Source organism: Rhinolophus sinicus, chromosome 1 (genome assembly GCF_057876585.1).
Source record: "Rhinolophus sinicus isolate RSI-liver-muscle chromosome 1, RSI-T2T, whole genome shotgun sequence".
In the NCBI taxonomy this organism is placed as follows: domain Eukaryota; kingdom Metazoa; phylum Chordata; class Mammalia; order Chiroptera; family Rhinolophidae; genus Rhinolophus; species Rhinolophus sinicus.
Window position 1 is genome coordinate 102,501,301 of NC_142501.1, and position 72,089 is coordinate 102,573,389.

Sequence of the window (72,089 nt, forward strand, 5' to 3'; positions counted from 1 at the left end):
GCTAGAATTTAAGTGTTTGAGGAGATAGCGCACACGTGCTTGCGTGCGTGTGTGTGTTTCGCATGTATATTTAATGGTGTGAATGTCTTCATATATTCATTCATGGAGCCATTGTAATGAGATTGAGCACTGACCCAGGAGTCCAGCTATCTCAGTTCCATGAATTCCACCAAAAAACGAAATGCAACCAAATAAGTTTGCAGATGTAATTGACTTTACTGGAGCATGCCTGAAGGATGCTGTGTCTCATCCAGCAAATAGACAGAAGCTCTCAGGAGTTGTAGGAAATGGAAGGCATTTGTGGTCAGAAGGAGAGATGGATAAAGAAGTAGCTCAGTTTGCTTTGGTGGGTAAAATGGGTCTCTGTGGCAGATGACCTCACTGGTGCTGACAGAGAACTCTAGGCTGACTGATTAAGATTCTTAAGACTTCCTCCTTCTGGGGAAGGTCAAAACTGCAATTAGGTCAGATGGCAAGTTTTGGGCTTAGCCCAAGTGACTCCACCTGGGGTCTGTTGTTTCTTTTTCACAGTCCATCACTATAAATCGATGAGTTACTTCACAAAACTTTCTAATCCACAAACTGGAGGTTTTTGAGTAAATAATCGACACTATGAAAATTAAAACTATCTTTTGTAACAGATAAGAACTAATGTCTTAATCATATACTTTTGATGTACGGGGAGTAAAGGGAGTCATGGTGTTTATTTTACAAATAATAACTTCACTTCATCAATGAGTAAACTGCCGTTGCTGAGTGCAACCCAGGCCATATTCTGAAGCGACCTTGGGCCCACTTTATCTTTGCTGGTGAAGCAGAACTGCAGTGTGGTCAGTCTTTTTTACAGAATGACAGCAGGAAGCACAGGCACTTGGGAACCTTGGCGTTGCCATTTCCATATCAATGCCCAGGCTCTCTGGATGATAAGGAACTTAAATTACTGCTGGGGTCAGGGATCTGCAGTACTGTAGAAATGCCAATGCAGGTCTCTTTTAACTCAATCAATATTATGTAACATCAAAGTTTCAAAAGTTAGTTAATGGCTTTCTGAAATGTTCCCAACTGAATTTAGGGAGATAAGGGGATGAGAAAGGATAGGAAGTAGAGAGATAGTTAACATGAGGAAGGGTACCTCAAGGAGAATGTGGTTTGTGATTCAAATATTTCTTTTAAAATATAGTCCATGACAGGAAAAAAAGTTTCTCAATATATGATAAAGAGTCTGCATTTGAATTTACTCATGATAATCACCTATGAATTCAGATTAATTGGAGAACAGAATAAGACAGAATCATTGAAAAGTTTAAGTGAGACATTTTCTTAAAAGACCTGCAGTGTTATTATATAAAAAAAATCCGAATTCAGGATAAAATAAAACATTCCTCTGACTCCTAATTCCTCTAGATAGGCTCCAATACAGAGAGGAGAATGCTTATGCATTAGCATACAACGATGTTTTTTGTAAATGCATCCTCCTAAATGTTTCTAAAAATAGTTTTTTAAAAAAATTTAGTTAAATATATTCCTATAGTTTGGTTTATATTATTAATTCTCAGAGCACACCCTTTATTCGCATATAGAATATTAACAACATCTATGTTTTAATCTCTGGATTAACCCCATATCTAAAACATAAAATCAAAAATAAGAGTTTGTTACATAATGTTGCAAATTGCATCACGGATGCCCATTTTTTCATTAAACAACATGCTTATGGAAATATAATTGCAAAGAAAGCATGGTTTCAAGATCCTGAAAACAGCATGCTGAGTTAACCTGAAATCTTCCTGGAGGTTTTGAAACACTCCAAATAAAATCTTTTTAATGCAGAGATGTGCTCAAAAGAGGAAAGTAAATTCATGACATTTCAGAAATAAAGGTAAAATTTAAACCAGAGATTTAAGCATTTGAACTGATGCTATATGTGCTCTGAAAGGGTAAAGGGGTGGCTGAAAGGGCAGAATAGACTTTTAGGAATGCAAATTCAGAGGCTGGTGTTTAATTGTCTAAGAGAGAAAAGGAGCTGGGCCTTGGGACCAGAGGAAAAGCCCTAACCACCACTGGGTAGCCATTCAATAAACATTTCTGAATATTTCAGGTGGGGAAATGGTACTTACATCCAAGACCCTGCATTAATCAAGAGAGTGGAAGGTTGTACTGTCAGTAAAACGGCAAGTGAGAGAAAACCATCTTCCTACTAATACAGGAGGTAAACCAGATTGAGAAATTAAAATAAAAATTAGTAGTTTGTTGTGTCCCTGGCATAAGTAAAAGGGACCCTCTTGGGGTGAACATTCCCATGGGATCTAGGTGGAAAACCATCCTAACCCTCTAAAGATGAGTCCTATAAAGACGATCGCAAGGTCCACATTGATCCTCCCCATACAAGAATCAGCATCAGCACAGACATTGGGTTAGACTCAAAATCGTGAGCCTGGCAACAATGATCAGAAATTGGGGCTTGAGGAGTTGACGTGACTTCTCCTTTATCCCCAGAATTGTACACCTGATGCAAAGCAGAGGATAAAAAGTCATCCCAAAAAAAGTCTTAAAACCTGATACAAGAATTTAGTAGTGGTAGGATGAACATCAGCCCCCACCCCAAACCACAAAGCCTAGGGGAGCAAAACAGTGGGGAGACTGTCATCAGAGGCATGCTCCCTCCGGCCAGTGGAGAGCACTGTGTCATTCTTTTTCACTTTCTTTTTGGAGGGAGTGAAAACAAGCTTTGTTCTGTCCTTCCTCCCCAAACCATGTGAGCAAATCCTAGGACATACAAAACGGGGGACCTGGAGTCTCACTTCATTTTCAGCATCTGCTTATTTTATCGTTTGCTGACCCAGGTCATGTGCCCCTGCTGGCCCACAGAGATGAGATTTGCAGCAAGATCATGAGGTGTAACTGGGACCTCCATAAAGGAATCCACACCCTTACCATACAACCACGCACAGGTGTCTGTGTTCCCTCATAAGTCATGATACATGAACCACGTTGCCAAAACCAGAGTAGTAAAATATGAGCTTCTCATTTCATGGTGGGTGGGCTGCCATAAGAGAGGCAGGGCTGGGAGCTAAGGGGACTGGACAACCTTGGACTAGGGCAGATCACCTGTTGAGGACTTGTGCAGTGAGAAGGCTCCCAGTATCCTCCAGGACTCACCATGATGACCAGAGGGGTCAGCATTTGCAAACCTGACACACGAGGCATACCACCAGTGGAGATTTCAGTAGCAGCTAGGTAAGGAAGGGACACTTGTCACTCTCCAACTCAACACAAGAAAGAAGGAAAAGCAGAAAGGGGAGGAAGCAGGAATGAAAGGGCATGCTACCGATAAAATAAATAAAACTATTTTAGGTTGTAATATTATAATAAATTAAAATGACCAAATACATTAGAATAAAAGAATTCCTTTGAAAATAGAATATTTTGAAAAATAAAAGTGTAAATTTGAAGAAAACAAAGAAGAGTTTCCAACAAAGATATGATAACTGGTGAACTGAAAAACTCATTGAATGAAAGTATTCAGAGCAGGATATAGAAACCAAGATTTCAAGCAGAAAGGGATTGAACATAGGGGAATTGACCACTGACAAACAGGCAGAACTGGAGAATGAGAAGTTGGGGGTCGTCACAATTGATTTATTTCAAATTCCCTTAATGCTCCTGAGATCCAGGGTTAGAAACACGATGTCATATTGTCTCCACTGCAGTCCTTGGCGATCACAAACCTGCAACAAGAGCAGGTGGCTTCCACGTCACTTCCAGTTGCTGATCTAACATCACAGTTTCACATGGCTGCTGCTTAAATCTAGAACTCTAATTGCAGAAGAGTGTAGGTGATACAGTACTTAACTTCCCACTGCTTTGGTGGAGAAAATTCCACATTTAATTTGGTATATATACAGTATAACTTATGAAGAGATTTATAGTATATCCATAATTGTTCATTATATTTAGGATTTTTTAAAAGTTTTGTTTCATTTGCTTTGTTACTCTTTTCTTTTTTCAAATGCAATAAAATGTTCAAGAGAAAAATTCCTATGAAAAAAGAACATTCTTTTATTCTTCAGTTCAATTCTACTATTAAAACATAAAAGGCAATATGATTAAGGAAGATTAGACGACTCACAATGAGTTTTGATTTTATAATCAGAAATTATTCTAATGAAAAAGATAAGAAGAAATCTCAAGTCACTTTCTCAATGAAAGTCAATGTACCATATTATGACAGAGCTTGGATTGTAGAAGAATAAGTTAAAAAGTTGGAGGAGAAGGTTATGCACTCAAGGGCAGTTTCAAGGAGTGTTGTAACCTTGTACGTTATGTCAGGAAGACTAATGAGTTATAGCAAATCAAAGCCTAAAAAGAGCTGATGTTTGCAAAAAAACACTGATAATGGCAAAAATACGATTAAAAAAAGAAACTAAAGCTATTTTAGCTACATTAAAAAGAAAAAGGAAGAAGTGATTCCATTTTGGGGGACAGATACCATGAGTGGATGCAATAAGTTTGCCTGGCCTAATAGAACATGAGACAAAGTTGATTCATTCTTTTCTACAACCAATAATTGTTTAATTGCCTATTCCGTATTTTGATAAGGGCAACATAACGAGGATTTGAGCCCTTGCTGTGTGGCTCTAAGCTTTATATTATATGAACCTATTTGATTAACTTCTAAACCTCAGGTGTTTATTCCATACATTTTTGTTGTTGTTGTTTATTCCATACACTGTCGTTATTGTTGTTTTATTTTATGATGTTGTTATGCAAATGGCGAACATGATAAAAATGAACAATGTAAGATAATGGATACTATCTCTACTAGGTTCATCTTTACCAACGAGGATGTTCTTTAGATTCTGCACAGCAGACCCTCCCTACTCATATATCATTAAAGGGAAACTAAATCCCAACTTAGATGAGGAGATGGAAGGAGAATGGATATTAGTTGGTTCGCATTTTATGTATTTATCAAATTCTTCCCTTAACACTCAAAAATCATGGATGTTATTAGAAAACTATTTATGGTAATCGTTTTGTAGTCATATAAAGAAAGGAAAACACCAAAGTGTGAAGTTGAAGAATCTACCACAACCAAGCAGATAAATTTGAAAATGATCTCAGAATCCTTTTGGTCCTTTTCATAAAGAGGGTGGAAAAGAAAGCAACAACTAATCATTGGACCATTGGAACATGATCACTACAGACTAAAGACATATTTCTTGTTAGGAAAACATCTAGACTAAAGATTTGGGATTGTGAGGATGGGGCAGTGCAGAAGTAGTTTTATCCCTGTGAACCAGTGAGAATTAAGTCAAAAATGATTTTGCATTCTCTTATTGTTGTAGGGTAGGTTTTTCATATCTGGGTTGCTTTTGTTCTTCCATAGTTTATCTAGTGGTTTCCTTTTTTTTTTTAAGCATGAAAGGTGTGTGGAATCCCAGAGGTATCATATAGTAGCTTCAAGGTTAAGCACTTATTCTAACCACCCTGGTCACAGGTGGCTCTCAGGTGGCTTAGATGGAATGTAAGTCAGCTGTTCATTTTGAGGAGACATTTGTAATGCTTAGCTCATAATATGTGCTCTGTAAAAATCAGCTTGTACAAGCTACTATTAGAATTAGTAGTATTTCTATATCCAATGATGGCTTCTGAGACCTGCTTATAGATACTCAGTAAAACATTTTGTTTAATCATAACCCGAATTTTCCCATTCAAAGAAAAGAAGCTCTTATTTTAAAGACTTTTATTATAATTATCTTGTGATCACTTATTGATGTGGAGTTGCTTTATGATTCTATTTTATAAAAGTATAAATGATGTTAAAGGCCTAAATCTGAATTACTCTACAGTTTTATCTAAAATGGATTTTACATGCATTATTATCTATTTTCTATCTACCTATCTATCTATCTATGTATCTATGTATGTATGTATGTATGTATGTATGTATGTATGTATGTATCTATCTATCTATCTATCTATCTATCTATCTATCTATCTATCTATCTATCTATCTATCTATGACTTAAAATGATGCATTGTTTTAAAATCTGAGAGCCCACCAAAATTAAGCACATCCATAATAACAGGAAATCAAGTATCATTGCATCTTCAATGACATCATGGTCAAATAATACTTTCTAGAAGAGGATTTAGAAATTTCACAAGCTACGCAATTTTAGTGTTGAGGAGAATTACTTCATTCTCATTATATACTTTTGATATTATTTGTCAAGTTGTCTCACCAAACTGTGAAACATACCTGAAATACAGAGCTGACTAGTGTTGGAAAAATACATTTTCATCCACAAAGACTGATAGGAAGGAATGAAATAAAGCCCAAGATAGATTTCAGAAATAGGCCATTCAGAAAATACAGCAATTTCCTCATAAAACAATTCCACCTTAACTTGCCTAAGCTTTTCTAGACAAATTCCATTAACACTGAAGAGAACAAAATGATTTTTTAAATCACAAAATAGCATTTTGGTATACGTTTAAATGAAAACTCTCTGCAAGTTCAAGAAAAGTGAAGCATTTCTTGCATGACATTTCTTTAAAGAAAAACTTGCATATTTAAATTAAAGTGTTCTACAGGAGTCTGTGGGAATATCGGAAGAGCTTTCACACTGATGACACTTTGGGTATTAGTAAACACGTTATCTTAAAAGCTAACTTATCTTAAAAGCTAACTTATCTTAATACCATAAATAAGCTTTTACTAAGTTATTAAATGGAAACCAATACAGATATCCAAAGCAAACCCTAAAAATTACTCCTGAAATGCAGCTCCATCTTTTGTCACATTTTACCCTCGCATCAGACTATTTTCATGTTTCTGTTGCCTTTTTCTGTATTGTCCCCTTCCATTACTTTCCTGGGCTGTAATCTGCAAATGTACTTCATTCTTCCCAGATCACGTCTGACATAAATGACTCTGTCCAAGTGATGTATACACTTCACTGTTAAAAACAAAAGATAGACTTTTGTTACTCACTTTGCTCTCAAAACATTCAGAAAGCTGAGAAAATGACTCTTTTAAATAAAAGATTATATAATTTGTTGTCTCCTTTATAGCATAAAGTTCACATTTCATACAATTTTACCCAGAATCTAATAATTTCTTTGTTGGTGACTTATCATTTTGAAGTGATGCTGATTATTTACTTCTTAGATTTTTTTCTTACATGACTAGCAAGTATTTTTTCCCTTAAAAGGGAAATTAAGCATTTCCATATATTCCTGTTTTCCTGTGTTTTAAAGCTTAATTTGAAATAAAATGTCTTTTAAAAGATTTTTACTTAATTCAAAACCTTGCTGTTAAATTCACAAAGTATATTTGGAATACTGTTATTTTTTTTATCTCCCTGCCGGCATTGAATATTTTATGTTTTCCACTTTCTTGGATATTATATTCATATTAAAACTTCTAGTCTTCAGGTGTTCATATTCTGCACAGAATTAAGAAGATAATGGTCATGAATGTGAGGTGTCTGAAGCAATGAATAGCTTTCTCACTTGATTAAATGATGACGAGAAACGAAGGCACTTAACAAATTGCAAGCACAAGTTGTTTCTTTACACACTGCTGATGTGAACAGTGTTAACACTACTTCAGTGTACAAAGAGAAAATACAATGAAATAATTTCAAGCACTTTGGGTCTCATTCTACACTGGGGTAGGGGCTGTGTATATCCCGGGGAGGGGAAGATGGGATAGTCAAGATGGAGAACATTTGTTCTTGGAAGTAATGTTTCTTTCAAGTAATTTCTCTGAAAATCCCCTTCTCCCATTGGCAATCACTTCATTTCAGGAGGAAATACACAGAATTCTGCAAGGACTTAAGTTGAAGGAGCCAGGTCTACTTTTAAGTTCTGTTGAACAGATTCCATGCTGCTGTTGGTGAGTTTTAAGGAAGAAACCAAGTCTCTGTAACTTACTCATTATAACATTTAATGGTTAAGAGTCACCAAGGCAATAGGACTGTCGAATGGCTAAAACTGCCTCACAAAATTGTAGTCAACAAGTGGCTGGTTTTCTTAGGGTGCTGTAGACATTTCTCAATTAACCAAGGCTATTGACCCCTATCCTCATGGGTCCCTCCCAACAGAGATTCTAGGGATTATGAGTTATCTGATAAAAATAATCTTGAGATTATTATTATTGTGTGAATGGATGGAGTCATTCTGTTGAACTGTCTGTGTAGTTGATTCAAGACTAAACTGGAGTGTTTCATAACCATAGAAAACGTTATATCCGTAGACAGTATTAATCAAGGTGGATAAACAGGAACAGAAAAGCATGTCAGTGATTAAAATGGAAATCATAAGTAAGAATGTGAAATGACCCAGAACAAAATTTTTCTCAAACCCATAAAATAATTCTAAGTTCAATGATACGGCAAGAATAGTAAATGGGAACAAATTTTGCTAGTAAAATAACCATATTGACTTGGTTTCATTTCCATTATCCATTTAGATTTTACAGTAACTTGGGTTGTATTTGATTTACACAATTACAAATGTAAGGGAAATACATTTAACTTGAAATTATCTGACTTCATCTAAAATGCAACCACTATTCTATAAAAGGTACACATTTATGATGAATTAGAATTCTAAAGATACTTCAGGTTTTAAAACATTTAAAGGTATGAAAATATCGTGTTTGTGTGTGTGTGTCTATGTATATACCCTAAGTACTGTAGATACAAATATTTTTACTAATAAAACCTTAGACATGAGCAGCATCAAGACCCAAGAAACTCCATTTGACACATCGAGATTATTAAAATGGGTTTCTACTGACATATAGCTAAAATCCATGTTATTTAACATTCTAATAGAAAAAATTCCCAAACTAAAAAACGTACCCATGTAAATGAATAAGCCAAAAGGTTCAAAAATGAACCTCATTGATGAGGTTCATCTTAAGAATGTCAAGGTTATTGGTTAGCTTTTGTCAAGAATATGAAGACCTTAGACAGAACATAGTTTAATTCCTGCCTAGAGTTGGCCTCTCTTCTCTATCATGAGCAGCACCTTCGGTTCCACTATTTTCGGTGGTAGACGCCTCACTCTGTGTGATGAGGACCATCTCATCTCAACTCCATAGACCATATACACATTGACCCAACCATATACACTCAGGTCTGGGTGTGGGATACAAAGAGGATGCAATAGACACACAGCTTCGTCTATGGTGAGCTCTGATGGTCAGAGGACACGTCATTGTGTAGAACCAAACTTACTTTCTTGAATTGCCAATATGTGCAGCTCATTTGCCAGGCCCTGGTTATGGGACACAAAAAGCAAAGACGACCAAGACCTAACGTCAGCTCCCTAAGTGGCCTCTAGCCCAGGGGGACATGCAAGAGTGCATTCTCTGTTTTAGTATAAAGTACCACCAACCAAGAGCTGCCCAAGTGAATAAGTGGGACATCATCTCTTTAGACCCTCACAGCCCACAGCCTTCCAGATCATAAAATTTATCCATTTTCCTATTCCTGTTCTTACCATCTAGTTCAGCTCCTCACCCTCTCTCACCTGGATGACTGCAGCATCCCCCTAGCCTTATCCACACAGCTCATCTTCCTCACTGCAGTCAGTGCTTTCCATATCATTTCTCTCCTAGCACAGTCTGCATTTTGATGCACTGGACAGATGTAAGGGTGTTTACAATCTCATCAACAGACATGAAAGTGAAATGTGGCCTCCAAGGAGCACAGTGTGTAATCGCTGCTTTAAAAGCTCGTTTATACTACCAGCGTTTTGACCTATGCGACCTGACCTGCTGTATCTTCCATAGAAGTTCTGTTTCTACCTTAATGCTCTGTGCGTCTAACTAAAAATGGGTGTTATTAATCCAACGGTTTAAGAGAAACCGTTTTCAAGTACTTTTTCCATAATTTTAAGGGTGGAACCCTCCCCTATGATCCCACATCCCATAATAGGCTCTTACTATCAAAGGATGCAGAAGTAAAAGATGATCATGATATTGTTAAAACGCAATCGCTGAGAACGCTTAAGTACTGGAAAAATACAACTAAAAGCCTGCCATAATTGATACACTTTTAGAACATTATTCCCACTGAACTTACTTATCTCAAAATTACAGTCTGCGTTTCCTAAACACAGTGGGAGAACACACAAAATAATTCGTCCTGTTACATTATCAAAATACCATGCTAAAGATAAACCTCCAATCAAAAAGGTAATTAAGACCTACATGTAAGTATATTCAATTACCTCTCAACACTGTTTTTGTAATTCTGGGAATTCTGCCCTAAGAATGAGCTAAAGTTCAGCTCACATTTTCTCTAAAACATTGACATAGGAGGGAGGGATGTTGCTATTAATATGCATGCTCTCATTTTCTTCCAACCCTTCGCCTGGGCATTGCTGCAGCCAGATCCCACAATTCCCAGAGAAGAGGAGGGGTGACGGTCACGCCTACATGTAGACAGGCAGACGTACACAGGACCCTTCCGGGGTCTGCTCGGGTGATGATTATGTTAAGTGGAAAACAATTACAGCGTCTACATCCCTAATGTGGAAAACTAATGACAAGGAAAGACAGCAGGCATTTGGGCATTATGTCTGTCGGAAGGGACAGACAGATTGTTCTGTGATTCTTAGATCATAACAAAATTAATGAGGGGTGAACCTCCTAAGAGTCGGCACAATGAAGCTGCAAGCTAGGAGCTCTAAATACCATTTTAAGTTGTGCCTCCGATGTTTGCACTTTCAACCTGATACCCATCAAATAGAGAGAAGAGTAGCTGTGGCTCTTTAAAAAATACTGTGGAAAATAAATTTGAAGACAGCTCCAAATACTTCTAAAATGTACATTTCAACCATTCTGTTAGGTTACCAAGAGAGACAGCAAACAATTTCCTGAAAGGGAGCTATCAGATCCATGTTTCTTCATTGTTAATAAACGATGAGGACATAAATGACATTAGCTCATTTTAAAGCTCATAATAGAAGGATGCAAGGATTACAAGCCAACACAGGCCGATGTTTTGTGACCACTGTCTCTCCATCTGTATCCCAGGGACAAGGCATCATGTGAGGTTTCATGATGTCTCTGGGTCTTTCTCAAGCATTCCCTCCTATTTTGAATATATTCACTGATACCTCCACTTCTCCCACTCCCACCCGTCCTTCAAAGCCTAGCTCAATTTAAAATCCTTTCAAAAGGCGCTGTCCCTAATATGTCCCTATGGAAATAGCATCTCTGACAGCACATCCAGTATTGTACCCCCCTCAATGGTGTATTTGCTGAGGTGAATTGCACAGTACCCCAGATGAACTGAATCAGACAGGATTGACAGAGTACAAAGAATAATAACGATAATAACCACAGGTTTTCCGAAATGTGAAAGGCTAAATTCCAAACACAGACAAACAGACGAAAGAAACACATGAAACACCGATTATTCACATTCTGATTAATAAAATTCTTTAATTCAGAACACAGTCTCCAGACTCAAATGGTGGTCAAAGGAAAAGAATTTGCTTTCATTGAATTACTTGAGAAAAATAAGTCAAGTTGTTGTTTACTCTAAAAGCTATTTTTTAAAGGTTGACAAAAAAATATTTTATCAAGTAGTGAGTTTCAATTTTAAATTGGAGAAGGTTGTTAATCTAAAAAAAAAAAGAATAGTTCTCAGTGGCATAAAATAATTTATTAGGAAAAATTCTATTTATGTAGTAGAAGAAATATTTCAGTGAAAATACATTATTTTTATTATATTGGTTATAACATACTGTCATTTTTAGGATTATCAAAATACTAAATCCAGTTTTTTCAAAGGTTAAAGAGAATTGTCATCATTTAATGGAAAATAATAGCCAAAAGCTATTTCTATATTATCTGTTTGAAGTGGGATTTTACATAAATTGTTTTCTTCAATCTTCAAAAATAAGCTTGTAATTTAGCCTCTGTGTGTATTTTTAAATTTAAAGCTCTTGCTATATGTCATTCATTCTTTAAGAACAGCAATTTGAAAGGAATTCAGAATAATCATAATAGGAACTGTTGTTTCCAACCTGATTTACAGCTCAGATTACTCTGAGTTAGGGACACTAACCACATTTTTTAATGTGCATGTGCTGATCTACGCGTATTTGACTTGATCTACCTGACTTCCAGGTAAAAGACCACAGTAGTGCCATCTCCGGAGAGAAGTGGGCTGTGCAGTGAGAATCAAGACCTTCCTATAACCCCAATGTTGTCATGGGGATAAAATGATATCCCCATGAGCACGTGCTATTGACATCTTTGTATGTACATCAACCGTCCTCTCTTATGGTAGCTCAGAGAATGTACATAAATTAAACGATTTAGATTTACTTGATGTTCTATGGTTGTCTTTGAAGTTTCAGATTGCTGCCTCAATTTAATCTGTGTTGAAATATAAGGAAATGTGATTTACACAGACTAAGATACCAGGATTCAAAATTATGACTGATAAAATAATGCAGAAACCACAATGGCATTTCGAAAGGAACCCAGTTGCATATAGGGTCACCTGTGAACCTCCTTTCAGCCCTATCCAAAATCAAATACACAATACAATGTCTGTAATGGAACATTACTTTTTATTTCATTGTAACTTATTGATAGGAGGCCTGAAGTAAAGTAGTGTTTTTGTCTACTGCATCATCATATAAAATCATAACTATCGACTAAAGTCAGCTGACTTTGGTTCCAGCCAAGATGGAGCAGCCCCACTCTTCTTATAACAGACCCTCCTTATAACAAACAAACAAACAAACAAAAATTCAAGTAATGATGGGGTCCGTTTTTCTCTCTATGGCACTGTCCATTTTTCTCTGTCAAACTGACCCTAAATGTTCTCTGATTTATGTCATTCAAGAAGCCTAACTCAGTCCCTGGTGATTTCCATTTTACTAATTTTCTGATCATTTCTGTACAGTTTGTAAGACATGACCTTTAACTTGAATGCACATTCCCACAGTCATTTGCATTTCTTTGCTTTTCGAACTTGATCATTATGCATTAAAAAAAAATCTACCATAAATTCACTTACTTCTTTTACAGATATTTACTCTTAACTATTCTGTGCAACTTATATTTACTAGATTATGCAAAAGTTTGAAAAAAGGTGTAAACTACATGGATAATTTTTAGGACTTTAAAATAATCTATTTAAGGAGACTAAAATACTAAAATTCTAGGTAGTACTAGTTGAATAAAAATTATTATTCAGAATATAACTATTGTGTCTGCTGCATTAAGTGTGGTTTATCTAGAAGATGTTTGATAAAACTTTATTGAATAAACTTAAAACAAGGTAAAGTACACATCTATCACAGATTAATAAAAGCCAGTGAAATGTATTATTTATTTCATGAACTTGTCAGGATAACAGAATAAGAAAGTGGCTAAATGTTTTTAAGTAGAATTATAAATATTACGAAAATTTTAGATTATTGAGCTTCAAAGGAGAAAAATCCTGCAATCACTTTAAAATAGTCATCAAATATATGAAGAGTTATATCACATTTGAATATTATCTGTAGTGCAGAGGTTAGAGATTAATTTTTAAAATGTATTTTAATCAATATATTTTGTTCAAGGATTCCTTGGGATGGTATCATCATTTTCGTTTGCATCCCAACAAAAATGTCAGTCTATTTATAAATCTAAAAACATTAAAATTACACAGTATTGGTCTCCAGTTATAAGTAGCTCAGTGCTTGAAAACCTTTATATTAAAAAAAACTTGAACAAATTAATTTCTATGGATGTCACCATTTAAAAAAAAAACATTTTTTTTTTTCATTCTGCAGCATAAATAATGTTCAGTAATGTGGATGGTTAGGTTAATTATGTCATTCAAATATTCCCCTAGTTTTGTTATTCAGCACACCACACTGGCTTACGATGGCATTATGTGTGACAATACGTATCCTGCAGCCATCTCTTTAAATAGCCCCGGTTACAAACCCTTCAGCCACACTCGATTTCTGCTACAACCACTGCAGAAGTCCCAGGATGCTCTACCATGACCCCACCTGGAGCATCCCACCTGAGCTTTCTGCTTCCCAACCTTCTCAACACAGCTCAGCCAACGACACAGGAAGCTAATGCCTGGAGCACAGCGCCCCACGCTGGGCAGTGATAGCTGATGGACCAAGGGTACGCCTCCTACCGTGGGGAAGGTAACCTGGGTGGCTTTCTCATTACTTCTCAGACCTTCTGGCCCCGTTTGCTCACATCAGCCGTACCCTTACTTTGGGTTTCCACAGAACATCACCGGCTGCTCTACCACGTGGATGACCTCATGCTAATCAGCCATGGGTAACAAACTAAAACTTGCCTGATGTTTCATTGAAGACCCATCTCTGATTATTTGTAGTATTTTCTGTTTGTTGGTTTGTTTCTAACCCCATTCTCTGGCAAGCAAATGTCTTGGAAGGGCATTCAGAGCACTTGACGTTGTCTGTTACACGAAGGAAATTCATCTAGGTGCTTAAGGAGTGTGGTTACCACTTAGAAGAGCCCTGTGGGAAGGGGAGGTGAGAAGAATCAAACGCTAGGTGAGAACTCATAAAGAAACCAAGAAGGAAGAACAGAAGCCAAATCCTGAGATAGACAAAGAAAAAACTTAAAGTATGGTAGAACATTCGCAGTGTCAAAGGTGACGTATTAACAATTTGAATTTTGAGGACAATATGATTCACAGTACATAAGACTCTTAAAATAGCTTCAGATAAATTGTGCCTCATGCTAGGAAGCTTACCTGTTGTATATATGTAAAATAGTATTAATTATATGCAGCGTGATTTTTAAAACGCACAGTCATAGTAACCAAGATACTACCAAAAGCACTTCTTTATGTATGAAAAACAGAGGGTCCATATAATATGTATGAAAAAGTAGTAAAAGTAGTTGGTTTTGTTTACTGATTAAAAGTACAATGACTGCATGATAATTCATTTCCTACAATTTAACAATGAAACTATAAACAGAACGCATCACTAACATTCACCCTTCCAAACTTTGTAATACAATTTTCACAGTTTCCCATTAACTTGTTTATGATATAATTTTCACACTTTCTTATTAACCTGTTTGTAATATAATTTTCACACTTTCTCATTAATCTGCTATTACTAAGTGAGACTCAGTATAACTGTACAGAGATGAATTAAAATATCACAGCTGAATAAGTCAAGTGAATATGACCTACACAGATGGCGTTAGTAATCTACATTTTCAGAAAAAACATAAACATTTCAGAAGATGAATGTACAAGGAACAATTTTAAATGACAATTATCAAGGCTGGCATCCATCATCACATTTAACTGTTACTATTTAAAATATGTCTTCAATAAATTAGGAGGTAATTTTTTAGCAGTTGAATCACTTACAGAAAAAAAAAAAATCTACATCTGAACATAGTTTCCTTGGTGAGATGGCACTTTCTGTAAAGCCTTCTCTTTATTATTCTCAGTAAGAAAATGACTGCTACATTTAAAACATGTAACATTTGTTTAACAAACCAACCACAGACTAAATTAAATTTTACAACAACTTTTGATTGTAAGGTTTGAGCAGATCACTGTGGTGGAGAGTAGAAATTGTAATAAATCGCCCTTAGGCTTAAGGAACTTGTAATCTAATTAATAAAGAAAGAATGAACCAGTTATTTTCAATTACACAGAGGTGTCTCAAGTAGTCCAGGCTTGTTTATTCCATCCTTATTCCTCTGCATTTTTAAATTAAATTTATTGGATGACATTGTTTAATAACATTATATAGGTTTCAGGTATACAATTCTGTAATACATCATCTATATATTGCATTGTGTGCTCACCACCCAAAGTCTAGTCTCCTGTCACCATTTATTTGACTGACCCTTTTTACCCTTTTCATCCTCTCCCAAACTCCCTTCCCCTCTGGTAACTACGTCACTATTGTCTGTTTCTGTAACTTTGTTTTGTTTGTTCATGTATTGTTTTATGTTTTATATCCCATGAATCTTTTGTCAACAATGCTATGAACTCCAGTGAAAATGTTTCTAGCACTTGCTGGAAACCATGCCCACTCTAGTTTGCTGCTCAATAGACTAGGTTTTTCTTTCAGTTTTCTTTCTCTTTTACATTATAATTTCAAGGTGTCTACATTTGTACTGGGAAAAGGAACCAGATTTCATCCAGGACATCTGATATTATTCCGCATCTGTTTCATGGCGCCAGTTCCGTTCCACGGCTGGGGCGCCATCTGCTTAGATCCATTCACTGAGTCATCCGTTCATTACATTTCAGACGCTATTTCCACTGTTATCCAGGACTCTCTTTTTACTGCTTTTTTGGTAATATCTACTAATATTTCTTTTTTGCTTTTTAGCTTTTAATTTTTCTTCACTGGTTATAAATTATAAAAGTAATACATGAAACTATAAATAAAAATGTAAAAAAAATTATAGAGTAAAATCCTCATCTTCATGCAATCCTCATCATATCTGCACATGTATATCTACACAAAAAGACACACACACACACACACACACACAGAGTTCTCATTTTTATTACTTGTGTGATCATACTTATATTGTTTGGTCACATGCATTTTTCTCAACTATCATAAAAAAATCTTTCCATTATAAAACATATCTAAACAATGTATTTTATGGCATCATACTTTTCCTTAGAATTTATTTATTTTTTAATTATTAAATTTATTGGGGTGACATTTGTTAGTAAAATTATATAGGTTTCAAGTGTACAATTCTGTAATACATCACCTATATATCACATTTTGTGTTCACCACCCAGAGTCAGTTCTCTTTCTATCAATATATATTTGACCCCTTTGACACTCTTCTATAACCCTCTCCACCCCTTACCCTCTGGTAACCACTAAACTGTTTGTCTGTGTCTATGAGTTTTTGTTTGTTTGTTTGTCTGGTTTGTTTGTTGCTTTCAGTTTTATATCCCACATGAGTGAATTCATATGGTCTTGACTTTTTCTTTCTGACATATTTCGCTTAGCATGGTAATCTCAACAAAGATACAATAATCAAAACAGTATGGTATTGGCAGAAAAGCAGACAAAAAGACAAGTGGAATAGAATTGAGAACCAATAAATAAACTCACATATATATGAGCAGATAATTTTTGACAAAGAAGCCAAATACATACAATGGAGAAAAAAACCTCTTCAATAAAAGGTGCTAGGAAAATTGGAAAGCCACATGTGAAAGAGTGAAACTAGACTGCTATCTGTCACCATGTACCAAAATTAATTCAAAATGGATCAAAGACCTAACCATAAGACCTGAAACGATAAATCACATAGAAGAAAGCATAGGTACTAAACATATGGACCTTGGTCTTAGAGAGGATTTTATGAATTTGACCCCAAAGGCAAGAGAAGTAAAAGCAAAAATAAATCAATGGGACTATATCAAACTAAAAGATTCTGCACAGCAAAAGAAACCCTCAACAAATCAATCAGGAAAACTGAATGGGAGAAGATATCAGCAAACAATGCCTCTGATAAGGGGCTAATATCCAAAATATATAAAGAACTCATACAATTCAGCATCAACAAAAAATAAACAATCCCATTAAAAATGGACAGAGGACCTGAACAGAAACTTTTCCCAAGAAGACAAACGTCCAACATATGTATGAAAAAATGCTCAACTTCACTAGTTATTAGGGAAATGCACATCAAAACCACACTGAGATATCACCTCACACTCATTAAAATCACCAAGATATATAATAACAAGTGTTGGAGAGGCTGTGGAGAAAAAGGAACCCTCATACACTGCTGGTGGGGATGTAAATTAGTACAGCTGCTGTGGGAAACAGTATAGAGGTTCCTCAAAACATTAAGAATAGAATTACCCTATGACCCAGTAATCCCTCTTCTCGGTGTCTACCCCCCAAATCTGAAAACATTGATCCGTAATGATATATGTACCCCTATGTTCACTGCAGCTTTATTTACAGTGACGAAGACATGGAAACAACCAAAGTGTCCTTCGATAGATGAATGGATAAAGAAAATGTGGTATATACAATGGAATGCTACTCTGCCATAAGAAAAGATGAAATACTGCCATTTGTGACAACCTGGATCCATCTTAAGATTATCATGCCAAGCAAAATTTCTACTAAATTTTAATCCTTTAGTTTGCTGAGAAAAAACTAAATAATTTCTTCTGAAGTGATGAGTGAAAAGTAAAGTCTAACTCCATAGATATCTTTTAATACCTCACTGACCATGACAGCTTGGGATAGACCTCTCGTCTCACATTTGCCCACAGAACTTTCAATGGAAAGCACTAACATTCAATAGATTTCTCACCACAGTTTCAAAATTGAAGTCACTGGAAATCAACTTTGGTTCTGTTGTGTTCACTGCACTACATGACTTCCAGGGTCTAAACAGTATATATATTATATATCAGCTGTTCAATAAACATTTGTTGAATAAATGAATCAATATTTATGTGCTTACGCTGAGGGTAGTATAAAAAAACAGAAGAAAAGTAACTATGGGAAATAAGCAGCAATCAATAGTAAAAGAATAAGTCTAATCAATTTTTGTTCTAAACATTTTTCATCAATTGTACATATCCCTACCATGTTAAAAGCCATATAAATATATAGAGGCCAGATAGTCTTTCTTCCCTTATTTTCCTTTCTTTCTTTCTTTTTTTCTTTCTTTCTTTCTTTCTTTCTTTCTTTCTTTCTTTCTTTCTTTCTTTCTTTCTTTCTTTTGTTTCTTTCTTTTTTTTTTTTTTTGAAGTTTTTCTTATGACCTTTTATTAAAAGCTCGTAAATCACATTCTTAATCTGGCCGTTTTCCCTCTAAGAATTTCCCCAAAGTTATAAAAAATAGAAATTTATAAATATACTGAGAAGTATGTACAGTTTTTACACAATAACAACAGTTGGGTCAATGTTTCAAGTTGCCTCACCATCTCCCAGTGTCTCTCATCCAGAACAGAATTACAGCAGCACAGCCTCTGAAAGTCTCGCAGCAGAAATGGCGACTCTTTTCCAAATCTACCTTCTCCTGAGCGTGACAGGCACTCAATAGGTGTTTGTTTTAGACGTTAACAGCAAGAGAGGACCTGTGGAAATGCTGGCTGGCACGACCGCGCCCGAGAGCCGTGACAGCAGCCAGCAGGGGAGGTTTCCGCCTGCACCTGCCATGGCTCAAACGCGGCCCTGGAGTTAAGTAACTGAACAGGCCCAGCACCGCCGGGAGCCGAGTCACACACGTCAAGGGGCCAGCACAGTCTTCCCTGACTGCTCTCAGCGGGAAGAGTTTCTGGTCACTACAAACCTGAAAAACTCTTAATGTTGTCCAGAGCTGGGGAATCCAGATTTCTCACTAGCAACCCCTCTCCCCATGCCCACCCCTTCAGTTACTGACAAGCAGCTTTTTCCATCCAGGAGATGGGATGGAATGCCCTAGAGCACAGTGAGGCCAGAGGAACATGGAGCCTGCTGTCCAGCCACCAAAGTTTTTGAGTTTTCAAGTCCCAAGAGCCGGAAGGTTAAGAGACGACTGTGGAAGCCGAGTAATAAGGGGAGTTCAGTATGGACTGGAAGACACTAACCCAGGATCGCCTCGAGTGTTCTGTGTTAACTTCCAGGTGGCCCTGGCATTTTTCCCCTTAGACTTGGTTTTTAAATCTCTTCCTCCAGAGACCAGCCAAAGGGTATCAGCTTACCCAACATCTTCCTTAAACCCTTGTTTGGCTTGCTAGGTACATCAAAAACGAACTCTTCTGCTCCCAGGAGGCAGAGGTTGAACAAATTCAGACCTGCTTCTGGAAGGACACCTTGGCCTGGGCTGCAGGCTGCTCTCAGCCCACTTCCACCATAAGGGGGAAGAATAGCCCTGTCCGTGCCAGCCTTCCAGGAGACCGACCAGGCTCCTCAGCTCTCAGAACACAAGGCCCAATCCAGCCCTCAAATCTCATCATCCACTCTCCCACCCCCCATCAGATCCTTTTTCTGTTGATTAGAATCAGTGATTCCTCTGTCAAGTCACAGCATAATAGACCCACAGATCTAAGTAGGCTCTTGTCAGAAAGAACTCTTTTCCCAGCACGGGCAGGACTTGGGGGTTCCCAAGCATACATTCCACAGAGGGATAGAAACGACAAATCTCTCAGGAGACAGCGTGGCCCTGCTTCAGGAAGTTCATCAGATGCTCATGAGCATCGACACGGCCCTTACACATCACTGTCCTCCACATTTCCTATCTGCTCAGGCCCCCTAATTCCTGCCGGCCCCGATCGAGGAGTGTGATGTGTGGGCCTCCTGCTTCCAACATGGTGCGGGGGGACCCAGTTACCTTTGCTCAGCTCAACAGGGCACCTGGAGCCCAGATAAGGACAGAAACAAGAAGGAGGTCCTAGGATGATAAATCGGTGCCACAGATTGTATGGGAGTCAATCAAAGGGATCTGGATATTCTGAAATAGAAACTAGGCAAACAGTCTTTCTGGCCCCTCTCTCCTGCCACCTCCCCGGCCTTCCAAGTTCCAAAGGAGTCAAGTCCTGTGACAACAAATGAAGTCACCAGCTGTTCCCACACCCCATAGGATGTCCTGCTTGATTCAGAAAGCCTCGTTATTATTATCGTATCTTACTCAACCCAAACATCCAGTGAAAATAAGGTAGCCTTAATATAGAGTTTGCTACTAAAATCATGCCTGGTCACACCCAGGCAGCCTCGGCTGAACCACGAGGAAGCCACCATCTCTTCTTCGAGTGGCTTTAACTCCCCCCAGAAAGGTGGTGTCCATGTCTCTGTACAAGGCAGGTTTCCTTCTCAGCTCAGGAGAGGGATTCCTTCCTGCGGATCTGGGATTTCTTCACAGGTCACAGGTAGGCATTATCGATGATGTTCTCCTCTCCATTCCGGCTCCCTGGCCAGGAAGGGTTCTGCTGCAGGACAGACGTGTTCTCCTTCTCGGCTCCAGAATCATCCGTGCTGATATGAAGAGGGAGGTTCTCCGTGTCAGTCTGTTCATCCTGCTCTGAGGAATCCGTCTCTAGCTGTCAGGTAGGGGATGGTGAAAGGTCTAGCAGCAATCAATGGAAACGAGTTGACATCATCTTTGTAAAGACTCGGGGTCTTGCCTGTCTTGGCCATTAAACGGCTGAGTGCCGGCTCTACATCTCATCTCTGGGATGCAGCCTTCTCCCGCGGGACCTGGTAGTCCCATACAGGCTCCCGGCACATCGGAGTTTTGATGTAGGTGTGGGGGTCAGGGAACTCTGGAAAATGGCTGGGGATGTGCGGCGGGTGGGGTCGGTTCTGCCTTGCAATGAGGGCCTTGGGAGTCACCGGCTGATTGGTCACTGGAGAGACAGTGATGACCATTCTCTAAGACCGTTTTGCATAAACAGGGAGCGTGTCCACATTGAAACATATCTCAGCAGGTGTGACCACGATACCTGACAGCGTGAGCTGGGTCCTGGCTGTGTGCTCACAGTAAGACTTGGCACTCCTCCCAATTTCTGAAATGTGGTTCTATGAGGTGCAAATTGTCATCCCATTTCACAAATGAGGAAATTAAGGTTCAGGATGTTTAGCGACTTGCTGAAACTATTTATTTTCCTTTCTTTATCTTTAAAATGTAAAAATAAAAGGGGAACAGAATAATCTTAAGAAAATGGAAAAAATTTCTCAATATGCCTAAAATCAGTATAGTGTGATTTTATTGCAAATATAACAATGAAACACCTGAAAGAATTTCTATTACATATCTAAAGTTATTATACACAAGCAGCACTTAGCTATTTTCCTGTCACAATCCTGAGGGTAGCTTCTGTCAATTTTTACTGAGGGCAAAATTTATTCCATGGAAGGAATGTGTTCCCCTGAAGGGCAGCAAACAAGAAGGAAGTAATCTTTTGGAGACACATGGAGAATTTTTTTGTGCATTAAGAAACAATTATTGGTAAGAGCAAAGAATTCAGAAAAGTGACTAGCTTAAAACCCAACGTTCATGATACTTTATTGCTGATTTAGAGGTAACACCATCACTCAGAAATGTGACAGAGAGAGAAGGAAGAAAGGGAAGAAGAAAGTTACTATTATCCTACTACCATTGCCTAAATGGCTTCATAAAACCAATGTAAACTTTTTAAAACATAGTTTTTTTTTCAATCTCTCACTCTTTGGGTTGAAAAATATCATCTCTTGAAAGTGACGACGACTGCTGTTGCTCATTAAACTTTGAGTTCCTGTCAGTACCTTGTAGCGTCTCTCCACACACTGTACACATAGCTGGGTGTTGACAAAATTGTAACAACTCGATGAAATTCACCTTGTGAAGAATCTGAACTATTTCAGAGGCTACACAATAAGATGAGAAAGATCATTCATTCCAGGGGATTTATATTTCCTGAGAATTAAAAAGGACGTTAGCAACTTCTTGCATGTAAAGGAAATTTTAAATATATTTTATTCTTAGTATTTTCCTAAATTTGAAAGTTTTCCATTTAGGAGAAAGTGTATGGATATATCCTGATGCTCATCCAGGATGTATATAACTTTTATGATTTTGCATTTAATTATTTATTGTTAAGTTATTTTTTTTAAGTAATCTTATCATAGTTCCCGAGACATGCAGTTTTGATATGCTATATACTCTTTGCACATGCTTCTTTATCTAACTGAATAGTATGTTCAAATCTCTGTAGTAGAATCCTAATGGGATGTCTCTGGCAGATGTTAAACCACAGAGAAATAGGGTACATGAGTTAAGCAAACTAAATTCGAATACTAAATTTGAAAGTGGAGTCTTCACACTACCTACCAGCATGAGGTTTCATCAGTATTAGAAGTGCAGGTCTCCCTGCTCCTTTGTATCCAACTTCCCCAGGTCTCTCACACAGTCTCGTGGAGCCCGATGTGGATAGAAGCCCTTCCCATGTGCCTCCTGGACTTACGCTGAATGGGGCATGAACAGATAACGCCATTAAGTTAACCGCGTGCATTATGAGAACTCCAAAATAAAGGCTGTCTCCATAAGCCAGTGCAAAAGCCTACTTTTAAGTCATTTTTGCTTACAGTAACCTCTTTGAAATGCGAGATAGTCATAAGTGTGCTCCAGGTGGGGCAGGAAGGTGGCAGAGGGGAGCTCCTTGTCCTGTCACCAGATTGTGCAGGACCCTGGATGTGAAAGACACGGGAGATGGACTTCTCAAAGACACTCAGTGGTCAAGTCCACACCCCCCGAGCAGCGTTCTCATCCGCAGGACAATATGCTGATGCGCAGCTTTGTAAGGGAATGAGGACGAGACACTGTGGGAAGCATCAGGTTAGAAGGCACAGAGGGAGGACTCCAATCACACTTCTGTTTGAAGGTAGCGCCATGGACTGAATATCTCCAGCTCTCGTGCTGGCCCCTCAGCTCTAAAATGGGATGATCACGAAGGACCCTCCAAGCTGGTGCCTTCATTTCCAAGCGCTCACTATGACAGTGCCCTTGGGTTGCCTCCTGGACCCTGACGCCTTGCTCTCACCCATAACGTTTGCAGTAGCCTACCTGGTCTCTAGTAAGCTATTTTACAGACTGGAAAAAATTGGATATAAACTAGCGAAAAGATGTGAATGCTGGCAGATGGCTCCTGAGTACGTGGAGCTGTTCTGATACCTGTTTCAGAGAAGTCATCTGCATGTCGTGACTCTCAGCCGTTTTAAGCTGAGAATCAGCCAAAGACGCAGAACACAGCACACAGAAATGCTGCTATTCCTATTTCATACGACTTTCACTGTAGGCCAAACGAAGGCACTAAGTGGTGAGTGAATTTTTTTCTTTGCTGCTCTCCTTTCCTGGGGAACATTGTGTCATCATTAACACTGATGGACTGACGTAGGTGCTTTACAAGGTTGGACAATTAAGTTCGCAAATTTGTTGCAATGATGTTGCTAACCTTTTTTGATATCAGAGGGATTATTCAATATGAATTTGTACCAACTGTATAAACAGTTAACCAAATTTACTATTTGGAAGTGCTGAAAAGGTTGCGTGAAAAAGTTAGACCACCTGACCTTTTCACCAACAATTCATGGCTCTTGCATCACGACAATGCACCAGCTCACACAGCACTGTCTGTGAGGGAGTTTTTAGCCAGTAAACAAATAACTGTATTGGAACACCGTCCCTACTCACCTGATCTGGCCCCCAATGACCCAAAGATAAAGGAAATATTGAAAGGGAGACATTTTGATGACATTCAGGATATCAAGGGTAATACGACAACAGCTCTGATGGCCATTCCAGAAAAAGAGTTCCAAAATTGCTTTGAAGGGTGGACTAGGCTCAGATGTTGGTGCATAGCTTCCCAAGGGGAGTACTTCGAAGGTGACTGTAGTGATACTCAGCAATGAGGTATGGAGCACTTGTTCCAAGACAAGTTTGCGAACTTAATTGTCAGACATCGTATGGCAGTGCCAACTACAAAGTACTGATGTGTTTTTATTCTTTTATTTTTTTTATTCTTTCCAACTTCACAAATACATTCTGCTCAATTCCCTGAATTTGATATTTCTTTAAGGTCTGTTCTTCACTGGATGTATTCATCCTGCCTCTGAAGGAGAGACTTAGCCAAGCTTCCATGTGATGTCGCTGAAGACCAGCGGCCTTAGCATTTATTGAGTTACAGGAGTAAGAGGAAGCCCCACTTCACAACGATGGCACGGGGATCACTGCGAGTCCAGACCCAGTAAGACAACCATAACTGGTTAAAAAAATTAACAAACAAACAAACAAACAACACTTAAAGTCTCTGGAAATTGTCCAAAGGTCATACAGCAAATGAGGAAACAAAACAATCTACTAAAGTTCAGTAAGTCAATGAGAGCCTGTCGCCCTTCAGCCACGACTTCTCCCCATGTGCCCCCTTTCCAGCTGAGCTTGACAGAAGCTCTGCTCCCAGTGGGAAGAAGGGACAATAAAATGGGATCCGTCTCTGATCAGCTCCCAATCAAAGGATACGGCATCCCACCAGGAGGGGCAGATGCCAGCATTTCTCCTCTCCTCACTCTTGCTGAGAGGTAGAGGCTTCCTTCCCCCACCCACCCACCTATGGGGTGGAAGCTCTACTCCAGGTCAAGAACAGTAGGGCACTGGCAGTCTTTGTCCCTGGACACTTGCAAGGCAGTTTCCAGGCCAGGAGAGGAGGCCAGCAAAGCAAGATGCCACTTTGAGATCAGAAAGCTCTAATGCTCTCCCTAAAAGTACTGACTATATTTGAAACAGAGTCTGGGAAAGTTGAAGCCCAAGGGTACTCTTGAAAACCATGGAGATTTCGGTGGTAAGCAATTAAGGAGAAGCTTGGAGCTCAATGAGAATAAGATAAACCATATACAGGTGAGTTGACAGTGAGAACTGATTAAAAAAAAAACAAAAAACACTGTCTTCATAAAGTATCTGTGGGGACAGAGCCAGGAGTGCAGTTTCCAGGCTCTCGGCCTCATGTGGAAAGGTGCTGGCTCAGGTAGTAAATGGCCATCAACTGTGATTGGATGGCCATCAGCTGTGGCTAGTTGGCCGTCAGCTGTAACCAGTGAGCCATTGGCCACTAATATAACTGCTGTGGCTACGCTAGCAGAAAAATGGGGGCTAGCAAGAAGATGGTGGCTGAGCTGGCAAGCGCGGATTGCAGTTAGCATGGCAGAGTGCAGTTAGCAAGGGGTTGGTTGGTTGGCAGAGAAGCGGACGGCAATTTGCGGATCGTGTGCCTTCTACTTCCTGTGTCTCCAACCCAGCTGACAGCGAGACTATAGGGGTATGAACCCCCTATCTATGGCTCCGTGGGTGTTCCTTTGTGGCCTCATCACGTCCTGCGTTCTTATGTGTGGAGTGGGACCAGAGACCCCCCATGACACCCTGCATGACAGTATCCCTGCCTGAGAGTGACACCAGTAAAAAGGCAAATTAGGACATCTCAAGCTCCTGTTACCCCAAAAAAACAACCACCAGAGACTGGCAACTACACGCCAATGAAATGGCATAATCCTAAGTCAGTTCTGACATGAGATTATTAAAAATGTCTGTTCCTGTAACACTGTAGGCTCCTGTAACACATATTGATGACCATAGACAGTGAAATAAATGTATATTTAAATAATTAGAGTGTAAATTAATTAACTATATCATTTTCACATCAACGTTGATATTCATAGCAGGAGGAAAACTATGGTGGGGCCAGCATGAATGGTATTGACACTCAAGAGTGCATATACTCATTTTGTGCCCACCAATTTCTGCAATAGTACATATACCCAAAAAAAATCACTTATTTGCATTTGAAGTACCACAAAATAATGTCTTTGCCTTATAGTTGATTAAAACAGATGTTTACTAGGAGAGATCCAAGATGGTGAAGTAGATAAACACTGTGCTTGTGTCCATCCATGAACACATTAAAATTACAACTAAATTATAGAACAATCAACCTAAAGAACCATCTGAAATCTAGGTGAACAGAAGTTTTATAACTAAGAATATAAAGAAGAATCCACACCAAGACTGGTAGGAGAGGCAGAGACACAAAACCAGCTGGGCCCACACCCAGGTATGACAGTTGAAAATCAGGACAGACATATCGCCCACAGATGTTTGCCATAGAAGAGCAAGAGACCCCCTAGCCCCCCAAACCAGACTCCCCATCCTGGAGTGCGAGTGCCAGGAAGAGGAGCTCCCACAACATCTGGCTGTGAAACACAGTGGGCATTCCAACAATCTGGGTGGGATGGAAGGCTGTGGGAAACCCAGGAGTCCTCTTGAATGGCCCACTCACAGACTCACTCAATCACAGGCACTCACCTTGGCCTCCAGCTGAGGGATAGTGACTCGGGGGCCCTGGAGATATGTGGGGGGCAGACTGGGGTGTGTGGTTTCAAGGAGAAGGCTGGGGGACAATCAGCATTTTCCCTGTGTGGCGTCCTCCTCCTGTGTAGCCAGCAGGCAGGCACCATCTTCCCTGTGTTGAGTCCACCCCCTCACGGCTCAAATCTGAATCTGATTCATCTGGTAAGCTTTGCTGCTCTGATCTGCTGACTCACTGGGACCCAGCCCTACCCAACTGACCCAATGCCAGAGGCACTTTCTCAAGAGCAGCCAGCCCCACACACCCACATTGCACTCTTTCTTAGAAAACTATCAGAGTCCGCAGGACCCATGGGGAGGCAACTGGTCTCAGTGGACCCAGAGACTTTTGCTGAGTAGCTCCAGGCTCAGCACTGGCACCAAACCAGAAGCTACATTAACCTGGTGACCAAAACTCTTCCCACTGTAGTGACTTCTTGAGACCCTGCCTCACCCAACTTGTATACTGCACAAAGCTTTATCAGTGGCTGAACCTTATGGGAGGTGACAGGTGGTAACAGGCCTTGGGGTGTCCTGGCATCCCATCCTTGCTTTGCAGTGTGGCCTCTCCACATGCCTCCAGGTTTATCACAGGCAGTGAACAACCATAGATCACTTTGTAGCTCCTACCAGATAGTCTCTGGCCAGTCACAGGCAGTGGCTGACCTGGGCCTACACCAGAGCCCCTCCTAAGAGGCCCCAGATACAAAATACTTGGAGGTTGCCTCAGACCACAGCAGAGCACCACCCAATTAGCCCCATAAGCAGCACACCGAAAGGACAGTCTCAACAGGCACCAGAGCCCACTGGGGCAAATCCCACTCAGTGGGGTAAGCACCCCGCACAGTAGTCTGTAAGCTGTGGATGTGGCCAAACACCACAGCCAGTCAGCCTAAGGGTCAATCCCACCCACTGATGTGCCAATAACAATCAAGGCTCAACTATAAAAGGAGAGCACACACAACCCACACAATGAACACTCTCAGAGCACCCAGCTCAGGTGACCAGGGAGACTGTGCCACTGGGCCCCATACAGCACATACTACATAAGGCCATCTGGCTAAGCCTGGGAGACATAGCAGATCGACTTAATACATAGAAACACAGAGTGGCAGCCAAAATGAGGGAGCTAAGACATGTGTCCCAAATGAAAGACCAGGAAAAAAATCCAGTAAAAGAACTAAATGAAACAGAGGCAAGCAACCGACATGAGACAGAGTTCAAAACACTGGTTATGAGTTTGCTGAAGGAACTTAGTGAGAATTTCAACAGAGAGATAACAAGCATAAAAAATGACATAGAAACCATAAAAAAGTACAGGTCAGAAGTGAAGAATACAATAACTGAAATGAAGAATGCACTAGAAGGAATCACCAGCAGACTAGATGAAGCAAGGGATCGAATCAGTGATTTGGAACACAAGGTAACAGAAAACATCCAATCAAAACACAAAAAGAATCCAAAAAATGAGGATAGTTTAAGAGACTTCTGAGACAACATCAAGTGTACCAACATTTACATCATATGGGGTAACAGAAAGAGAAGAGAGAAAGCAAGGGATTGAGAACTTATATGAAAAAATGACTGAAAACTTCCCTAACCTGGTGAAAGAAACAGACATACAAGCCCTGGAAGCACAGAGTTCCAAACAATTTGAACCCAAACAGGTCCACACCAAGACACATTATAATTAAAATGGCAAGGGTTAAAGACAAGAGAGAATCCTAAAAGGAATAAGAGAAAGGCAACTAGTAACTTATACGTGATCTCCCATAAGATTGTCAGCTGAGTTCTCAACAAAAACTTTGCAGGCCAGAAGGGATTGGCAGGAAATATTCAATGTGGTGAAAAATACCACATTGAGCCTACAACCAAGACTACTCAGCAAAGCTATCATTTAAAATCAAAGGACAGATAAAGATTTTCCCAGACAAGAAAAAGCTCAAGGAGTTCATCACCACCACACCAGTATTACAAGGATTGTTAGAGGGATTTCTATAAGGCAAATAATAATAGTAATAATAATAATAATAAAAATTATGAACAGTAAAATGGCAATAGCTACATACCTATCAACAATTACTTTCAATGTAAATGGATTAAATGCCCCAATCAAAAGACACAGGAGGGATGAATGGATAAAAAAAAAAAAAACCCTTACATATGCTGCCTACAGAAGACTCACTTCAGATTGGAAAACGCACACAGACAGGAAATAAAGGGATGGAAAAAACATACAATGGAGAAAAGAAAACCCCTTCAATAAATGGTGTTGAGAGAATTGGAAAGCCACATGCAAAAGAATGAAACTAGACTGCTATCTGTCACCATGTATGAAAATTAACTCAAATGGATCAAACCCCTAAACATAAAACCTGAAACAATAAACTGCTTAGAAGAAAACATAGGTACTAAACTTGTGGAACTTGGGTTCAAAGAGATTTTGTGAATTCGACCTCAAAGGAAAGGGAAGTAAAAGCTAAAATAAGTGAATGGGACTATGTCAAACTAAAAAACTTCTGCACAGTAAAAGAAACCATCGACAAAATAAAGAGGTCACCACAGAATGGGAGAAGATATTTGCAAACAATGCCTCTGATAAGGGACTAATATCCAAAATATATAAGGAACTCACACAATTCAACCAAAAAAAAAAAAAAAAAAAAAAAACCCAAACAATCCAATTAAAAAATAGGCAGAGGACTTTTGGGCAGAGACATTTCTCCAAAGAGGACATACAGATGGCTGATAGACATATGAAAAGATGCTCAACATCACTAATCATCAGAGAAATGCAAATAAAAACCACAATGAGCAATCACCTCACACTGGTTAGAATGGCTATCACCAACAAGACAAATAATAACAATTGTTGGAGAGGCTGTGGAGAAAAAGGAACACTTACAAGTTGCTAGTGGGAATACAGATTGATGCAGATGCCAAGGCAGTGTGGAGTTTCCTTAAAATTTTAAGAATAGAATTACCATATGATCCAGTAATCCTTCTCCTGGCTATCTACACAAAACATCTGAAAACATTTATCCGTAAATACATATGTATACCGATGTTCATTGCAGCTTTATTTACAGTGGCCAAGACATGGAAACAACATAAGTGTCCTTCGATAGATGATTGGATAAAGAAGATGTGGTATATATACACAATGGAATACTACTCTGCTATAAGAAAATATGAAATAGTGTCATTTGCAACCAAATGGATGGACTTGAGATTATTATGCTAAGCGAAATAAGTCACACGGAAAAAGTCGAGAACCATATGATTTCATTGATATGTGGGATGTAAAACTGAAAGCAACGAAAGAAAAAGGCAAACAAATAAAGAAACAAAAACTCATAGACACAGACAATAGTTCGGTGGTTACCAGAGGGTAGGTGGGGAGGGCCTGGTAGATGAGGGTAAAGGGGATCAAATACACAGTGATTAAAGGAGAAATGACTCTGGGTGGTGAACACACAATATGATATATAGATGATGTATTACAGAATTGTACACCTGCAACCTATGTAACTTTACTAACCATTGTCACCCCAATAAACTTTAATTAAAAAAAAAAAAAAAAAAAAGATATTTCATGAAAATGGAAATGGAAAAAAAAGCAGTGGTAGCAATACTTATACCAGAAAAAATAGACTTTAAAACAAAGACTATAACAAGAGACGAAGTAATCCCACTTCTGGGGATTTATCCAAAGAAACCCAAAATGCTACCTCTAGGGAATGTGTGCATCCATATGTCCATTGCAGCATTGTTTATAATGGCCAAAACGTGGAGGCAGCCTGGGTGTCCGTTGATGTATAAATGGATAAAGAGGAGGAGGTAAAATATACAATGGAATATTGCTCAGCCATGGAAGGGAATGGGTTCTTGCCATCTGTGGCAGCATGGATGGACCTGGAGGGTGTTGTGCTGAGTGGAGTGTAAAACAGATGTGATTTCACTTACATATGGAATATAAAGAACAAAACAAACAAACAAACAAACAAACAAACAAACAAAAAAACCAAATCCATAGGTACAGAAAATATTTGATGATTGCCAGATGGGAGGGGATTTTGGGGGTGGGAGAAAAAAAGGAAGGGGTTAAGAAGTACAAACTGGTTGTTACAAAGTAGTCATGGGGATGTAAGGTATAGCATAAGGAATATAGTCAATAATATTGTAATAACTATGTATGGTGTCAGATGGGTACTAGATCTATCGAGGTGATAGATGGGAGGGGGTTGGGGTCAGAGTGAAAAAGGTGAAGGAATTAAGAAGTACAAATTAGTAGTTACAAAGTAGTCATGGGGATGTAAAGTAAAGCACAGGGAATATAGCCAATAATATGGTAAAAACTATGTATAGTACCAGGTGGGTACTAGTCAGGGGAATCACTGCTTAAATTATATAAATGTCTGATCACTAAGCTGTACACCTGAAATTAATATAAAATAACATTGAATGTCAACTGTAATTGATAAATTTAAAAAGATGGGGAAAGGGGAATTAGTGGTCCAAATCTCCAGGTATAAAATAAATGATTTGTAGGGATGTAATATACAACATGAGGAATATAGTCAATAATATTGTGACAGCATAGTACAGTGTCAGATGGTTGATAGACTTATCATGGTGATCACTTCTTTAGGTATATAAATGTTGAATAACTATGGTGTACTCCTGAAATTAGTGTAATATTGTATGTTAGCTATATTTTTAATAAAAATCTTTTAAAAAGACAAAAACACAAAACTGACATTTACTTTCAATTTATCTTTAGATTTGAAAAATGTCAGGGATTCATAAAATAATGTTGATTGAAAACATTTCTGACTCATAGACACAGACAATAGTTTAGTGGTTACCAGAGGGTAAGGGGGTGGGGGGTGGGAGATGAGGGTAAGGGGGATCAAATATATGGTGATGGAAGGAGAACTGACTCTGGGTGGTGAACACACAATGGGATTTATAGATGATGTAATACAGAATTGTACACCTGAAATCTATGTAATTTTACTAACAATTGTCACCCCAATAAATTTAAAAAATAAATTAAAAAAAAAAAAAGAAAACATGTCTGGTGAAAAGAATATATTTTTTTCTGAAATTTTAAGGCCCAGACTGACCAAACTTAGTGAGTTTTTAACACTTGAGTAATGACTTGTAATTATCCGTGCTTTTCTAAAATAGTATTTCCTGAGTGAGAATATTCATATTTCAAAATGTTTGAAACATTAATTTTAGAAGCAGTCATGAAAACATCTCAGGATTTGATTTGTTTCTTACAACAAAGAAGTTATGAAGGCATAAGTCTCAGGAATATAAGAAAGAATTAAAATACTTATTAAATATGGAAATGGGAGAATTAAGCTATAAAGTAGAAAGATTATTACTTTTTAAAATACAATAAAGCATCATATACCACCAGACTAGTAAATACTAAAAGTTACAAGTTAGTCAGAGACACTGGAAATAAGGAATTGCTTTGGGGGGGGGGGGGGGGAATCTTATATTTTATAATCCCCTCCCCCTTTCTACTCAACAAATACTTTCTGATTTTCTTTGTAGCACCACAGAGCTGGAACACCGTAAGAATCATGACTGAAACACAAGTATTTCTTCTCAAGTCCCAAGGTTCCAGAGAGGGCATGAGAATGAGACAAAGGGGCACATTATTGTAATACAAACAGTATTTAATCAGCTATGTACTATCTCAGCAGGGGAAAACAATGGGAAGATCTTGTATCTAGGGCTCAGGCTGGACGATTAAAAGGTGATGATCTGAGGTGGAGGATCCGTTTGGATTCGAGATTTATGATAACGACTTTGGTCGGCTGGCACAGCAAGGTGAAATTTTGAGCTGAGTACCGATGAGCAAGATGTTAGTCCTGAGAAGTGAGCCATTTCAGTTGCTTCACATTCTTGTCTCCCAGTAGCAGTATTTCCCAGAACAGAGAGCTAATTACGCTACATTTACCTGATCACAGACGTGCTTAGATAACGTTAGGAAGCAGCGTTCACCCCAGAATGTTTTATCCTAGGGCATGAATGTATGGGAAACCCAGAACTACTTCACTCAGAGATAGTCAGTTATGCCGCTTAAGTTCTCAAAGTTAAGTCCCACTCACTGGGACTTACAGATACTGGCAGACAATCTTCATGTATTCCAGAAAGGCCACAGCAATAAATCCAAGGTAGGAGATAAATAGAGAAAAAGATAGAGGTAAGATTCTGGACAGTGTCACAAGGCCAGCTGGCACTGATAAAAACTGATGAAATGAACAGACATTGAACAACTGAGCATGAACAACATTGAAAGCTGCCTACACGCGTCAATCATACCTCTTCAGTCAACAGGTAAGGAACTGCAGTTGACCATCCCCCCTGAGACAGTGCTGATCTTCCTCACTGGCTCCTGCTGATGATCAAGAAGGGAGTTTCTCTGGAACAGCAGGTCCTCAGCAAGATGATTCCGCTGAGACCAACCAACCAGATGTTTGCTAGAGCCATGGCGACCTCAACCCTAAGATGTGAGGCTCTGCAAAGCTCTTGATAATGCATACTGAAAGAAAGAGAGGCTCTGGAAGTCTAGATATCATACAGCTGAGATCCATACAAAAAGGGTAAATCTAGTCATGCAGGGTATTGGGAAACAGGTCAGAAAACTCTGGAGTTACATTTATGCCAAAAGAATCGAACCCTGACTCAGGTTATAGGCAACATGTGTTTTACACTCTCTCTCATGAGTGGAGTTTAGCCTTAAAAACTGGTGATCTAGATTTCTAGCATAGACTCCTAATAATAAAAGAATAAAACACCAAAGTGTTAGAAATTAAATACATTCCTTGGTCAACAATATAAACACAAGGAAAAGTAGATAGAAATTCGGCTGCTGAGGAGGGGTTACTTCCAGAAACATAGTTATGCCTAGAACAATATTTAAGACTCTGAGAGTATATAAATATTGTGAAGAAAGTGCAATTAGTGGTTCATTAAAGGTTCTGACCAGTCTCTCTCTCTCTCTCTCTCTCTCTCTCTCTCTCTCTCTCTCTCTCTCTCTCTCTCTCGTATCACCAAGCAGATACATAGATACAAAAATTCCCTTCAAGCAGAGATAAAAATAGGAATTTTGAAAAATGTCCTTACATGATTTTAACATGTTCTCTCACTCTCCCTCTCTCTGTTATTTCATTGCAAATAACTGGTATGTAGAGAAGAAGAAGGAGGAAGAGGAGGAAGAGGACGAGGAGGAGGAGGAGGACAGGAAATACAGTACGTTGCTGAGGTCTGCAAAAGGTCTGGTATTTTATTCTCCTTCTGAGGTAGCAAAGCAGTCCGTCACCATTTTATAGATGCCAACAGCAGACATGGGACTCCTGGGTTGGAGACAAAGGACTATTAACCAAGACACATCCCACAAGAACAACGTGAATCAGCCTAGATGGACACCTGCTCACAGTGGGCTGCATAAAGGGGAACTCCGAGCTTTGAGAACCCAAATATTTTATAGCGGGCAGTAAGCATGCCTGCCCTGGGTTCCGCAGTGAGACAGGACTCCATCCTCCAAGTCTGTTCACTACGGAGACATCCTTGCAGAGACAGCTCAGAACAAAGGGTGCTTAGTCCCTGGCTTACAAGTTATGCTGAAACATGAGACCCACGGTAACTGTCACCTAATGAGTCTTTCCTGCCTGAGAGGTAACACTTCAAATAGCTTTAGTTAGCTAGTTAATATTTTCGTGCATTCAAATTTGGGAAATGTTGAGATTTTTAATTATGACAAAGCCCACAAGATACCAGTGCCTGAGATAAGGTGAGGGAGACATGCTGAGAAGCTGTTCATAGGAGCAAAAGGAGAAAAATGTATAAAACCTAGTAAACATCTTCTGAATTTGCCAATGACAAACTCAAATGTGACGAAAAAAGTTCATGTAACCTGGGAGAAGGGCCAGAAGGTTTTGTATTTAGTGAGTGTAGTGGGTTGAAAAGGATCTCCCAAAATATTAATATATGCTCACCTCGACCCTCAGAATGAGACCTGTTACTCAGAAGGTGGACTAAGGGTCTCTGCAGACATTACAGTGAGGGCCTTGAGAAGAGATCCCCTGGATGAGGCTGGACCATAAACCTGGTTACAAGTGTCCTTATAAGAGACCCAGAAGGGACACAGAGAGAGAGGAAGAGAGGAAGGGGCTGTGAAGACGTGGGCAGCGATTGAAGTGGCATACAAAAGAACGCCAAGGATTGTGGCTAGCCACCAGAAACTAGGAGGCAAGCACGGAGCAGACTTTCCCTCTGAGCACCCAGAAGGAGTCAACCCTGAGACAGCTTGATTTTGGACTTTGGTTTTCAGAACTGTGAGAAAGTAAATTTCTATTGTTGAAAGCCACCCAGTGTGCAGTAATTTGTTACTTACTGGTGCGAGTGTGACAGTGGGATGGGGTGGGGGTGATTGTGATACAGGAGACTTAGCATGTCCCTAGGTAGACAGGGAGGTCCCTGGTGGAATAAACAAAACACAGCCATATCTTAAAACTCCAGGTTTTGAAATCACTCCTTTGCTCCAGGACATAATGTAATAAGGCCTGAGGTTAATCATAAAATTCCTTTTGGCCTGACAATGGAGCAGATCTGATAGATAAGAGTGGGTTACTTTGCTAATTCCTTTAGGATGGGCAAGCAGAACAAACCTGGTAGACGAGTTTCATTAGAAGGCGCCAGTTTCCTTCTTCAAACAGCTCCCCTTCCCCAAGCAGGCAAGGGAAGGTATAAAAGTAAGAGCTTTTGCCTCAGTCACTGGGCACCACCATTCGGGACCCCCTCCCACTCGGGAGCTGCAACCTCTTCTCCTGCCTCTAATAAACTATCCTCTTTTTAAAACTTTTTGCCTCTCCCTGGTCTGTGTTTCCATTCTTCTGCTTCATGAGACACGATCCCAGCCCGCACCCAGAAACTGCCGGCAGATCCAACATCACCTACATCAATTATAGAGTAGAGGAGTTGATCTGTAACAGCAATCCAGCTATGGGAACAAGGAGGCGTGGTCACCTGTCATTGTTGTCACTAATAAAGAAAATGCCTGGTGTTTCACCTGTTCATTTCTTACAATATCTGTTTGGTATCACTCTGTTCCAGAGTAATGTTGTGTACAACAGCTATTTATTCTAAGAGCTGAAGGTGCCAAAAGTAGTTAGCAATGCATTTGTCAAAAAATTTGGCAGAGGTCCTGGGATTATGGTGTTTTGTAAAAATGTGCTGTTGTGTGTCAGAAAACACATCGACAATGTTTCAGTTTTAAATTGTTTCCATTTCAGAGGGAAAAAAAAACACAAAAAACATCTGAATGTCTGAAGCTGGCCGGTCACTGCCTGTTTTCTGTTACTGTATGTAGCACAGGCCACCTGCGCTGCCCTGATTTATTGCTGAGGACACTCGGGACAGAAGCGATGTCCACACAGGTGAGGGGCAGGGCCAACACATTTCCCAGGACCCTTCTCCTGCAGCCTAGCCACCACTTACAGCGCCTTCTCTCTCAGGGGCCTCTCCCACATTCTTTCCTTTCTTTCTTTCTTTCTTTCTCTTTCTTTCTTTCTTTCTTTCTTTCTTTCTTTCTTTCTTTCTTTCTTTCTTTCTTTCTTTCTTTCTTTCTCTTTCTCTCTCTCTCTCTCTCTCTCTCTCTCTCTCTCTCTCTCTCTCTCTCTCTTTCTTTCTTTCCTTCCCTCCTCCCTTCTCCTTTCTCCCTTCTCCCTTCTCTCTTCTCTCTCTCTCTCCCTCCCTCCCTCCCTCCCTTCTCTCTCTCTCTCTCTCTCTCTCTCTCTCTCTCTCTCTCTCTCTCTCTCTCTCTCTCTCTCTCTCCCCTTTAATTTTTGGTTTTGGATTTTTCCTCCAAAATGTTTCCTTGGTTGTCATTCTTTTGGAGATCAGTGGCTCCAGCAGTAATGCTTGTTCTACCTCTTTATAGGAACCCCAGATTTCTCTAAACTTGGCTATTTCATGCTAACACTTACCTTGTGCAGGTCCTGCCCCAGCACAGACATCAGCCTTTCTCAGAAACGTAGGGTATCTCAGAGGCAGCCTGATAAGCACTCATTTTCCAAGCGAGGTGGCTGCAGCCCGGGGAACGTTACCTGGTAAAGTCCCAAGCTCTGACTTCAGGTCCCACTCAACTCCAACTAGGGCCAGGGCTGCCCTACAAGTCAAACTGCAGGTTTCCTTCTATGTCTTCAAATCAATCATTTTGCTAAGAAAAGTCTCCAAATAAATGAAAATGAGATAATTTACAGCAGTGCATTCTAGGCAGAGCACGGAAAATTTAAGCATCTTTTCCCTGGTTCCATTCCCTGTCCCACCTGTATCTTTATTACAGGTACAAATGATGCTAATCTGACAGATGTGATTCAGCCCACGAAAACGTGTCTTCTGGAGCAAGAACAAGTTAACCATTGACCTTAAGGCCCATCTGCAAAGCACGGCTTTCGTTTTGTTAAGCAGACAGCGTAAGAGAGGCAAAGGGGTCTTTTTCTGCTAATGACAAAACCGAGACAGACTGCACAGGAAAAACATCTAGATATGCGTGGAGGGGAACTGTGCTTCTTTGAGAAGCTAGATGAGGAATAAGATTTACTTGTTTCAGAAAGTATGTCAGACATGCGGGACAGGCCCATTATCAGAGACCCCCCAATGTGTCACTATTCCCGGGGTTCAATAATGCTTTGCTCATTCCAGCTATGACACCTGCATGCCTAATAGTCACACTACTTCCACTTTTTAAGACAAGGGACAAAGATAATTTGGGAGTGCAGGGAGAGATGGAGAAGGCGGCAACCAGAATTAAGCATTTTGTGGAAGGGATACAAAGGAACCAGTGTCAGAGAAGGAAGAAGGCAGACCTTTCTGGTAGATGAACTCTGACTGACAAGACACCAACTGGTCTTTGTGATTGACAATCAGGCTGGGCCACAGAGGAACAGGTAATTGCAATTGTGTATTATCTTTTCATAAGCACTGACGCTCTAAATAGGCCTGCGGGCATACAGAAACCCAGCCTCAGCAGACAGCTGCTCCTTGGGATCCCACCCGCTGTTTTCAGGGTGCTTTACTATCACCCCATAGAGATGAGGCCAGACCCCCAAATTGCTGCCCACTGCATAGACACTGTCACATTCCCTGGGGTGCACATTTCCTTTGCAGGCAGAAGGCCAGAGGCAGTCCCAGACTCACCACTTCTCCGCAGTAGGTATTAGATGCTGAATCTTAGCCCTATCATGCTTAAAATAGGATTAAAATACTGACCCTCCATAATGCACGCAGTTTGTGGCTCACATGAGAACCATATAAGATTGCAAATACGGATAGATTTGCACCCGTAAATGCGGCTGCATTCCAAATTCTACCCAAATACTTCCCACATTGTTAGAAACAGTATGTTTATTCAACTGATTGCTTACTTAGGCTGTGAGTTTCTTAGGGAGAACCACAGCCAAGCCTTGTGGCTGCATATGGATTTAGCACAGTGCACGAAAAAGCTGGAGATTAGCAGAGTGTGTTAAATGAATAAATTCCCATAGTTGTTCTAAATGCACTTTTGAAACCTGGGATAGCTTCTAAAACCATAAAAAACATGTATGAATTGGCCAATAAGGACCAGTGGGTAACTCTTGGGCCAAATCCTTTCTTAAACAGTATGACAATTTATCTCAATTATGAACACAGAAGTGGTAAAGCAGGTAACAACTGCAGTGCACATTGCAACCAAGATTATAATACTCAGAAAGTGGACTCTCCCAGAAAGTGCCACTGAGGCATTTTCCAGCCGAGAGACACATTCCCCTGTGCTGCGTGTGCTTTCCTCTGTGACAGCCCCAGGGGCCGCCTTTGAAAGATTTGTAGTAGGGGACTACATTTATTGGTGTCCCCACTGTACAACATTTAGTGGGGAAAGGTCACTAAAATAAACCATAAAATCGGTGTGAAAGCTGAGAAGAATGAGAAGGTCCCAGAAGAGCTGTTGGCCACTGGAAATGTAGACACTCAGCTCCTGGTGAAGAGACCCACGCTTCCTCCTTGATCCCGGGTCTCTTGACCCCACCTTCCTCTGACCACACTGGGTTTCCTACAACACTGGGGTAGGGCAACCTCATCTGGATCTTGCCACAAGGACAAATCTGTCTCCAACCCTCAGCCTGAGAATCACTGGAACTGATATTTAAACTGAGGAGTCCTGGGTTCTATTCTATGTCTACATATCAAATGCAGGGATTGGCATCTAAACACCTTTGTGGGTAACTGACAGGCCCTTGCAAATGTGACAGCCTAAGCATGAGCTCCAAACATCACTTTGGTCACTGTTTCTTGGCGCAGGGGGCAGACTCCTTTTCTCGGTAACCGCCTCCCATGTGTCCAACACCCAGACGTACACCAGCTCTCCACAGCCTGATAAAATGGACTCAATTCCGCCCAGCTCAGAGACTTGCTACCAGATCGTGGAGAAACATGGAGAAATGGAGTCAAACCAGAACCAGTGAAGTATGAAGACACCAACATTCTGGGTGTGGACAACACCCGATCCGCAAGACTACTCGGAAGATGTGAGCAAGACTTCTGTGTCCTCCAAGGTGGGCTTTCACTTCTGGTCAAAGTCATTTGTCTGGTTGGGCTGTCAGCCTCATATCAGCAGTGCAGGTACTGGAGTAAACAGGACCCCACGGCCCCAGGCCTCCTCTAGGATGACGATATGAGAACATCACATTGAACCGACCCATGGATTTCAAGAGAGCATTTCTAGCATAATCTACATGTGTTATCAACGAAGGGATTATTGCTACTAGGATCAGTGGTGAGTTAAAAATAAAAACGTGATTTTTTTTCACCCTCTCCAGCTGCATTTGACATCATTAAGTCCATTAACTTCCTGGAAATTTTTGTTTAAAATGCAAAATTATGAAGAGGACACCTATTAGGGAAAAAAGGGAAGTATTCCACTGTATATACTGGAATTTCGTTATTAAATCTCAAATGTGTGTTGTGAGCCTGCACACATTCTCTCCCACTTTTTACATTCTCTCTCTCTGTCTCTCTCTCTCTTCTCTCTCTCTCTCTCTTCATTCTTTGTCTCCCCCCCTTTCCTTTTTCTCTTGTCTAAATACAAAGACAGTTTTACCTCAAACAACCTTTAGTTTAAAAATAAGCCACAAAAAAAATTTTAGCAGATTAATTTATCCTGATGAAGAGAGAACAAAATTTTTCAATGCCTTTAAAACCTATCACTGTTTCCATGAAGACATTATTTTCCTTGGTGAAAACTAAACAATAAAGTTTAACTGATCAAGGAGCAGTTATAAATGAGCTCCAAAGAGGTACTTCCTGAGTTTAGGAGTTTGGGAATGTTACTAAGCTATTCAGTCATATTGATAATCCTTGAGCAGAGAAACCATTCTTCAGACTTATAGTCCTAAAAACTATGCAACAAAGTAAATTTGTGAAAAAAATTACAATCAGCAAAGGTGAGTACATGTTAATAATCATTTACTGTTTGGAGTTTTACAAAAACCAGTAGATATTATACCGTGTTTTCCTGAAAATAAGACTTAGCTGGACCATCAGCTCTAATGCATCTTTTGGAGCAAAAATTAATATGAGACGTAGTCTTATTTTAATATAAGACTGGGTCTTATATAAGACTGTATACTATAATATAATATGATATAATATCAGGTCTTGTATTAATTTTTGAGGCTCCAAAAGATGCATTACAGCTGATGGTCTGGCAAGGTCTTATTTTCAGGGAAGCATGGTACCATTTGGAACATCTCCTGCGACTGTTATATTTGCACCTATCTACGTGCAACTAACTAGCCATCCACCTACTGGGAAATTAAGTGACCTTGACCTAACATATTTTAAAATGTTTTAAGTAAGTATTAGGTGGATTCAGGGGTCCTCTTCTAACACAACTGAGTGCTATCTACCCAAGAGCAAGAAATCTGAGCACCTGAATTGAAGGACATCAGCGTTCTAACTGAATCACTCAGTGGTTCATTCGGATGCACTTGAGGTCCTGAGCAAATACAGCATGAATTGGTTTGGCTGCAAAGAATTGGGGTTGGGGCCCGTGCATGTAGACCTGGACTCAGACTGTAGGTGTGCCCATCACCAACCCAGGTCCCCTTGGATGGGATGAGGGCGCTGCCTGTATTCCCTGCAAAGCCGACCAGAGACGTTATGCTCTACCGGGGCACTGCTTCCTGTTGCGCAGGAAGAAGTGGCCTCAGAGTTTTCTCAGCCCATGTCCACGCCCCGCTCACCAAGCACACCTGCTCAGCATAGAGACACTTGCTGCCACCACAGACAGAAAGCCACTGGACCACGTAGCCCGCAAGCCCACTGGGGTTCCACAGGCTTTATTCTAGTGCCCCAAAAAGGAAGAACTCAGCTCAAAAAAAAAAAAAAATGTTTAAGCAATAGCAGGCTATTTTCACATATCACTACATTTTTCTCCATTTCTTCAGTTTTTGTGATTTTTTTTTTACATTATAAAATGTTATTGGTGTAAATAGATCCTTAACTATTACATGCATTTTACCTGCATACATTTCATGCTGTACTACATTTTTGTTAATTTTTATTTTATTTTACTTTTTTAAAAATGTGTGATTTTGGTTACTAAAGATTTGGCTGGTGATGAAACTGCCCTGGCTAAATGGTTGGAGAACGTTAATGCTTTTTCTCCTCCCCCAACCTAGTATGGCTTAGGAGACATGCTGCTTGAGTGTGGAGTAACGTGTTCTTTATCATTGCCGAGTGACACTCCTGGCCACACATGTCTCCACATTAGGCAAATAAATTATCGCACAAGACGGGAAATGGAGAAGCTGACCTAAATTTTGTTTCCAAAGTGACAGCCTGAGCGACACTAATTCCTCACAGTAGAGGGACAGAAAGGTGACGTGTCGTTCGAATATAATTACAGCTCTACTGAGTTAAGACGAATTTCACATGGAAATGACAAAAAAGACTGGCCTTGTCATGGAGGGTGGAACTGGGATATCCTGTTCACGATTAACCATTACACGACTTCTATTCACAGTATAGTGCTCTGTTGAAAGTTGGACCGCAGCATTAGGTCTGGGTTTAAATCTCTCATCTACTCCACATTCACTGTCTGACTCTGGGCACTCGTTTCCTCCTGAATAAACGAGAGGTAATAATGATAATATGTACCTCACAGTGTTTTGTGAGGATTAGAGCCACGGGATTTCCTTTACTTCCTACAAACTCATCGTAAGTGTTCAACAATGTATTTACATCTGCTTGAGGCTAAATACTGTTGTCACAGAAAACATAAAAATAGTTCATAGCTAATCTTCATTAAAGAGCACAGTATTCTGTGCACTGCCCTTATAAGTACCAGGCTTACTTCCATGCACAATTTTGAAAAAGTGAACTTATAATACAATTGAAATTAATATATTGGAAAATGCAATGAATAAGTTGTAATATCATTATTTCTGTTCATATATATGCTTCATAATTCTTCTGTAAACGTTTAACTCCATTTTTATAGTAAAAATATGAGGGTTCACTATGGATTAACTACAGCTCCTTGCAGACGAACACCTGGTACGTACAATGGCTTATAACCTTGAACACAGTGCTGTGCTCCACTCCCACATGTCTGGCTCTATCCATCAAGCATATCAAGGTGCCGCACCCTGGAGAGTGGCCGCTGCTGCTCTGCCTGTGCCGAGTGTGGTGCGGAGGTCCGGAAACCATGCGGTGCCAGGTGCTGTGCGGAGGTCCGGAAACCACACTGAGGCTCGTCAATAGCCATCCACAGCTCGATCACATTATTTAAAAATAGTTACGACATTGCAGTTAATTGTTTTAACTGGGGCCAACCAGACATCATCGCTTCTGTGTATAGATGGGGAGACGGGTGGAGACCACGTGACCCGTATACCGGGCTTTAGAGCTCTGTGTTCCTGTGAATTTTTCTGGAGGTAAATGAAGAGAAGAATTTTCCTCCTGATAAAGGAAAATAACCTGGGAAACTGGTCTTTCTTTTCAAACAATCAGAAGATACATTAGATAGACTTCCTGTGCAATTAACAAAATACTCTGGGCATACACATGTCTTGGTAATTAGTTAGGAAAGAAGATCCATGACAGTGTTTTGGCCTTGCTTTAGTATAGCATAAAACTGCTGATGTGAAAATGGTAAATATCAATTCGGGAGTCTGTGTCAACGGATGAAATGTGAAGTTTTGTTTTAAAATAAGTTTACTATCAACAAAAACAAAGATCACAGCTTTTAATGCTTATAATGAGCACTGATGTGTGATTCCAGGGGTTTATCAATCAAGCAGCATTTTGTAAGAGGACATTTTTGTTTTCAAATCCTATTATGTGTGTCTAACCTCCTTTGACAGTGTTTTCTTCAGAAGTCACCTTCCACTAGTGTCTGCAATGCCCCATCAATGAGGTTGGACAATCCATGAACACTGAATGACTAAACTACAGGATGAAACGCGTCCTTTGTAATTTCTGTGCCTGGTTAGATCACACCCAATTATACTACTTACCACTTGTACAGAAAATCTATCAAACCTGTTGAGACATTTATAATGACATTTTAACTCCCTTCCATTGAAAATGCATTGAAAAGTATTCTGTAAGTGCAGTATTTAGAAGCAAGCTATTATTTTGAAGAGGAGCCAAATGCCTGAACCTGCTGTTTCAAAATTGCTTCCCAAATTCGAGGAAACATTTCACAAAGGAGGCTCATAATGGAGTCTGAGCTGGGCCCAGGACACATGAATGCCATGTCCTGTATTGTGTCACCTATTGACCCTCAGAAGGTTGATAAAATGGGAGGCAGATGGCAGTGGCCCTGTATGTGTTTACGTATCAAGCTGGCCCATAGCTTTCACCAGAACCAGAAATCATTTATTGTCAGTGCTGTCCAGAATATATCCTGACAGTTCTGTGGGAGTTTCACTGCCATTTATTTTCAAATCAATACTCAATTACGAAGAGGAAGATTCACTCCCTTGCCCATTTTCAAGATGAAATTATGGACTAGAGCAATAACACTTAACTCAAGGCAAACCACCGACCATTAACTCGTGATGGTACCGAAGACCAGCCAGATACTTTATTAAACGTCACTCCCTCTCGCTCTCCCTTTTTGGCTTTTAATTAATCATTGCGAAAAAGGCCCTTCACATTGTGACTGATGACCAGAGAAAACAATTTTCTCCTAACTGCCTTTTAATTTCAACTCTGGGAGAGCGCATTGACCGGTTCTCACAACAACCCATCAATGCTAGTTTTTAATGTGGTTTCTCCTTTGTTATTGAGAAGAATGGAGTGACGATGGCGCCCTGTGCCGCTCTTCATAACTCACGTGATTGATTCGGTAACTGCTGCACATTTGCTGCAGGATAAAGAGTGCTGTCAATGAAGATACTGGGGACTATATAAATTACTCCATTAACGAGAAATAAAGCTATTTATGGTTTTTAGAGGAAAATGCAGCTGGTACTAAAAAAAAAAGGAGGGAGAATACAATGGCAGGATTGCGTGCACTTTCTCCCCTGTATGTACGCTATGCCCTGGTCCTACTCTTGTGCTTATGTGGAAAATAATTCGAATCACACAAAAATGAAGACAGGATGATGACAATAAAAAGCTTTACTTAACAGTAGTAAATCTGAAAGGCCAGATGGCAAGCGTGAAGTTCAACTTTTTAGGCTCCGACCCTAAATAGTTTTCACTTCGTTTTAGGTTAGTGCATACAGACATATCCAGCAAAATCTTTCAAATGTATTTATTTCATAGAAACCGTTGAACATTAGTGCTAGCAGCACTGTAAAAAAAATCAAACAACTGAGTGTTGGTGGTGAACACACAATGTGATATATAGATAATGTATTACAGAATTATACTGTATACTTGAAAACAATGTAATTTTACTAACCGTTATCACCCCAATAAATCTTAATTACCAAAACCTGGTAAGGATAACACAAAAAAAGAAAGTTACAGACCAACAGCTCTGATGAATACAGATGCAATAACTAAATAAATAAATAATAACATACAACAAAAAATTAAAACTCAATTTCAAAGAATAGTCTTTTTCTAGTAGTCAAAATTCAGTACCACAAATGATGACAAAATTTTTTCATGAAGATTTACTTATTTGACAGCATTTGCTTCAAATTGCAAACACAGAAAATTTAGAAAGTCACTCAAGGGAACAAAGTTTCATGTTTGTTATCCACAGTTACTGCCTGTTTCAATCAAAGTTATTTTCCAAGAAGCTGTGAGGGTTCAGGCATGAAGAGATTTTCCTGGCTTCACAAAATTGTTACTTGAATCAGATAGGAATTTTTCAAAATCACTAATTTCTTTATAGTAAAATTGTTAGGCATAATGGAAGGTATTTCCTTATTTGGAATTCACATGCTCTCTGTTCTCAGAAAACAAACAAACAAACCAAAAACGCTATAATTTATTATACAATATCATATACAGTGATATCAGTTTTCGAACTTCTCCGTTGACGAACATTTCAGTTTACAAACACCGTAAATTTTATGGATCTAAAATTTTATGCATCAGATAGTAAAATTCATGTTAAATTTGCAGTTTTAGGTGTTGATTTTAAAGGTCTGGAATGGATTAATCCATTTTGCATTACTTTCTATGGGGAAACTGAACCTTGGTTTTCAAACATTTCAGAACTCGAACGGTCTTCCGGAACAGATTATGTTCAAAAACAAAGGTACCACTGTACAAAGAAATCATTGAAATTAATATTTAAGAAAAATCAGAAATCAGAGATGGAAAACAAAAGATAGTTTACCTGGAATGTATAATAAAATTGTTTCTTCGGAGTACATTGAATCAGCTTCCTAGCCACCAAGAGAAAAAAGAAAACATAATTTATCAATTCGTTTTCATTTAAAAAAAAAATACAAGTTCTTCTGAAGAAACTTTCTTTTGATAATCTGCTTTATGGATCTTTCTCTCCCCTATGTGAAGCGAGATGGCTAACACATGGCAGGCGCCACATAGTCTGATAGTCACGGCAGACTAAAAAATGCAAGATGGTGAATGTGTGGATGCACCTGGCATCAGGAAACATGAGGGGAAGAAAGAACAGTGAAATCATTGACAGTTTTATAGAGAGAAGTCATCCAGCAGTGGATCCTGCAGTCACAGTGTGTTCCATGGGCCTACATACAATGTTGTATAACAACATGGCTTCAAGGGATCTCCACCTGTGGGTATACCTTAGAGAACCCAGGTTAGGAATGGGCATTGTAGCCCTCAGGCCTTCTCAAACACCAGTTTTATCAACTGCACATTTGCTCTAACACATTGGAACCTGGGGTGAGTGCCACTCATGCTTCAGCTGTGGTCCCTCAGTCTAGAATACTGACGTCGCCACAGTGGTAAGTCCAATGAGAGCTAACTCATGTGGGCCAGTGTGGTAGAGATGGGAGAGAAGCAGTATTTTAAGCAACATCTTCTCGTTTCACCCAACATTTATTTATAACTCAGAAAATGAGGTATTGTGCTCTGGCAGCATTTCTTGGCAAAAATTACCTCCAAATAGGACCACATTTAGGGATAGGAAAATTAAAGGATTACTTCCCCAGATCCAAGGGTGGGAATTGTCATCAAACTTCCTGAGGGAGGAGCCGGCCATATAGAAAAGGAGTACCTCCACTCAGATCAGCTGTCATCAGAGAAGCCATCCTGACTTGGCAGTGGGACACTGATAAGGGCAAAAGGGCCTCTAAAGAAGCTTGTCTGTGAACAAGAAGAGACTGACAGACAGGACAGTGCCATGTAGAGCCATATTGGAGCTGAAGTAACGGGGAAAATCAGTAATTCTACTGAAAATCTACTTAGAATTTTGATATTTTCTTTATCATGGGATTTTATGCATTACTTTTTATTTTCAAATATGACATGAAAGTATCATTTGCCTTGATGTGGGAGTTTGGAGCATTCCTTAAATTTGGCACTTGAGGTACCTGCAACATGGTTGTCACTGGAAGGGCTTAACAGCTGAGGGAGAGATTTGTTTGTCTGCATCTTTGTTTTACATTTAACGAGAGACTCTTTAAAAGGCAGTAGAAATGATCCAGGTGAGAGGGAGAGGTTCATATATCAATATCAAAAAGGAATAATCAATGGAGCAAGATTCTTCCATAGGAAAGATGGCAGATAAGATGAGGAGGACAGAGAGTAGGGTGTGGGCCAGTGCGGATGGTTTGCAAACGTGATGGTTTCTGGGGTTTTTCTATAAAATGGAAAAGTGAGGTTGTGTGGGGAGTTATGCAGATGGAGACATGGAAAGGCATATGGATAGGGTGAAGAACTTTGAAAGATGCCACTTTGTGCTGAATCAGTGAGGGGACAACTTCTAGGAATGTGCTGGTGCATTGTACATATGTGAGCCTGGAAGATAACTCCACTACTTCTGCCAAAAATGGACACTGAGGCCAAAGTGGTTAAGCAATTGTTATGGACTGAATGTTTGTGTACCCAAAAAATCCATATGCTGACACCTAACCCCCAAGGTGATGGTATTCAGAGGTGAGGTCTTTGGGAGGTCATGAGGTCATGAGGGTGGAACCCTCATGATGGAATTAGTGCCTTTTTAAAAGAGACCCCTCACCCCTCACGCCATGTGAGGACACAGGAGAAGATGTTGTCTATGAACCAAGTAGCAGGCTCTCACCAGACACTGGTACACCTTGATCTTGGACTTCCAGTCTCCAGACTGAGAACATATGTGTGCTGTTCATAAGCCCCCTAGTCAGTGGTACTCTGTTAGAGCAGCTGGAGCTAGGACAGTAGTAATCAGCTTTTCTGGAAAAAGCGAACACTAGGTTGGGCAGTAACCAGAGCCCCTAAACTCTCAGGAAGACTCCTCCAGTGACTTCTGTGATGAACAGAATGTGTGGTGAGTCTCTTCCCATAACAGAATCCACTCAGAATCTGAACAAATTTAAACTGTGAACGTTCCAACTATTATTACTATCATATTGCTATGGCAATCCTTGGGCGACATTAGGAATAACTCATCTCCAAGAAGAACCTGGTCAAGCATTTCTGATTTGCTGAGCTTCATCTAAAAAATGAAGAATTAATAAATGAAATATACATAAAATATGGCTAGAGAAAACCTGAGTGCTGGTCTGTGTTCCACAGACACACACTTCCCTAGCTGACATTACTTTATCAAGCATTATGGTTGCTTATTCTGAGAGAAAAATTACCACCTGAAAGTATTATTTAAAAATCGAATTCACTTGACCAAGCAAAATGAAATAGATATGGTACATGATATTCCTGGTGCTTATTGTAATTACTAGCTTTCAGGCTCCTGATTACAAGTTTCTGAGTATAAAAGTACTCAGTACTTAATCAGCTCTGACTGCTTCACCATGTGCCCACACATTGCATCCTTATTACCACCAATTTGCAAGTATTTGTTTACTTTTGTTCCTAACTTTGACCAAATCCTGTGTAACTTAACTCTTCTCTTTTTTTAGTATATGAGGTGTGATCAAACAATATAGCAAATGTTTAAATAAAAAAAATTATTAGTAAAAGACACATTGCCATTAATCTCCCTCAAAATACTCCCCTTCGCTTCAAACACTTCTTGCCACTTTCTGAAGCAGTTCGGGTAGTCCTTTTCCATAAGTGTCTTTAGTTGCACTGTCACGGCTGCCTTGATGTCCTGAATCGATTCAAAACATTTACCTTTCATGGTCATTTTGACTTTGAGGAAGAGCTAGAAGTTGCACGGTGTCAGATCAGGTGAATAACATCGATGAGGATACACCATCATGTTTTTATTTGACAGAAATTGCCATACCAGAAGCGATGTGTGACTACAGAGAGCATTGTTGTGATGGAGGATGATTTACGGCACACTTTAGAACACACCTTCTCTCAACCGTAGCTCACACTCAACTGACTGCCCTGAAGAAGTTAAAACTTGTCATATACTATTACTAAGTTTTATGTACCACTTCCTGTATTGAAGATCCCTGCCTGTCCAGTGGATGGCACTCAGCAGCAGCATTCTCCATCTTTAGTGATCTTAAGAGAAAGGCTCCGTGTCACACATCACTTCTGATACGGCAATTTATGTCAAATAAAGACATTACAGTGTGTCCTCATCCACCTTATTCACTGGATCTGGCACTGTGTGACTTCTGGCTCTTCCCCAAAGTCAAAATGACCATGAAAGGTAAACATTTTAAATTGATTCAAAACATCGAGGCAGCCACAACAGCACAACTCAAGACACTCATGAAAGAGGATTGCCAGAACTGCTTCAGAAAGCGGCAAGAATGGTGGGATAAGTATGTTTGAAGCAAGAGGGAGTATTTTGAGGGGGATTAATGGCAATGTGTCTTTTACTGTAATAATTTTTTTTTATTTAAGCATTCACCGTAGTTTTTGATCACACCTCATATAAAGAACCCATATGAACCATTGCTATGGCAGAAATTCAGAGGAAAGAAATAAGAACTATTCTCAAAGGATTACTTCTAAGATATTCATATTTGGGAAAATAGCTCAATCTACTCATGCCATAGTTTCATGTGAAAAAAAAAAAAAAAACTTTTCCAAGATGTAATTTCAAAATACCATGCATTCATGAAATGTTTTAGAGAATTGAAGAAAAAAACTCTAAAAATATTTGGCAGGAAAATGGGAAGAAGATACTGGGTTTTGATACAGATATATAATTTTCTACCCTACTATTTCAAATGTAGTGTGTCTCAGAATGTTTTTTTAAAAAATCAAGTAAAAAATGATGCAAGGCTCAAACTCACCAAATCAGTCAGATCATTGGAAGGAGAAATGACCTCTAGCTCCCAAACATGATGTGTGAAATGCTGGTGAATGATGTGTAAGTGACAAGAAACATTCTAAAATGTGTGTAGTTTGGATGTGTTAGTAAAGAATATTCCATTAAATGTTTATTACTAAATGCCCTGCTGATAAATTAATTTTCCCTCATTCACTGAGAAATTGTGCAGCAATCAAGGTCCTTTGTTTCTTAATAACCATTGCATCAGCAATCTCTAGTTGTGTGTGTAACTACTGGAAAGTGCTCACCTGAACTCTAAAGCACTGTTTTTTTAGTACTCTGTCTCTCTTCTCTTCATTTCTGTTATTTAAAATCACACCATGTCAAAATAGAATGTTCTGGAAAAAGGTGGTTTTTTTGTCTGTTTTTTCATTTAAAAATACATTAATGTTGCTTTACCCATTTGATGAGTAAAAGTGAAGTATTAATTTCCAACTGAAGGAGACTGAGTATTAAGTGATAGATGCACTGGATAATTTAAAATCAGATTTTTCGGGAGAATAAAGGCACAATTGCACCCTTTGTGTTGTGTCCCTCCTGACCTCGTTCTTTACAGCTCAGTGCAAATTTTGCATCTAGACAGAAAACTGCTCCTTTTTTAAGAACAAAATTACTGATCAAAGCCCATGGAATAATAAAAAAAATGTCCTGGGGATATTCCACTTTAAGGCAAAAGTCATTATCAAGTTTTATACTCAACGATATTTTATCATAGTGCATTGTGTTTGGGTTGGCAGAGAGGCAAATATCATGGTGTTTTGTGCTTATTGAGAGCTGATCCTCTCCGTGATTTCAGTTTTGTTCATATCGTATATATAGCTTGTTTTTGTTTTTTTGTTTGTTTTTAAATTCAAGAAGAAGCAAACCAGTCAGAGAAAATACAACTTCGATTTAGTAGAGAAGTTGGGAGAGAAAAGGAGGAAATGGCCAAATTGACTCAGCTTCTTTTAATCAGGTCTTCCCACTGTGGCATAATTACTATCTGATTTGTAGTAACTGAAGATTTCATTACTGGCCATGTTCCTTACTGTTTTTTCATCGTTTGTTTTTTGTTTTGTTTTTTTAATCATAATGTTTTAAAGCCAAATTATTTTTCTTTATTTTTTCATCTAACGCATATAAGTATAAAACTAGAAAGATAGTATCACAATATGAATTTTTACAATAAATTATTTCTGTTCATAATTCTTATCTTACAAAACTGGACTGTACTAGATTATAAAGAAATAGTCAGGAATAAGTAAAATTATTAGTCAATTCTATTTCAAAAATGAAGGGAGATTCAATAACTGTTTCTCTCAAACTCATTTTTATATGTAACTTAAACATAATAAAGGATAAGAAGAGAAGAGGATGCAAAGCCATTAATAGCAAAAACGTCATTCTCAAAAAAAAAAAGAAAGAAAGAAAGAAAGAAAGAAAGAAAGAAAGAAAGAAAGAAAGAAAGAAAGAAAGAAAGAAAGAAAGAAAAAACCTGGATTCTTTTCGTTATTGGCTCGAAGGAAATAAGTCTGTGACCCAAGACGTCTGGAGGTATCTCTGTCTGTGTAATCTGTCATCTATCTATATCTATGTATCTATGTATGTATGTATCTATCTATCATCTATCTATCTCTATTATCTACCTATCTATCATCTATCTATCCATCTACGTATCTATCATTCATCATCTGTCTCCGTCTCTACCTCCATCTCCGTCTCCATCTCTGTCTGTCCTTACAGCTTCAATGCACCACAGACAGCACCTAAATTGTTTCAGAATCTTTATTTGTGTAAAAATCTCACAGGTGATGAGAACAGATTCCATTTGCATAAATCTGTAAGGGAAATACAGTTTTTCCCATCTTTACAGGTGAGAAAACTGAGGAGTCATAGGAACCTGCACTAGGTCACTTAGCCATGAGGTGGCAACGTGAAATATAAGTTCTGATGCTGAGGCTGGGGTGTGCAGGCTTTCACATTCCATGAGCCTACTGTACAACAGCTTTGGGCTCATTGCCAGGTGTCAGCACTCTCATGGGAGACTGTAGCTGGCCGTCTCTGGTCTGGAAGATCTCCACTTGAGAGGGATTTTTGGATGAGTCAGGTGGGGATGGTAGCCTGAGAGAGATGTCTCAGGAAGATCACTGTGGGAAAGATAAAGGGTTTGGGGTGGGGGGGGCGGAGATTGAAAACTGTGGGTGATGAAAAGGTTTGGGGATTGAAATAGGCTTTAGTAGATACGTCATCAAAATGGCAGCATGAGGTGAGCCTCTGGAAATCTCCCCTGGAATTTACAATAAATTGAAAAACTATAACTCCACAAAGGACTCCCTGCACAGCAGACAGGCAAGACAAAGAATTCACTGAATACATGTAAAGGTGGGCAAATTGCACAAAAAGGGAAGGAGAGAAGGGGGAAGCTCTGAGACGGAGCCCCGCAGACGTAGGACGCAGTCTTAGTTCAGTTCTCCGAACTCACTGCATCCTGGAACTACCGCAGCTGCGGGAGAGGGAGGAACTTGGACTGGTAAGGGCTCTGTTTATGGCCCACAGGGCAGAGGGGACAGCATTTAACACGGCTGAACCCAACACTCACGGCAGAGACCTCGGAGCAAAGACTGAGGTAAGAAGTCTCAAAACGGTGGTTTGAGCCCTCACTGCCACGCAGAGAATAGAAGCCTTAGGCACTGAGATGAGCCGCCCCTTCCCTACCCTCCCAGAGCTAGCCCCTCACCGACCTGCCCAGTGCTAGAAGTGGAACAGTAGCAGTGTTAGATCAAAATAACAGAATATTTGCAGTTCAGAAAACTGTGGTCTGCAGACACAGATTCGCAGTCCAACTAGTTCTGGCAAAGGGGAAGGAGCTGTGGAAGCAGGACCAGCTGTGGTGATGGTCGCCACCATTGCTCTGGGCCAATTCTAACAACTCATCCTGCCCCTGTCCCCCCATATCTAGGCGGATCCCTGCAGGATTAAACAGAACTGTTGAAACACACGGGTTCTGAATCTGGTGCAGGAAGAGCTTTGGAACTTCAAAAGCTCTCTGCATTCCCACATGGATGCTGCGCCATATGACCCAGGTGAACTGTTAACAGAGGAGAAGCCCGTCTCCCAGGGAATCCCCCCATTGTGTGAGAAGCTTGAATAGTGCACAGAAAACATGACACTACAGTGTGAGAGAGAAAAAAGACTGCAGTCAGAGAGAAAATAAAACATTCTACCAACAAGTACTGGAAAACAAAAGAAAGACGTTTTCCTATCAACCTGTTGCAGAACCCACTTCTGTAGATATCTAGGAAGAGAAATAATAAATCATTAATTGCCATGAATAACCAAGGCAACAAGACAGCTCTGAAAGAAAGTGAAGAGTCTCCAGAAAATGAACTTAAAGATATGAAAATATGTGACAGAGAATTCAAGATTGCAATTCTGAAAAAACTCAATGAGATGCAAGAAAACACAGACAGGCAGTTTAATGAACTCAGAAACACAATCAGAGAACAACACGAACATTCTACAAAAGAGATTGAAAATTTTAAAAAGAACCAAATAGAATTTCTGGAGATTAAGAACTCAATAGAAGAAATGAAGAATGAAATAGCCAGCTTAGGTAGTAGAGTTCACCAGATGGAGGGAAGAATCAGTGACATCGAAGATAGAAACCTGGAAATGACACAGATGGAAGAAGAAAGAGACTTGAGACTTAAAAGAAATGAAAGAACTCTACAAGAACTTTCTGACTCCATCAGAAAGAGCAATATAACAATAATGGGCATACCAGAAGGAGAAGAAAGAGAGAAAGGAACAGAGAGTGTATTCAAACAAATAGTCGATGAGAACTTCCCAAATTTGTGGAAAGAACTGGATCCTCGAATCCAAGAAGAAAATAGAACACCTAATTACCTCAACCCCAACAAGTTTTCTCCAAGGCACATTGTATTGAAGATGTCAAAAATCAATGACAAAGAAAGAATCCTCAAGGCAGCCAGGAAAAAGAAGACGGTAACCTACAAAGGAAAGCCCATTAGATTATCATAAGCTTTCTCAGCAGAAACTCTACAAGCCAGGAGGGAATGGAATCAAATATTCAAACAATTGAAAGACAGAAATTATGAGCCAAGAATAATATACCCAGCAAAGATATCCTTTACATATTAAGGGGGAATAAAGACCTTTCCAGACATAGAGAAGCTGAGGGAATTTTCTAATACATGACCTGCACTACAAGAAATACTAAAGGAGGCTATTTGACCACCATCAACAAGGACAATTTGTGGCAACCAAAACTCAAAAATGGGGAGAGTAAAGGCCGGAATATGGGAATGGAGAAAGTAAGCGTGCTGAAGAAAATGGAATACTCTAAATATCAAACTTTCTTTTACATAAACTTAAGAGTAACCACTCAAAAAATATCCCCTACTGAAATATATACTGTAATAAAAGAAGAAACAGAGGGAAACATCATAGAATACCACCACACAGAAATAATAGACAATAACAAAAAGGCAAAGAAAAAATGGAGACATAGTCTTACCAGAAAACTAAAGATAGAATGACAGGAAATCCTCATATATCAATAATCACCCTAAATATAAATGGACTGAACTCACCAATAAAAAGGCACAGAGTAGCAGATAGGATCAAAAAACTAAACCCAACCATATGCTGTCTCCAAGAGACACATCTCAGCTACAAGGACAAGCATAGACTCAAAGTGAAAGGGTGGAAATTGACACTCAAACAAATGGTACCCAGAGAAAATCAGGTGTAGCTATACTTACATCAGATGAAACAGACTTCAGGGTGACAAAGGTAACAAGAGACAAAGATGGACATTTCATAATGGTAAAGGGGACCATACAACAAGAAGACATAACAGTCATCAATATTTATGTCCCTAATCAGGGAGCACCAAAATATACCAAGCAACTACTAACAGAAATAAAGGGAGAAATTGACCAAAACACAATTATACTAGGGGACCTAAATACATCATTGACAGATATGGATAGATCATCCAAAGAGAAAAATAATAATGAAATAGCAACTCTAAATGACACACTAGATGAAATGGACATAATTGACATTTATAGAGCACTTCATCCTAAGACATCAGACTATACATTTTTTTTCTAGTGTACATGGAACATTCTCAAGGGCAGACCATATATTGGCACATAAAATTAACCTCAGCAAATTTAAGAAGATTGAAATCATACCAAGCATATTCTCTGATGACAAGGCTTTGAAATTGGATATCAACTGCAAAAAGAAAGCAGGAAAACCCACAAATACATGGAGATTAAACAACATACTTTTAAAGAATGACTGGGTCAAAGACGAAATTAAAGGAGCGATCAAAAGACACATAGAAACAAATGACAATGAAAATACGTCCTACCAAACTTTTGAGGATGCAGCAAAAGCAGTTTTAAGAGGAAAATTTATATCATTACAGGCCTATCCTAGCTCAAGAAACAAGAAAAATCCCAAATAAATAACCTCACGTTACACCTTAAAGAACTAGAAAAAGAAGAACAAGTGAAACCCAAGGTCAGCAGAAGAAGGAAATAACAAAAATCAGAGCAGAACTAAATGAAATAGAGAACAAAAAGACAATAGAAAAAAATTAATGTGACAAAGAGCTGGTTCTTTGAAAAGATTAACAAAATTGACAAACCCTTGGCTAGACTCACTAAGATAAAAAGAGAGAAGGCACTAACAAACAAAATCAGAAATGAAAAAGGGGAAGTTATCATGGATACCACAGAAATACAAAGGACCATCCAAGAATACTATGAAGGACTATATGCCACCAAATTCAATAACTTAGAAGAAATGGACAAGTTTTTAGAAACACATAGCCTTCCTAGGCTGAACCATGAAGTACTGCAAAACTTAACAGAGCGATCACCAGTAATGAAATTGAATCAGTCATCCAAAACCTTCCCAAAAGCAAAAGTCAGGGAACAGATGGCTTCACTAGTGAATTCTACCAAACCTTCAAAGAGGATCTAATACCAATCCTGCTCAAAGTCTTCCAAAAAATTGAGGAAGAGACAGTACTCCGTAATTCATTTTATGAGGCCAACATTACCCTGATACCAAAACCTGGTAAAGACAACACAAAAAAAGAAAACTACAGACCAGTATCTCTGATGAATACAGATGCAAAAATCCTAAACAAAATTCTAGCAAATCAAATACAACAATGCATTAAAACGATTATTCATCATGACCAAGTGGGGTTCATCCCCGCGGCACAAGGATGGTTCAACATCCACAGATCCATCAATGTGATACATCACATAAACAAAATAAAGCACAAAATCAAATGATTATATCAACTGGTGTAGAAAAAAGCATTTCACAAGATACAACAACCTTTTATGATTAAAACACTTAATAAAATAGGTATAGAAGGAAAATACCTTAACATAATAAAGGCCATGTATGACAAACACTCAGCTAATCTCATAATTAACGGTGAAAAACTGAAGCCCTTTGCTCTACGTTCAGGAACATGACAGGGCTGTCCCCTATCACCTCTGCTTTTCAACATAGTGTTGGAAGTCCTTGCCAGAGCAATCAGGCTAGAGAAAGAAATAAAAGGCATCCAAATTAGGAATGAAGAAGTTAAATTGTCACTCTTTGCAGATGACATGATGCTACATATAGAACACCCTAAAGACTCCACCAAAAAGCTGTTACAAACAATCAACGAATACGGTAAAGTTGCCGGCTATAAAATCAACTTACAAAAGTCCATTGCATTCCTATATACTAACAATGAAATCTCAGAAAAAGAAATTAAAAAAAAAAAATTCCTTTTGCAATTGCAGCAAAAAGAATAAAATACCTAGGAATAAACTTAACCAAGGATGTGAAAGACCTATATGCTGAAAACTACAAGACATTTTAAAAAGAAATTGAAGAACACATAAAACAATGGAAAGATATTCCGTGCCCATGGATTGGAAGAATCAACATAGTTAAAATGGCCATATTACCCAAAGCAATATACAGATTTAATGCAATCCCCATCAAAATCCCAATGGCATTTTTTAAAGAAATAGAACAAAAAGTCATCAGATTTGCTTGGAACCACAGAAGACCCCATATAACCAAAGTAATCTTAATAAAAAAGAACAATGCTGGAGGTATTACACTCCCTGACTTTAGCTTGTATTACAGGACAACAATAATCAAAACAGCGTGGTATTGGCAGAAAAACAAAAACATAGACCAATGGAATAGAATTGAGAACCCAGAAGTAAAACAACATAAATGTGGACAGATAATTTTTGACAAAGAAGCAAAAAACATACAATGGAGAAAAGACAGCCTCTTCAATAAATGGTACTGGGAGAATTGGAAAGCCATGTGCAAAAGAATGAAACTGGACTGCTGTCTGTCACCATGTACCAAAATTAATTCAAAATGAATCAAAGACTTAAGCATAAGACCTGAAACAATAAACCGCATAGAAGACAACATACATACTAAACTTACGGACCTTGGGTTTATGAACTTGACTCCAAAGGCAAGGGAAGTAAAAGCTAAAATAAATGAATGGGACTATATCAAACTTAAAATCTTCTGCACAGCTAAAGAAACCATCGACAAAATAAAGAGGCAACCAACTGAATGGGAGAAGATTTTTTTCAAACAGTGCCTCCGATAAGGGGCTAATATCCAAAATATACAAGGAACCCATGCAACTCAACAACAAAACAACAAACAACCCAATTGAAAAATGGGCAGATGACCTGAAGAGACATTTCTTCAAAGAGGACATACAAATGGCAAACAGACATATGAAAAAATACTCAACATCATTAATCATCAGAGAAATGCAAATAAAAACCACAATGACGTATCACCTCAACCCAGTTAGAATGGCTATCATCAACAAGACAAATAGTAACAAGTGTTGGAGAGGCTGTGGAGAAAAAGGAACCCTCATACACTGTTGGTGGGAATGCAGACTGGTGCAGCCGCTATGGAAGGCAGTGTGGAGGTTTCTCAAAAAATTACGAATAGAATTACCGTATGACCCAGCAATCCCTCTCCTGGGTATCCACCAAAAAAATCTGAAAACATGTATCCATAAAGACATGTGTGCCCCAATGTTCATTGCAGCTTTATCTACAGTGGCCAAGACATGGAAACAACCAAAATGTCCTTTGATTGATGAATGGATAAAGAAGTTGTGGTATATATACACAATGGAATACTATTAGATAGTTAGAAAAGATGAAATAGGAACATTTGTGACAACATGGATGGATCTAGAGATGATAATGCTAAGTGAAATAAGTCAGACAGAAAAAGCAGAGAACCATATGATTTCATTGATATGTGGTATATAAACCGAAAACAACCAAAGAACAAGATAAACAAATGAGATACAAAAAGTCATAGACACAGACAATAGTTTAGTGGTTACCAGAGGGCAAGGGGGTGGGGGGTGGGAGATGAGGGTAAAGGGGATCAAATATATGGGGATGGAAGTAAAACTGACTCTGGGTGGTGAACACACAATGTGATTTATAGATGATGTAATACAGAATTGTACACCTGAAATCTATGTAACTTTACTAACAATTGTCACCCCAATAAACTTTAATTACAAATAAGAAAAAAAAGAAATAGGTCTTAGTGTGTTTTCCTTTTGGAGAAGCCTGGCCATGTCAGCACCACTCCTGTTCTCACTGGCGTCCAGGGCAGCCTAAGTCCTACCTGGGGAAAGACCTGGAATGACCAACATGATGCTGGTAGACAAGCATGTGGGGAAGGCAGCTGGGGAAAACCTACCAGTTTTCAGATTTCTGATCATAAAAACCTCTAAAGTTTGTAAAATTGTTTTACAAATTTAAAACAATAAATGAAATCTTAAATGATTAGAGTTAGCATTCTTAGTATGGATTCAGTAAGTATGTATATATGTATGCATTATCCATCCATCATCCATCCATTTATCCATTCATCTATCCATAAACCTTTCAAATTATCCTTTTAAAGGCTGTTAACCTTCCTCAGCCCTTATTAATTAATAAATTGAACACAACTTTTGAAATGTTCATTTTATATGTTCATGAGAGCAATGAGTTAACCTTTGAGAAAACGAAGCTTTGTCAGGGAAGAGTACATCTGGCCTGTGCTTTCTCTCGTCATTGGCCTCCACTGAGGTGCAGGTAACTCTTCCTGGGGCCCTCATTGTACTAGTCCATGGACCTGGACCTTTGTGTCACAGCCACTAGATCTCTTGTTGGCTTCAAGTTCTCTTTGACCACTGTTGGCCGATCTCCCCAAACTGTTGACATGAAAAGGTTTTCATGAAACTGTTGCCATTACTTTCCTCCAGGCATTCTAGGCACCCATCTAGTACTACTTCTCAGCAGCCATGATGCCAGGCTTTTTTAAGAGAACGTCTGTCCCTAGGATATACATAAGAAGTGAGGCATATGGCTTCCCTGTTTGCTCACCTTGAAACCATCAGACATTTCTATCACCCTCCCCTATCTGGCTTCAGCCTAACGTGCTGAGACACTGGACCCCTTATCAGACCCAGGTGCATCAAAGTTCCTATTACACCCCCTAGTGTACCCCATCAGACTGATGATGGAACATCACAGAATGGTTAATAGTCTACGCTCTGAGTCCTGTGATGTTACTGCTGGTATTCTTAGCCGAGCTATTTTTAACTTGAAGATTAAAAAATTCCTTCTCAAGAGAGCCTGGCTCTTACAAATCAAAAGTGCTTTGACTTTCAGATGATTGTTCAGCTTTAGTTTTTAAAATGTCTAATTAGCAGCTCAAAAATCAAGAGGTAAATGTTTGTTAGGTCCCTTGTGTTCTCTTTCCTGAGGCAATAAAGTTTAGCTTCATAATGAGGAATTAATAGAGGAGAGGATGCAGGATTTCAAATATATATAGAAGTAAACATATGTTGGGTACTCTTTCAAGATACTGTCCCACAAAAACGTATTAGGCAGAAAATGCCTGCTCCTCCCCCATCTGTGTCCCCCCACCATCTTATTCATTTATATTAAAGGGGAGGAAACACTTCTTCTTCTACAAAATGACACATCTAAACCTGAGTTTCTTTCCCTCCCAAACCAGGTCCTCCTTCCAGTTCCTCACTCAGATACCAGCAGCTTTATTTTCCTAGGAGAATAGGCTAAGAGCCTTCACTTTGTCTATTGACTTTTTCCCTAGCCTTCCCCACATTCAGTCAATCAGAAGGTCACGTAGGGTCACTTCTTGCCCCTTCTTGCTCCATTTCCGTGGTGTGAACCATGACCATCAATCCATCAATCCTGTGCCTTATTTCAGCAGTCTACCAACTGGAGCCCTCACCTCTGCCTCCCAGCACAGAGGTCGGGACCATCTGTACAAGTGTAGACTCCATCATGTCTGCCCAGCCCATGGATAGCCATCCTTTTCAATGTAAAGCCAACCTCTCTATGGAAACCTACAAAATGCTTCATTATCTGGGCCACTTTCTCCTCCTAACCCCATCTGGGATCTCTTGTTTGTGCTTTCCCTCCAGCCACAGCCTCCCCACCCCACCATTCCTCAAATATACCATCTCTACACTGCATGGGGGTCACTGCATCTTCTGTGTAATCTTCCTCCCATATCACACAGCCAATGCCTTCCAGTCTGGGCTCAGAGGTTGCCTTATTTGTATGCTACCCTCTGGAAATACCAACCTCCCCTCACCCTGGCCTTCCCTACCCACCCCACCCCCACTTTTTCTTCATTGTGACCTGTCACCAATATCTACCATGCTGACTTTTTAATTGTTTATCTTTCTTATCGTCTTCCTCTCCAAACAGAATGCAAGCTTAATGTCTGCAGAGACAATATATCTGAATTTTGGAGCATTTTTCTTAATATTTTAGAACAGGTTCCCATGTTCACTGAATATTTTTGTGTCATTTATAACTATAATAAAGATATAAGGGCTTACATAAATGAACAAATAATTATTCTTCACTGTGGAGCTATAAAGTCAAACAAAGATGGTCCAATTTGTTTCCAATACTGTGGACATCGTCTTCAACTAGGTTTTCACTAGAAAACACACATTTTTATTTATGTATTTTAGGTACACATACCCTTTATTACATGCTATTATACTTATTAACATTTAATTTATTCTTAAATCCACATTTTTCTACAAACAAACTCTTCAAATTCCATTGCAACTGAAAAGCATTTTGGTTTTGTGTATTTAATTCACCACATATCTTTTATATGAAGACACACACAGAAAAAAAAAATCAACTCTTGAAAAGTCTCATTTTAAGGTCACATAACCACCCAGGACAACAATGTTCAAGTTTAACACAATTGGAAGGGATTGTCCCGATGGTTGACAATGCAATTTCAAGAGAACCCTTCAAGGAACGTGACAGCAGCTGTGAAATCTTGGAATTTCTCCCCTCTTCTCTATGACACCTTGATAAGGCAATTACAGCATAATTACCTTAACAAGTGGCATTACAGGAAATTATTGTCATTCTCCTGTTAAAATAACACATAATCATCAGCAAGTGAATTTTAGAATTCCCAATCAGCATGTCATTACCTGCTGTTGGCCCTGAAATGAGTGTAATTGGTGGGCAATAACTGACAAGGTATTTGAGGGAAGAAAATATGAAAAAGGAGAGTTTGGAAAATCAACAGGAACAAAACCACATTAACCCCCAGTGACTGAATTTGCCCTTCAACAGCAACATTTGAAACCCTGGCAAACCTGGCATTCCCTTTGTTTTCCATAAACACGTTGGCTTCCCTGGCCTGCCATCTTGATGTTTTCCAAGACAGTCACTCCTTCTATGAAGCAGCCAATTGTGACCCTGTGTTCTTCTGTCAATGGCACCATTCTCTATTGTGTGTCACTTCAATAAAAACATTTCTTTAAACCCTTCATTTTTTGATACAATAATTTGCTTTCAGATGCAGTCCTAGTTTCACAACAGTAGACATACTTAAAAATAGATCTTTATAAACCATTCCATGTCCCTTAAAGCCTAAATGTTTATCAAGGATCTTAAAGAAACATGATTGACAGAAAGGCATGAAAAGACACTATTAGAAGATTTAAACCTTAATAACAAAGGACATGGGAACTTGTGGGGATGTGCACAGAAAACAGGAGATGCCCACTGAGCTACTGGAGGGAGGGGTAGCCTCCAGGTCCCCAGGCTCCAGAGAGGGAATGTCCTGTGTAAAGTGAAGATTCTGCCAGTTTGTCACTGCCTTTGCCAATATCTGAGGGTTTTTTCACATATGCCTGGTCACCCTCTGATCTGACTCCCCAGATAGTTGTGGCCACCTGCTGGCCAATATGTAAGGGGCAAGGAGGACAACCAACCCCAGCACGCTGCTGAGTAGTCACTGCAGGCCTTTCCCTTTCCACATATCTCACCACAAGTCTAGATGTGAAGCCCAAAGGCCACCTTTCCAAAGACTGTGAACAACGTAAGCATGTGCACTTCTCAACATTTCATTTGGTGAAATAAAGGATCACATGACCATTAATACAGGGGACACAGAGACTCTGTCAACTATAACAAGCAGCTCCCTTCACTGTGTGTGCATTTCTTCCAGGTCAGCTACGATGCCATGAAAAAATAAAACCAGAAAAACAAGCTATGACATTGCATCTTAAATAAGCCATTCTCCTTTATTTTGTTTACAGAGATCTCAGAGTAGCCCCACTAGTGGAAATTATCAAAGTATCTGAGAGATGGCTTGTCTGAGATTTCCATCTCCACCTGTGGCTGCGTGAACACAACTTCCCCCTCAGGTGCGAAGGCACATTCAGGGTCACTTAGTCTACACCCACATTAAGCAACAATGGGATACCTTGTTCTCCACCTGCCTCTCCAGAGTCTCTTTCAGTTGACATGCTGAGGGATGTGCATTCAAAATATCATTTTCACATTCAATTGCAGCCGTCGGGAGGTTTTGTTGTACAAGAACTGTCTCCTTTGTTCAAATAAAACCACCACCTCCTGGGAAGTGAGGGAAGCCACCCTTTCAGGTATTTCTGGTAATTTTTTATCTTCCTTTTCACGTCTTCACATTTTAAATCCCTTTTCACTAAGGACATACAAAATCCCGTTGGTTCTGTTTCCTTTGTTTTATATGAAACAAGCTCTCCCATGAGAAACAAAGCTCATGCAAAATTAACACATGGAAATTCACACAAAGCAAACGAAAACGATGAATTGTGATGACTGTACACATCTGATCCTACAAAAATTGTGCTTTGGCCCCAAGGAGTAGTACCAGTTCCCAGGCTCTCTGCCCGGGTTCCGCCCCTCCCATGCCACCCCCACCCCCATATGTGGAGCCACCTTCCTGCTTCCTGTCAGATGCACTTAGACTTTTCTTTCCTGTGGAAAACTTTTTCTTCAACAGTAGCCACCTCCAAGAGAAAATAACCAAACTAAGCATCAACCCTTTAAAAAAGCCTGTACAGTAGCTGAAAAATATAAAATTCACTTCTGCTCAAAAGAAAATCGTCCTGGGAGGTGGTGTTCACACAGTTGGCGAGATACCTGCCCCACCAACACCTGCCGGCAACAACTTTCGCATGCTCTCCACTGCTCCATTCCCCACACGGGGGCGTCGGTCCACTTCTTGCATGAGGTTACTGGCACCAACAGGGTCCCCGCTGGTCATTAGTTCCCAGCGGCTTTGACGGAAGGGAAAGCCCCTGGAATTCTCTTCTGAGGGTCTTGAGGACTAACGATTAACCAACAGAGCACATTTTAAAATATCATCAAGTTCCCTAAAGTTTTGGAAACAACATTCTTGGTGACCTTATTAAATAACTTATTATTGGAAAGAGAAAAAGACATTGTAAGTGTGGACAACATTCAAGAGAGGAGCAAGGTGGGTGAGCAGGCCCTGTTATGGTCTCCATGTGGACGCCTGTCCTCCAACCCCGCACCCTGCCCCTGGATGGTTCCTGCTGCGGAGGGCCGATCATGGTGGCTGAGGACCACATAGAATCCCCTCGTGCCCCTGAAACTGGCACGTCTGGACCCACTGAGGCACACACTTCCCCAGAGGCTGCCTGGGAGTTGGGGTCAGGCATCTAGGAGATGCAGGGGCCCTTGCACCCTCAGAGAGAACACCTGGACAGGTGAGGAACGCAGGGCACTCAAGGATCAATTGTCCTCCTGTCTTTTCCCCAGAGGGACTCTCCCAAGAAACAGCAGTTCATACAACCCACGTGAAGATGTCCCATGAGATTGAGCCATCAGCCGCTCCTGTGACAAAAGGTGGCCAGCCCGGAAAGGTGTCCCTGTGTATCTTCTGTCCCCACTTGCTTGTCTGATTTCCTCTTCCCCTCACCCTTGTTGCCCTGGGTTTGCACTCATCCATAAAGTGTCTGCAAATAAGTTTTTGCCTCAGTCTCTATTTTCTGGGGCACCAAGTATAAGAAAGTAACATTTTTAAAGAGTTTTATTCTTCAAAGAAAAACAACTGGTCTTTTGAAAAATTCCATGAAATTACCCTAAATTTACTTATTTGTTAAATGACATGTTGAAGCATGTACTTCAGAGTTTCTGAAGTGGTTCCCATAATAGGTGCACTTTGAAAAGACATATAAATCATTGAAGCATTTTATTAGTCTATTGTTACTATGATGAGCTAATATTTACCACATAATTATTTACACCTTTGCTAATAGTATGGGAACTAATAGAAATCTTTGTGTAGGCAGAGTAATTGCATTGGGTCACTTTGAAAATTATATTATTAGTTGGCCTTCAGCAGGTGTTCATTTCATCTGATTTAGATCATTTTTACTTATGTCTGTTATAGTTCATCAAAGCATAGTAATTATGGCACATAGCAAAGTAAATTCTGCATAATATCATAAAATGATAATCATGGGCTTGGTGAATATATGAATAAGGTACTAGTCCTCTATTTCACAATGTGATAAATAAATAAATATCTGGGAACTCTTCTCTATAAGTAATAGAACAAAGACATTGGGAAATGTTAAATACATAATACATATAAATAGAAAATACATTTTATTATAATGTTAACTTGAAAAATAAATTGTTCCATTTAGCAACATAAAATCACTATCTTTAACCACTTACTTATCTAGGATGTGTGAAAGAAATCTTTTTCTTAAGCTTCATTTCAAACTGTCAGCTATGATTTTGCATGCTGTTTTTGTTCTCATTATTTAACACCAAACGTAATGTATTTCTGGGTAATAGTCTCAGAAAAATAAGATTTGCTACAGATGAGACACTTTGTAGATTTGATTTTTGCCCTATATTCTCAGCAATAGATTGTGATGATAATAAAGGAGTTTTCCTTTCATATACAATTAGTTTTTGCTTGGATTTGGTGTTATTTTTTAAGTGGGTTGTGTTCGCATGCATCAAGTTTTGGAAGTCGAATGAAACAGGAAACCAGGATTGCCCTATAGAACATCACTCCAAATTTGACGCAATATTTTCATTCAAAAAATCAACAATTCCATGAAAAAAAAGGACTAGATTACATTGTACAACAGAAAACAGACTATAAATCATTGTTATTAAGTTAGTCAACACAAAGAAGATTTGTTTCCATAATCCACAGATCACTCATAAGACAGGACAAAAATGAAATATCTCCCCCTTCAGTCTGCCTAACTCTTCCATCTTACTGCATGAGATGTTTACTACTTTATAAAACAACAGGAAGCCTATTTTTTTTTAATACACCACATTCTAGGAATACTTCATGTTCATGCTGATATTTTTAAGTCAGGTCACTCACTGAACTCCAACATGACCTTAAAACCTAAAGTAACAAACAAACAATACAAGCAAAGAAACAAAAACTCATAGACACAGACAATAGTTTAGTGGTTATCAGAGGGTAAGGGGGAAGGAGGTTGGTAGATGAGGGTAAATGGGATCAACTATATGGTGATGGAAAGCGAACTGACTCTGGATGGTGAATACAAAATGTGATTTATAGATGATGTATTACAGAATGGTGCACTTGAAACCTATATAATTTTATTAACCAATGTCACCCAATAATTTTAATAAAAATTTAAAAAACACGAATTCTAAAGAATCTCCATTACTTGACTAATGTTTGGATGTGTTGAACAGTAAGTACAAATGTTCCCATCAGCATCTATGTGCCTTCACCCCGGTAGAAGTGAAGGAAAGATAAGAGTATAGAAAAAGTCTCATATTTTTGCAAAGCCTCAAAAAATGTTTTAAGTATTTGTAGTTGTGCATTAACACTGGGCTTTAATATTTTCTTAATTAAAATTTTCTACTTAAAAATAAAGTTTGTTTCTCAGGTTCCACTATGCCTCCAATCACAGCCCTGGCCATGCATGCCACATTCTCATTTACATACTTTCAGGTTTTTTTGTCCTGGAGAATATAGTCCAAATTTCAAGTGGTTGTTTTTCAACTGACACATGACATAACCTACTATTCAGACAGCGATTCCTTTTTTTCTTTCCTTTCACCAAGTTTTAGCAGAGTTAAACTACCCTTTTCACTTACACACTAAAAACCTTATGCCTGAGTTGACATTTAAAATATTTAATAGAGATGGTGCTCAGGTGAACACACCAATCAGAGCACAAACCAGCCAGAATGGGAATAAAAAAAGCATACAGCTGTCCCTACGCTGAGTCTCGACCTGTATGTTTAATATATGTCTTTCTTATATCTCTATTGTGGACTCAGCATTTATGTCCCCCCCAGATTTACACCTTGAAGTCCTACCCCACAGGGTGATGATGTCAGGAGGTGGAGCCTTTGGTAGGTCATGAGGTCATGAGGGTAGGGCCTCCATGATGGGATTAGAGCCCTTATAAAGGAGACCCCAAGGAGCACCTCACCCCTCCCACCACGTGAGGCCACAGAGAAAAGACACCATCCGAGAACCAGGAAGCAGGCTCTTACAAGACACAGAACCTTCTAGCACCCTGATCGTGGACTTCCAGCATCCAGACTGTGAGAGATAAATGTCTAAGTCACCCAATCTATAGTCTTTTGTTATAGAAGCCCAAACTGATTAAGACAAGTTCCTATTATTTGCATATATTGTAATTCCATTTGCTTGTTCAAATTCCTTCACATGAACTATGAACTGCTTGAAGGAAGATTTGATATATGTTCCCCCTTTGTAATACCTAATACGCCTGCAATATGAGAGCTAGAGACAGAGGGAAGACAAGAAAAAAAGAAGAAAGTTTTGCATAAATATTTGCTAAATGAATGGACTAACATTCCTCTAGAAAATGCCATTGTGATTGAGATTTTGGTGATATTTCCATTTAAAAAGGAATGGCAGAAGCAAGTCTGATGAAAGAGTTCAGTTGTGTTTTAATGGTACTATTTTAGAAGAAACGTTAATCAGAAATGTTTCTTGGTATCTTGTAGAGAAAACAACCTGGGACCATTCTGTTATCCGATATAAAAGCAACTGAAGTGGAGAAATACATCAGAAGTTCAGAGCTAGATAAGGTGACACATTAGTACTTTAGTGACCTACAACAGTAACCACATACATCTTCTAGGCAAGGGTGATTTTATTTAGTAACAAATTTGGTCTCTAAATCTTTTTATTAAACTCCCAACTTGAAATGTGTGCTACCTCCATGGAATAGGAATTTGTGTAAGAGGGCGCCGTTGTGGCAATGGGATATCTTGTTTCCCGACTGTGTCACTGTCCATCCTGGTTGTGGAGCTTTGTCACAGATTTGCAAGATGTTGCCACTGGGGAAAATTGGCTGAAGGATAATCATATGACTTCAAGTAAGTCTACAGTTATCACACACAAAAATAAAAAATAAAAAAATAAAAATTCTCACTTTAATTTCCCGGTCTTTTCAACTTGTTTCCATATTAAAACACTCGACACCCTGAAGAGGTAAATGGCACTGCGGTTGGTCAGACACTAGTGTGACAGTGACCACTTTCCCTGGCATGAAATCCCTAATTAGCTGTCCAATCACCAGTTGATAGATTAAGTTGTGATGTTCAAGTCCAGGTAAGATACACAAGAAAAAATAAAACTGAAAAAAGAACAAAAACAAAAACAAAAAAACAATAACAGACATATCCATCAGAGTCTGAGAGATGAGAGCGTCTGCCTATATTTACCCACCGAGGTGAGTTCCTCACTCTCCATCCTGACACTCAGGCTGCTGCTGTCACTCTCCCAGGAAGCTCTGGGAACAGGATGGGACAAACACACAACATAATTTTCCTCCATAACAACTTTGAGGTCTCTCCTTTCAAGACAGACATTTGTGAGGCTGCATGCTGATGGCAGGCCTAAACAGGAAAGCAGGAAGCTCTAATGTAAATGCCAATGTGATGAGATAGACAAAAAACAAATTTAGCTTGATCCACAAGAACTAGCCCTCCCGAATATGCCACTTTTTCTCAGAATTATACAAGTTCAAAGTGATCTCACGTTATGTGCGGTACGATACTGCAATACCGTTACTGCTCAAGACATAATGTTTTAAAATCGTCGTTTCTATCATTCACATTGAAACTTTGATGTTTTATACAGGATGCTTTCCAAAGGCCCCCTGGCCAGAGATCCTTTTCTAGTCCCCACGAGGTCTCAAGCTCATGGGAAGGAGGAGCTGTGCCTGTTTAGCTCACCTGCCTCTGCTCACCATTTCCCTCATTTCCCAGCACTTAGTGTGTCTACCACTGGCAATGGGTAATGGACAAACAACTCACGGAGGTCAGAGTGCTGTACCCAGTCCACAGCCTTTTAATTCTGACCACGTGTGGTGTCTAAGCTTCTGCTCCCAAGCTCCCTTTCACTCCAAGAATGGACTTCCCCGGAAACCTGCACCTAGAGGAGCATACAGTGGGGCAGGGTCACTACTGAAAAGGACCTGGAAAAGTCTGTCCTGTCTCACAGCTAGGTCAGCGTTCTGCCAGAGGCCAGACCCACCCAAATGTCTCTGTCCTCGGTTTTCCACCCAGGACATGCCAAGATGCTGAAAGGGTCACAATTTGGATCAACGTACGATAAAACGCAAAACAATCCTCTCTGCTCTACACAGAGAGAGAATAAATAACAGTCCCTGTCTACTCGGGAAATCTCCCTTGTTAGATTGTATAGGAAAATAGATGTGAGAATCACAACCCATCATTCACTCATAGAAAGTCATGACTCTTGCATTCACAATCACTCACGTGTCTTGGGAGTCATGTGTGGGTTAGTCCAGAGAGAAAACATGGATCTGAAAAGGAGGTTGAGGAAAGCAAGTCCATCCTGCCCTGATGGTCCCATACCACTTCCTTTCACTGTGCTTTCTCTTTCTTCACCACCACGGACCCAAAGCCTCTTCCTTCTCCCACTGTAAGGGAGAAAATAATGCCCACATCAAACAAGGAAAGATTTTCACTGCAAATAAATAAATAAATAAATAAATAAATAAATAAATAGGAAGAAAGGTAACATCTTCTTGCCTAAGTTTCAGAATTTGCATTTTCACCTCATCAACTTTCTTCCCTATTAAAATGTGTTAGGCTGCAATCGATGAAACGACCTTCCACAACACAACTAGTGATTTTTCTCCTAGGGCAGAATCCTGCCCCATGAAGGCGCTTTGGTGGCCTCAGTAGCCGAAACTGCACCGTCTTGCGATTCACAGGAGTGCCAACGGGAGATGTTCAGGGTGTGAGCATACTGGGTTTTGGGGGAAAGCATGTCAGCTCTTAGATGAGCAAGAAAAAAAGTCTAAACTATTTCCTACTTTGATCCACTTATATTTTAACGCATTGAGAATAACTGCTTTTGCTCTCTGCTGCTTGACTGGCTTTCTGAGGTATTCTAGGACCCCAGTAACATTCTCAATACCCGTTTCTGCTGCTCCTGAAGGTCACACAATCAGGGTCACAAATAGAAAGATCTCAACAAAATGCATTCTCCTGCAAAGAAAGCACTTTGCAAGGCTCAAAGTATGTGTTTTCCACAGTTAAAAACAAAGGAGGAAGCCAGTGCATTAGAGATGCATTGTAAGTGCGCAAATGTGTGCCCCCGGGGCCCTTCTCACTCAGACCCCAGGGAAATGGGGGGAACTTTAATTTTAGCATCCAGAACAAGGATTGCATGGTGGGTTAAGGAAGCCTGTTACTTTGTCTTTTCAATCTTTAACACATGAGAAGGAGCAGCTGTGAAAAATCTTTCTTTGCCCTCTTCAAACTTCAGGTAAGGTCCTGACTCTTGATGATTAAAGCATTGTAATTACAGACTTCCCCACATCTATTCCAAGATTTGGGCATCAAGGTATCATATCAATATCACTCTTTTCAGGTTGTGATACAAGAATATGTCCTGTTTCGCCAATTTGAAAATTTCAAAACGAGGACAAATAAAACTTAAATATTAAAAGTGAAAGAACTGCTAGTATGCTTCTGCCAGTTGCAAGAAAGTCATAGTTTCTCATCGGGGATCATTACTCTGAGCGAGCAAGCTCATCTGGAGGAAGTCCCACTTTCTCCCCAACATGTCCCTCGTAGTTCCTATCGTCACGGTTTCCATCACACCTTTCCTTGCACAGACAAACTGTCTCTTGGGGGTGGTGACCAAGCAGATGTCACAAAGGGGAGAAAGATTGTCTTCCTCATATCCAGGCTAATGATTGGTTATTGAAATTCTGCAGATCTCAACTTCCCCACATGTCCATTTGTTAAACTTCCAAGTGTGTTCACGCAAATGTATGCAACATGTACACACATGCCAGCCGCTCCGCCCCCCAATCCATGCCTGGGGTCCTGCACCTGGAACTAACTCTCTCCTGAGACCAGGGGGGCCTTACCTTTCCTTGGGTCCTCTCACTGCTCATTAGCAGGCTCCCCAGATCTGTGCAGGGGACTTCTGTGCTGTGGATGTCACCCGTGAAGGGAGTGGGGAAACAGAGGCTCCGTGATGCTCTTCCTCCCTGGCCTGCCCAAACAGGACCCTTAGCAGTTTACTCACGATAACAGATCACGTCTCTTGGTCTTCCCAAGCCTGTCCATCGTGTCCCCAAGTCCCCAGGAAATCCCTCCTGCTTTGATTCAAGCTCCACCTACTGGGATGATTAATAACAAGAATATTGTCTTGTCTCCGAGGTTAGAAGGAGACACGTGCAAACACTTGCTTACATCTCCCTTTCTCACCTTCATAGTTGTCCACGGCCACACCATGGACCCTGCTGGAGGCCCCAGCATCACGCCAATACCCCAACCAATAGGGACTAAGCCTGTGCTACCACCCACCATTGTACTACAGCATCTGGCTTGAGTGGGGGGCCTTGAATGGGTCCCCGTATATAAAACCAGCCTTCCCCCTTGGATGTGAACAATTAGAGAAATAAGCGAGTGAGTTTAGACCAAGATGTCACTTGCCTATTAACACATGAGAGGTTTGGGTCAGCAGCTTGATGTGAGAGCCTCATAACTCAGCTGAGCTGCAGGTTAAGACATAGGCAGGCGTTTCCACGTGGTCACAGCCATGACAGACCAAGGCAGGCATGTGTGGACACTGGCCTAGCAAAACTGGCACAACAGGACACTGAAGACAACTTTAGATTTTTTGCAGGAAGTTTGTTTCCAAGAGTAGAGCTGAGATGAGCACGCCCAGGATTTCTTCTGCCCTCCCCAATTCTCCACACTCAAAGTAGGCCGAGACAAGGTGGGAGGCCCAGGAATGCACTAACGGCACTGTTACAGAAAGGAACCCGCAATGTGACCGTCTCTCATTTCTGTATAAAATGGCCCTGTGCATACCAGCCTAAAACAACAGGGATTTTATTTGTTCTCAAGTTGGTAGATCAGAAATCTAGGTTAGACCGATTTGAGTCAAAGCAGGAGGGATTTCCTTAGGACTTGGGGACAAGATGGACAAGGCTTGGGGAGGCCAAGAGTCGTGTTTAATTATTGCAAGAAAACTGCTGGGCAGTTCTTCTGCTGGTCTAGTCTGGGCGTAACTCATGCAGATGAGTTACTGGGAACTTCACAGAGCTGGAAAATCTAGGAGCCCCACCAGGTATCTGGTGGCTGGTGCTGGCTGTCCTCTGGGCACCTTGGTCCTCTGTGAGATCAGCTCAGACATAGGTGACAGATTCATGGAGGCAAGAAAGTGAGAGCAGAAGTTCAGAGCCTGGACATCAAATTCCCAAATGATGGCTTCTGCTCCATCTCATATGTCAAAGCAAGTATAAGGCCATCTCAGACTCAAGAATGGAATGAAATAGGCTCC

The 72,089-nt window shown here is 39.7% G+C and overlaps 1 pseudogene; it reads right to left on the minus strand.

Annotated features, from left to right (window-relative positions):
- Positions 1-20,852: 20,852 nt before the first annotated feature.
- On the minus strand, positions 20,853-42,734 carry LOC109439183 (transcription initiation factor TFIID subunit 8-like; annotated as a pseudogene).
- Between the last annotated feature and the right edge of the window lie 29,355 nt (positions 42,735-72,089).